The sequence below is a fragment of the Nycticebus coucang genome, chromosome 5, assembly GCF_027406575.1.
Source record: "Nycticebus coucang isolate mNycCou1 chromosome 5, mNycCou1.pri, whole genome shotgun sequence".
Classification (NCBI taxonomy): domain Eukaryota; kingdom Metazoa; phylum Chordata; class Mammalia; order Primates; family Lorisidae; genus Nycticebus; species Nycticebus coucang.
The window spans coordinates 31,458,958-31,531,046 of record NC_069784.1 but is presented as its reverse complement, the minus strand read 5'-3'; positions in this window follow the sequence as shown (position 1 = coordinate 31,531,046).

Here is a 72,089-nt window from a genome sequence, read left to right as displayed (position 1 = left end):
CATTATGATTTTTTGTCTGACATTTGTCAGCCAGTATTTTTTAAAAGTCCTGCAATTATACAAAAACCCTCCAATGACATTCATGCCATCCAAAGACTTTGTATCAGACGTTGATATTATGACAACATTTGTAAGTTTCAGTTTCTCTTATACCCAAGATATCTGAAGTGGAAAGGAGTAAGCAATAGTTTCAAAATCAATACCAATTTCTATTCAAAGGAGAGAGCAATATCTTCGAGCTGCTTAGGGCGAGGAGCCCACCAGCAGCCTTGGGCTCTCTCAGGCAAGATTTGTATTTCCATAGAATATACAGGGAAGGATAAGCAGGTTTGGGAACCAGTGGTCAAAGAGATCATCTTTGAAGGCACTTATCCTTAAGTGCCATAAACCCCAGAAAAACTATGCTATGACACTGCTTTACACATCAATTCAATGAGTACATGTATGCATAAATATGCCCCCACTCTGCGTGGGAACTGGTGAATCCAAGGCTGTGTGTGCCAACAGGGAGGCGAACATGCCAAGCACAGTAACCCGCTCAAACTCGAGGAGCAGAGCAGGGCTGCGGTGATGGAGACTGGTTTTGCATGGTGAGTAGTTATGGGTGGGCAAGATAGGAAGGGTGTTCCTGGCAGAGGAAACAGTAAATTGTGAATGTCATTAATCAGAGATGGTGATTTGCAGGCTAAATTCTGAAGGATGAGTAAGACAGGGTGAACAAGATTGGAAATACAATTCTGGCAGAGGAAGCAAAGCAAATCATGAAAGCTTCATTCCAGATTTGATAAGCTGCAGAAAGGCCAGGGGTCATGTGCTGTTCGACTTTGCAACAGTAACTGTAGCACAAAGCCTGACCAAGAACAGGATACGAGCCATTACAAAGGTTTTGAGACACACAAAAATCAAGAAATGTAAAATCCACAAGGGCAGAAACAAATGAAGCCCTCCCGGCAACACGGATAAGCTGAGCAAGGTGAAATTTGCACAGATCAATCGAAAAGGACGCTGTCAACCATGTGGCTTGGAAGTGAAATAATGGACATAACACAGTTTGTCTCAATACTTTTGTAGTGACTCATGTATGTGAAATGAATGACAGGTGAAGAAATGAATAGACGTGTGTGGGGAGTAGGTATCTTCATTTTTAGTCAATAGAATTGTGCGCTCTGTCCCAAATAGAGCCTGTCCCAAATAGACCCTGTATCTCTCTAATCTCTATTGAACTCTTCCATCAGGCCTTGTGACCAACGGTGACATTTGGCAGCAGCTGTTTGGCTGCCCAAGATACATCAATTAGAAGAGGAGGAAGGCACTGTTTTCCTAGCTTGGGCTCTGCTGGGAAATGGAGTAAAACTCCAAACAGAGATAAAAATAAGCTGCAGGATAAATTAAGTTGTCTCATCATAAAAACATGGACTGAGGGGTGTGGGTGGGGAATGGTGAGCAAATTAAATTCCCCCTCACAGAGCAAACAGTCTTCCTTTGATATTCCTTTTTAAATTAAGGAAGTTTTACAATGCCTGGATATTGAGCTGTCCCTCTAGCTACACAGCTGGCAGAGATCAAGAACAAAGTGGCTAATGCGCCCCAGAGCCTCAGTCCCCGAAAACTTCTGCTTCTGGGGACTAAAGGCTGGGCTAACAAGGCATGGTTGTGAGGGCATCAGGGCAAGTCACTTTCATTAGGTTGTTTATTTTGGTAATATAAAAATAAGATAAATAAATGGTTTTTTTTTTCAAAAGGAATAAAGGAATATTATCAAGTAATGTTGATAGTTGTTGAACTTAAGTGATGAGGAAATGGGAGGGAAGTAATTATATCATTCTTTCCACCTGTGTATGTTTGAAGTTTTCCATAATTAAATATTTTTAAAAGAATCTCCATCCCTCTTCATGGCCTATAAAAGGCTCCAATTCCACTCTCCTGTTAGACATGATAATGATTTTTTCTGTACTCTTCCAAACATTCTCTATTTATAAGCATATACATGTATATACAGACCCTATATCTTCTTTAAACAGTATTTTAAAATATATAATATTCCACGTTCTGGGTTTTTTCGTCTTTCAGTGTATTGAAGAGATTTTCCATAGCAGAATATATTCCTCTACCTCATTCTTTTAATGGTTGTCTAGTATTCCACTAGAAGTGGATATTGGCACTGGTATTAATTTTTGTTTACATCTTTGCAGATATAACAGGTGATAATGTATTTCATTAATTATAAATGAGATTCAGCATTTTTGCATCAGTTTATTGGTCATTCATATTTCTTTTCCTGTTAATTCCCCATTTGGGTCTTTTGCCCATTTCTCTTATAGAGATTTCTTTTGGTCTTTTTTTTTATTTGTTAATCAATCTCCAATAATAGGGTAATTTTTCTCTTGTCCAAGGTGCACCGCAGATATTTGGGAGCACTGTGCTGTGATGTGGTTGACACCAAGCCTCAGGAGCCAGATGACTGGACACTGGTTACTACTTGGACACTGGTAACTTGTGACAGGCAACATGGCCAGCCTCCTCCAAACATCCATCCATTGAAATAAACTTTTGGTACAAAATGACAAGACTTCCCACTCTTGATACAATGAACACCAAATAGGAAAAACATAGCACACAAAAAATGATGAGCCCTCCTACGACCCTTTCCCAAAAGACTTCACAGATGGGCCCAGACCACACGGACCCCGGTCAGAGGTCAGGGGCTTTCCATCTTGCAGAATCATGATGCATTTGGAAGTGCAACTCCTCCACAATGCCACCCACACCTCACCCCAGCCTCCTCCTCCCCTCTCATCACCTGATTCCCCAACCAGGAGTCAATGTCTTACTGTGCTCTCAGCCAGGGAAACTCCCACACACGGCAGGAACAACCTTGTCATGGTTGATCCACATCCAAGATGTAAACCCCACCGGCAGTCGGTAGCCAACTCTCTCCTTTCTTCTCAGCTTAGTGCTCCCTTCCAAATCTTCTGTCTGAGCCCTCTACTCTTCTCGTCCCTTGATTAAAAGTTTCCCTGCATCCTGGACCTCTTCCTAGAACCTTCCATCCTGATGTATCCCAAACCTGGCTCTACCCCGAGGCACTGAGCAGCCCTCTCCAGTGAAAGCTGCTCTTTTCCCCACCTTCTATATAAAATCTTTGGATCAAAAGATTAGATCAGGAACTTAATGGCTCCGTACTGCTGCCTCCAGATCATTTTTCCCTTAGTACTTTTGAAAAATTCTCCATATCTTGTCACCAAATCTATAAATTTAGCTATAGTTACGCCCTTTCTTTCAATCTTCTCCTATTTCAACATCCCTTCCTGTCTAGAGCTAACCTCACTCCACTTGTGTTTTTGACCCCACTTGCCTCCCACAGCTGCTAGTTTTCCTCCCCTTCCTGTACCTTCCGCCTCTTCTCCACAGTGACCCTTCTCGGCAGCATAGGCCACAGAAGAACACGAAGGGGCTCAGCAGGAAATGGTTAACAGTGCAAACTAGAGTCAGGAGGTGTAGGGACAGAGCCCACCTCCACTCTTGCCTAGCTGTGTGGCCTCAGGCTGTAAAATGGAGGTAATAAGAATATCTCTTTTATGAAGATTAAATCAGTGACTATGTATAAAGCATTTAGAACAGTGCCTGGCCCGTTACAAATACTATGTGTTTGTTAAATAATTCAGCATTTTAAAACCTGGGTCTACCTTTGCCTACAAAACAAACACACAAACAAGATACTCTGCCCAGCTCCCGGTTTCCTCTGCACTCACCACCCTGCTGGCCCTTCCCTGACCAGCCGTACTTTTTGAAGAGTCTTTGGAAAGCCACCATCTCTTCTGTTTCTCATCCTGACACTCCGGCCACTCCTCTTCCTCCCTTTCATGTTCCTTTCCTTGGCCGAGTCCCTTAAACAATGGTGCGCTCGTGGTTCTGTACTCAGTTGTCCCTGCGATCTCAGCCACGAACAGAGTGTTGATTACTTCTAGGTACAGATGATTTTCAAATCTCTATCTCTAAACCAGATCTCTCTCTGGGCTGTAACGTGTAAAGCCAGTTGCCTCTTAGAAACCATCTCTTGGGTGAGAAGCACAACTCAGTAATTTCCAAAGCGTAAACTGCTGGGTCTTCTCCCAAACATTTCCTACTGAGCTCCCCTCTCAGAGAACGGTGCCAGTGTCCACTGTGCTGCCCAAGCCTGAAACCCAGGCTAACTTCCAGGACGCACCCCCTACCTAATCCTCCACACCTGATCAGTCATTTCTCCATCCCAGCTGCTAACACCTCTGTGCAGTTACCCTCATCTCTGGCCTGGATCTCTGCACTGGCTTCCTCACCTCCAGACTTGCCCTGTCTTCTCCTCACTGAAACCGCAGTGATCTTTCTAAAACACTCATCCATGTTCTGTCTCCCTGTCTGAAAGCAGGTCAATGACTTCCCATTACTCCAGAAAGATACTAAATCACCATATTTTTTATAACTGAGTAGTATTCCGTGGTATCCATAAACCACAATTTATTAATCCGCTCATGTATTCATGGGCAGGTGGACTGTGTTCACAACGTTGCAGCAATCCAAATTCTTAACCCAGGAACCAAGGCATAGTGGTTGCACCTGCCACCAAGATGATTTTTAAAAAGTGAGGAATTTTGCAAGCCAGTTGTTAAATCTTTTTTTTTTTAATTTTAGAATATTATAGGGCTAGACACATTTTAGTTACATAATTTGCTTTTGTACATTTTAAATCAAAGTTGTAAGTGCGCCCTTTATCCAGAAAGTGTGCATTGTACAAGTTAAGTGTGAATTTACCCAACTCCTCCTCCCCACTCCGACCTACTTAATTTCCTTTGAGTTTTGTTTCCATATATGTACTTGAGAATTAATCAACTAGTTCCAATTTAGTACTGAGCACATATGGTGTTCATTTTTCCATTCTTGTAATACTTGATTTAGGAGAATGGTTTCCAATTCCATCCAGGTTTTACAAAAGATACTAAATCATCATCTTTTTATAACTGAACAGTATTCTACCACAATTTATTAATCCATTCATGTATTGATAGGCATGTGGATTTTTTTTTATTGAGACAGTCTCACTGTGTCACCCTCAATAGAGTGCTACGGCGTCAAAGCTCACAGCAACCTCCAACTCTGGGGTTCAAGTGATTCTCTTGCCTCAGCCTCCCTAGTAGCTGGGACTACAAGCACCCACCACAATGCCTGGCTATTTTGGTTTTATTGTTGTTGTTGTTGTTGTTGTTGTTGTTGTTGTTGTTGTTTAGCAGACCCAGGCTGGGTTCTAACCCACCAGCCCCAGAGCATGTGGCTGGTGCCCTAACCACTGAGCACAGGCGCCCTGGGCACATGGATTGTTTCCACAATTTTGCAGCAATCCAACTTCTTAACCCAGCAACCAGGGCATAATGGTTGCACCTGCCACCATGATGATTTTTAAAAATTGAGAACTTGTGCAAGCCAGTAGCTAAATCATTGGTAACTGAAATTCACACTATGGAAAGCAAGAGATGTCCCCAGCGCTAGTTTACAAACACACATCACCTCCCCAGCCTCGTCTCTTAACACTTCCTAGCTGGCTCTGTTCTCCCGCCAGACTGAACTACTGTCGGGTGTCTCTCACTTCCACACTGTGTTCCAGCACTTTCTCTGGAGGGAATCTTCTCCTCTCTCTTTCCTTGATGTTGCCTATTCATGCCTTAGGTCTTACATATCAGCCACTGCCTCAAAGAGGCCTTTCTGATGGTCCACCCTGAAGTTGACCAATGTGCCCACAGCATCCCGTCCTCCATAAGTCTGTGTCCATGTCTGTAACTGCTTATAAACTGAGAGCTCACTGTTTTCCACACAATGAAAAAAAAGAGTTAAAACTCACAACCTCATTTAACCGTCACAACCATTATATCAGATAGTTACCATCTTAGATGAAGAAATTTAGGCTTAGAGCCATTGTCATTTGCAGCGGCAACACCATTTATCAAATGCCTGGGACTTACCCGAGCACAGAGTACTCACCTACTTATTTGTCCAATTTACTCACTAGTCTGTAAGTAACAGGGCTGCCTGTACACACAATACTTATCACAGTATCTGAGACTTGGTAGGTGTTCAACATAAGTAGATATTGAATAAGTTAATTCTAAACCACTAAAATAACCGCTTACCAAATTTTACAATATAATATTAATGGCTTTTGCCCCCCAATACCATATTAATGTTCATAAATTCTCTAGAAACTTATAAATAACCCCAATTAGAAAGTTTACCCACTAATTTCCAAGAATAGCTGGTACAGCCTCCTTTTTCAGGAAATTGCAATCAAGAGTATGCACCAAACTGTTGTTAGACAGATTTCCCTTGACAATATCCATCCACCCATTGAGCTTTAGGAGCTGGAATTTCTCCCCTAAAGGCTTTGGCTTCTTGAGTTTCCACGAGACGCTCAAGCTTTTTTTTTTTTTTAGTGTTTCATTTTTTAAGCTATGATTGCTCTATGACCACTGCTGAGGTTCAGTTGACCTTTTCTCATGGTTCCAAAACAGCCGCCAGGAAACAGGGCTTTGAAATTAAACTGGGGACAAGGGTTATGAGCCTCCGACCTCTCACACTGCTGTTCTAGCCTTTTGGCTGCAATATGGATTATTAGGGCCTAACTTTAAGTAAATCAAGCTTTATCCAGCAATGAATTTCCTCCAACAAAACGATATTCATTTGGAAATAAAAGTGCCCCCAACTACCTTTCAGATTTCTTCAGTATTCACGGCAAACGTCGACAGCACCCTCGTGAAACGTTGCCTATCAATTGTCCCCCGGATGCCCCCGGTTGTTCCACCACATCTCAGTTCCCTAAATGGCTTTGAAACTCTCCAGATGGCGAGAGAGTTTCTCCTCTTTGGAATGGGTCTGTGTGCTTTCTGTAGGCATAGAAATGGTCTATTTGATCCATTCTTCAAAAATTAACCAAATGAAGGTAAAAGATATTTTCCAAGTAAGTCAATTGATTCTTTTAAAATGACATCTAAAATTAATTACTCCTGAATACTAGTTACTAGTAGCAAACAAGCAATAATGGGAGACCACTATGTTTTAAAAAAACTAAAATAAAACCATTGAAGAAGAAAGGCTAACTCTCTTTTCTTTAATCTCCATTGATAATGCACTTGTAACACAGCACAGCCAGACTGAAATAAACTGTGTTATGCCTATTTCATAAGAATGGCTATGTACCTAGCTTGATTCCTATAGTTCTCCAGAAGGGAATTCTCTAAACTCAAGGCAGTAAAAAGTGACAAAAATTAACCAAAAAATAAACCACATTCTGTGCTATGCGTCATATGTTTGAGTAACAGTAACTTATTGTTACCTTATAATTAACAGAACTACATTGATGTTACTATTGATGCCAATAGGTATGGAAAAGCTATTTTGATTACAATTTCCTATTATGCTTATTTTTCTATAATTATGTGCCAGACACTACATTTATTGAGAATTTTTGGATACACCCATCATTATATCATCATATCACCACTGTATTATCAATGAAGAACTGGGATTTGGGGCATAAACTTAAATTTTGGATCTTCAAATATAAGCTTCCAAAAAAGATCCCTTTTCTTCTTTTTTTTTTTAAATTGTGGTATAATATACATTTAGAAAGTGCTCAGATCGTAAGAGTCCAGCTCAATTGCTTTTTGCATATATATACACCCTTGACACTACCACATAGACAAGACACAAAACCCTTCCAGCCTCCCAAATTTCCTTATGACCATTCTGAGTTAATATCCTCCAAAGATAGTTTCCTATCACCATAGATTAGTTTTAGCTATTCTTGAACTTTATATAAATGGAATTATAACAGTGTCTGTCTGCTTTCATTCAACATTGACGTCTGTGAGATTTATCCATGTTGTTGCACAAAGCCCTACCTTGCTCTTTTTCATTGTTCCATAATATTCTACTGTTGATGGACAGTAGAATACTGTTGGGTTGGTTTCCATTTTTGCTTATTTTAAATAAAGCTGCTACGAACCTTCTTGTACATATTTAAGGAGGACATACTTCCCTTGGGCATATACCTAGAAGTGAAATTTATGGATTATATGGGAGGGTATATTTGGAATCTTTATTTTTAGCAACCTTTTTTTTTTTTTTAATTGCAGTTTGGCCAGGGCTGGGTTTGAACCCACCACCCTCAGCATATGGGGCCTGTGCCCTACTCACTGAGCCACAGGTGCTGCCCAGCAACCTTTTTCTTAAGTGGTGGTAGAAGGGAGAAAATTATCTGCTACTGTTGTCTATTGTATCATTTGATATTCTTAGAGAATGGTTATAGCTACAGTTGGTCAAACTGAATAGTTGTACTTCCAGGCAAAATCTCAAGTAGTGAGTCAATGAGGTCAGAAGGTGCGTGAACTATATCACTAACATATCGCATATTGGCCAGTGAGAATTGTTTACCTGACTCATTTGAGCCTCTCAGAAAATGCCAAAGTTTCAAATATTCTGATCATTAAAAATTCTTAGAGATGGGAGTGCTCTAATTAGACTCAACTTGAAGACCTTTGGCACAGCACAAAGCTATCTATTTACCCCAAGCAGTTACTGAGAATACTTTTTCACAAGGACGTTAAAGATACTCTCATCTAGCTTGTCATTTCCATTGGCCACTGTGGGATTTAAAACTCCACGTGGAGCCACCAGTGAGAATAAAATGATTTTCATTTACTACTCCATCCATAGCACCTAGCTTCAAGTAAAATGTCTCCTCTTCTCTCTTAGGGTTTCTTCTGGGTTTGAATTAAAGTCTTTGTGTGGAGAATAAATCTGGTGCCAAGTACAAGTTAAGAATTAAATTATGTTTATCCTCTGGGGAAGTTGAAGTTTGATCAACTTCCTCCACATGGCAGAACTGTTTCTTCTTTCTTTGCGTGTTCCCCTGCCCTCCTCAACTCCCCCAGTCACCAAACACAAATTATTTGTGCTTACCTTTTCTGTATTAGTCTCCTTTTATAAACCACTTTATTGTCTGCAAAACCCCTTTGATAGTGCATATTTCTAATTACCTTCTCACATCCCACTGGTGTTAGACCGATTGTACAAGGGTTATCTTGAGGTTTTATGTAAGAATTGAAAAAGAAAAAAAAAAAACAATCCTGGGACTAGTTCCAGACTTTTTGATTAACTAGGCAGTTCTGGAAACTAAGACTGCATTTGCCATTCCCTGTCTGGATTACGGTATTTGTTACTGGCTCTCTGTATCAGGGTGTGCTTCTGGAAGTTTCTGCTCATACAGGATGTAATGGCTTGGATTCTCATGACTTTCTTCATTCTAAGGTCATTATACCTTGACTTATGAATCTTTATTTAGATTTCTTAGAAATGATCAAATCAGTATTAGACCTTTTCTACAGAGCTCTCCCAAGTCCTTATCATAGAGACCAACGTGGCCCTCAGATCTTTTCCCTTATGATATGCTTAATATCTTAACTCCTTTCAATGAAACATGGGTGAGAGCGCACCACGATATATGCTATGTAGGCAACCACTCTTCAATGACTGTCAACGTTGAACCATACAGTATTTGTCTTTTTGTGACTAGCTTATTTAATTAGCATGATGTCTTCAAGGTGCATCCATTTTATAACATATGCTAGAATTTCCTTCCTTTTTCAGGCTGAATAATATTCTATATTATTTTCGTACCACATGTTGATCACCTACTCACTTAGGTAGATAGGACACTTGGGTTGCTTCCATGTTTTAGCTATTATGAATAATAATTCTATGAATATGCACGTACAAATATCTCTCTTAAGTCCTACTTTCAATTCTTTGGGGGTATATACTCAATAGTCAAATTACTGGATCATATTATAATTGTTAATTTTTTTTTTTCGAGGAACCACCATACTCTTTTCCACAGGTACCGCACATGTTGTAATCCCACCAACAGTACACATTGGGCTCCAATTAGTCCACATCATCACCAACAGTTATTTTCTGATTTGTTTGTTTGTTGACAGTTGCCATCACATGGGTAATCAGAGAATTTTTAAACATTTCTGTAAAAGGCTTGGGGTTCCTGTGAAAATGAGAATGGTTCCATGCTGATGAAGTGTGCCTCATCTCTCAAATGGCTGTGATTAATTTCTTCCTTCCTTCTATGTGGATGCCACACCCCATCTAGAGATGGGGCTTATTCCTCCCCTGCCTTGAATCTGGGCTGACCTCTGACTGCTTCAACTAATATATTACGGTGAAAGTGACCATGTCAGTTCCAGGCTTCACCTTTGCAAGGATGGAAGTTTCTGTTTCTTGAAGCCCTGAGTTGCCATGTCAGAAGTCCAGATTACTTTGCTAGAAAGAAAGACCAAAGAGTATCAGACATCTGAAGAAGCTGTCATGGACATTCAGCCCAGCTGAAGCTTCACATGGCTCTAGCCCCACCAGCTGCTTGACAGACCCCAAGTGAAGACTGCCCAGACCAATCCAGTCACCTTACAATACTAAAAGAGATAATAATAGAACATTGCCTTACCCCACTAAGCCTTGGTGTGGTTGGTTACACCACAATAAATAACTGAAATAAATGAGTCCCAGGGTTCAGAACAAGGCAAGAATCCAGACTAAGCACTTCCCACTAAAAAATTTTATCTCTGGATTTCCCTCTTCATAGTCAACTTAGTTGGCTTTTCTCCAGTTGCTTTATCTGTAATTTTAGTAATGAACATAAATTATTGCTGATCCTGAGTCTTAAAGTACATGTGTATCTCTCCATACATAAATCTAAAACTTTGTTTTGTTTGTAAATTCACTACATAAATACACACAATTCAATAAGCAATTGGCACATCACAGCATCAGGCTTGTAGAACTGATGGAGGGGAATCCCACTGGAGATCACCAAATTTTACTTATCAATGATTTACTGAACAATAAGGATACATGCTCTGATATATGCTTTTTTTCTTTTTCCATAAAAGGTCATTCAATGGCCCACTAAAAATATCCAACATGATAATCTGCTCTCTAATTTCCTAGAGAAAATATCTCACATGATAATTTATGGCTTACAGGAGACATTTTATCTTCTGCCATAACTAAGAGATAAATCCAGCAGCTAGGAAGTAAAATTACAAAACTTCCTAGATCCATAGCTTGGTTTCTGAATATAACATTAGTCTTCCTGCTTAACCTCTCTGACTTTCTATCTTGATCTCAGTAACTGGACCTTGGATTTACTCACTGTGTCTAAAAGTAGAGAGGAAGTGTTATGTCGGGGCAAAAATAGCCAAAAATGTGTTACAACATACTACATATTTTTCTATCTTCTTTCAAGTCATCTCCTGGTACAGTTACATAGGTTCTCCCCAGTGCTCTGTAACTCAGCAAATGCCACCAGATTCATCCAGTTGCATAATGCAGAACCCAAGTGGTGTCTTCAATGCCTCTCTTTCCTCCATACTGTAAATCCACCCCATCATGGTGTCCTGTCATATCACTAAAGCCACTCAATTGTATACATTTTGAATGTTGAATTGAATGGGTACAACTAATACATTAATTACCTACCATATGAATTGTATTTAACTCATATTAGTTTTGAGCCTTTGTAAATCTTATAGAACTGGTAGATAGACAGGTAAATCCATAGCATGCTTAAATGTTGTGACACCTCTGTGACGCCTGTGGTTTTCACAGTCAATCAACACATCTCCTCCACCTCCTGTTTCCCTGCTCCAGCCAGCCTGCCCACGCCCACAACACACACTGGACTGTGGTCTCTGATGACCATAACTTCTGATTGCACATTTTCCCTCAGATATTTGGCAACTCTTTGAAAGAGATCAATATGATAGTACATGGCCATGTGACATTGTTGCACATAGGTGGGAGGATGATTCAGGGGACCACCATGGTCTACTCCAAACACAATTAATGTAATGAAAAAAGACTCAATTAAAAAAAATTAGTGTAACAAAAAAAGACTCAATTCTCAGAAACAAATTCAATATGTCATGAGCACCATACAACACCCATGGCATGCAGTGTAAAATTTATTCTAGTGCTGCATGAGTTGCATATAACTCACACACACACACACACACAAAAAAAACAATTAGATGGCAATTTTTTTCATTAAATTAGAAAGGATCATTTTGTTTTCAAAGTTTTCATTCCATTTTTGTCATAAAACACATAGTTTTTATTCTACTTTTATAAAAATCTCATTTGGGTGGCCCCAAGGAGATTTTTTTCTAGTATGGCAGTCGGCATGTTAAATAAAATATTCTGTCATCCTTGTTCAAGCCTCTTTCTTCTCTTGCCTGCAACAGCTTCCTACCTGGTCTCCCTGCTTTGGGTTTGCAGTCCTACAGTCTATTTTCCAACAGTAGTCAGAGTGATCTTCTGAAAAAATAATCCCTAAGATGTTCTCTTGCTCAAAACCCACCCAAGGATTTCTCACCACTGTGAGAATAAAAGCCTTAAGGTCCCACATGATCTGGCCTCTCTTTCCACCTTCCTGCCTACCACTCTCTATGTACTCCTTTTATTCCTACCACACTAACCTTCTTGTACTTCTTAAAATGTGTTAAATTTGTTCTCCCCTCAAGAATGAGTAGTCTTAGTATTGGCTGCTTTCTCTGGAACATGTGCCCCTCCAGATCATTGTTTAGTGTTTTTTATTAGAGACCTTCAAGGGCCATTCTGTATGAAATAGCACCCCATTTGTTCTTTAGTCCTTTAATCAGCTTTATTTTTTCTTATCACTACATGACATCATAAATCTTCTTGTTTGTCATTGAAGTGTAATCTCCATGAGTAGAGAGGCTCTGCCTGTCTCCATCACTTAGAATAGTACCTGACCTGTGTTCAGTAAATATGAGTAATCTCAATAAAGCTGCTATAAAAAAAAATGTTTAATGAATGTAAATGATAGGGGCAGTGCCTATGGCTCAGTGGGTAGGGTACCGGCCCTATATACCGAGGGGGGTGGTTCAAATCTGGCCCTGTCAAACTGCAACAAAAAAAAAAATAGTCAGGCATTGTGGTGGGCACCTGTAGTCCTGGCTACTCGGGATGCTGAGACAGGAGAATCACCTAAGCCCAGGAGTTGGAGGTTGCTATGAGCTGTGTGATGCCACAGCACTTTACCGAGGGTGATAAAGTAAGACTCTGTCTCTACAAAAAAGAATAATAATAATAATAATTTAAAAAATAAATGAATATGAATGATAAATGATGAATGAAGGAATAAATCAAAGATATTATTAAACATCACTCTTTGTTGAGTTCACTAGTTCTTCCTACCCACAACACTCTTCTCATATCATGAACAGCAACCAACATCACAAAATTATGCCTTGGTTGAGCCTTATTTCCCCTTAGAGCTTTGTGGGCTTCAAATGTCCTAGTCACTTTGAAGAGAAACCAGCAATCTCAATCTGATAGGAAGAAAAGGTCTGCAGCAGCCTCAAAAAACCCTAAAATGCCCTCCTCCCACTGAGTGGACACCTGATCAATTAACAGGGTCCAGATTTGAAAAAACATTTCTGACAGTAGGTGGAGCAAGATGACTCCATCCATTGTTCTTCCACAGGAACAGCAAATCCAGTAACTATCCACATAAGCAATTGTGTTCAGAAGAACCAAAATTCAGGTGAGTCATCATACTAGCCTTACCGCCATATTGAGTGGAGAATGTATGTCTGGGGAAGGAAGAGTGAAATGATTGTGGGACATTGCATTGGAACTCAGGACCACCCTGTGCACAGGAGAACACAGACAGAGCATTTAGATCAGTCCAACCAGAGGGAAATCTCTGCCCTAAAATCCAAGTTCCCACTAGCCCCACCACTGGCTGATAAAAAGCAGCCTGGGCCTGAACTAAATTAGTAAGGCAGTTGGACCCCAAATGCTGAAGTCTTTGGACCATTCCTACAGGTGTGCTGGCTTAAAGCCAGTGGACTTGGGGTGCACATGACCTAATGAGATACTAGCAATGGTGGCCAAGCCAGTGCCTGTGTCATCCCTCCCCAAACTCCGAATATAGCTCGGAGAGTCTCTTCCTCTTAAGGAAAAGGAAAGGGAAAAGTTTGGAGTACTTTGTTTTGCAACTTGGATATGAGCTCAGCCACGATAAGCAGACTCCTGAAGCCCCTTATTCCAGGACTTAGTTCCTGGATGGCATTTCTGGACCCACCCTGGGCCAGAAAGATACATGCTGCCCTAAAGGGAAGAACTCAAACCTGGAAAGATGCACAACCTGATAACTAAAAAGCCCTTAGGCTTTCAATAAACACCACAGGTAGCCAGGCAACTGTCACCAGAGGCTTTGGGTGAATCTGGGCTGGCTTCATGTGTGGCTTGAAGCTGGTGGCCATGAGGGAGAGCCCACATCATTAATTCCCCCATTCCAGCAGCCCAGCACAGTGAGGAAATAAAGTGAAAGATTTTGCCTGGTATTCCAGGCAGTGTTCCCATATCTTGTCCTAGTTCATCAGGACCATCCCACCAGGAGTCTACAAGAGGCATGGCATTAATGGGCTTGGGGAACCCTCAGTGCTGATACAGCTGCAATGACAAAATTTAGATCATAACACTCAATTCCCTTTGAATATCTGGAACATTTTCTCAAGAAAGATGAGTTCAAATAAGCCCAGACTGCAAAGATTAAAATAAATACCTAATCCTTCAATGCCCAGACATTGGTGAATATTATAAACATCAAGAATATCCAGGAAAATATGACCTCAAATAAACCAAATAAATAAGGTACCAGTGACCAATCCTGGAGTAATGGAGATATGTGACCTTTCAAAGAATTCAAAATAGCTGTCCTGAAGAAGATCAGTGAACTTCAAGACAACACAGAGAAGGAATTCAGAAGCCTATCAGAGAAGGTTAACAAAGAGATTGAATTAAAAACAAACAATAAAAAAAGCAGAAATTCTGGAGCTGAAAAATTCAATTAACAAACTGAGAAATACACCAAAGTTTCTCAAAAGCAGAATTGACTAAGCAGAAAAAAGAGCTAGTAAGCTTGTAGACAGGCTATTTGGAAACACAAAGTCATAAAAGAAAAACACAAAAAGAATAAAAAAGAAAGCATGCTGACAAGATCTAGAAAATAGCTTTGAATGGGCAAATCTAAGAGTTAGCCTTAAAGAGTAGGTAGAGAGAGAGATTGGGGTAGAAAATTTACTCAAAGCAATAATAATAGAACTTTCCAAACCTAGAGAAAGATATCAATATTCAAGTACAACAAGGTCATAAAACACCAAGCAAATTTAACCCAAACAAGACTACTTTAAAGTATTTAGTAATTAGGATCCTAACAGTCACTCATAAGGAAAAGGTCCTAGGGAAGCAAGAAAAAGATAGCACATAAAGAAGTTCCAATACATCTGGCAGATTTCATAAACATCATATCTGCCTTATAAGAAATGCTAAAAGCTGTTCATCAATCTCAAAGAAAAGGAGGTTAATGAACACTAAGAAGTCATCTGAAGGTATACAACTCATGGGTAACAGTAACTACACAAATGTGGAGTTCACTCTTGTGCATAAATCAATGTGCATAAACCACTTACATCTTGAGTAGGAAAACTAAAAGAGAAGCCTATCAAAAATAACTACAACTTTTTGAGAGATAAATAGTATAAAAACATATAAACAGAAACAATAAAAAGTCAAAAAGCAGGGGCAGAGATGGAGTTACATGTATTTGTTTGTAAGCAAAGTTGTGATATGCTTTAAATAATTGGTTACAAAAGGTTTTTCAAATCAAAAAACCTAAAACAGACAAAAAGTAAAAAGCAAGAAATAAAAACACACTAACAGAGAAAATCACTTTGAACAAAGAAAGACAGGAAGAAAAGAAGGAAGGAAGGGAGAGAGGGAGGATCATAAAACAACCAGAAACCATGAACAGCATGGCAGGAATAAGTCCTTACCTATCAATAATAACACTGAATGTGAACAGACTAAGCTTTCCAATCAAAAGACAGAGTGGCTATTAAAAAAAATGGAGACTTTACATCCTTTGTATTGACCTGGATGGAAGTGGAAGACATTATTCTTAGTAAAGCATCACAAAAATGGAGAAGCATGAATCCTATGTACTCAATCTTGATATGAGGACAATTAATGACAATTAAGGTTATGGGGGGGAGCAGAAAGAGGGATGGAGGGAGGAGGGTGGGGCCTTAGTGTGTGTCACACTTTATGGGGGCAAGACATGATTGCAAGAGGGACTTTACCTAACAATTGCAATCAGTGTAACTGGCTTATTGTACCCTCAATGAATCCCCAACAATAAAAAAAAAAAAAAAAAAAAAAAAAAGACAGAGTGGCTGAATGGATGAAAAAACAAGAGTCAGCTATACGTTGTATATCAGAAACACACTTCACCTATGAAGACACGCAGAAAATGAGAATAAAGGGATGAAAGTAGATATTCTATGAAAATGGATGTCAAAAAAGAGCAGGAGTAGCTAGGATTAGATGAAAAAAGAAGAAAAAAGAAAAGAAAATCATTATATAAAATGAGAATAGGGTCAATTTGGCAAAAAGATGTAACAATCCTAAATATCCAAGCACCCAACACTGGAGTGTGCAGATATATAAAGTGAATATCATCAGAGCTACAGAAAGAGATAGACCCCAGTACAATAATTGTTGGAGACCCCTGACAACTACACCTCCACCATTCCTTCTCTGTAATTTTCATTATCAGATATCTCAAAAGGACATCTCCATCCCTTACTGAAGTTGTTTCTACACTCACCACTAGTGATCTCCAGATCTAAGCTCAATGCCCCTCTTTACAACCCCTCCTCCTGGTATTTTCTAGGGTACTTGATACCCACAACTTGTCCCTGCTCCTTACCCTCTCATCTGAGTCAGATGATCCTACACTGCTCTATTCTCCTCTCCTCACCCTCAGTGTTCCTGAGCCTCCTTATCTGGTATGTTCATCTTCCCACACTCTACATGTGGGGAGCCCTCAAGACTGCCTTTCAGCCCCTGTTGCCCCTCTGGATTCTCATCTACATCCATGGCTAGAACCTCTTATATGGTCTCACAGACCTACATCTTCAACCACAACCGCAATCTTAGACTCAAATTCCATGGTTCCATTTGCCTCCTAACATCTCTATCTGAAATTCCTCAAAGTCAGCATAGCTAAAATAAAACATTACCTTCCCATTATACAAGCCATTTTTCTCTCTTATTTTTCTAATTTCATTAATGGTACCTCCACTGCCTAATTGCCTTCAATGTCTCTCATTCTTTTCCTCCTTTGCTCTCAAAATCATGTTTTCAACATTTATTGACTTCCTTTGCAGTATTCCTACGTATGTTCTGTCCTATTATACTCATCACCACGCTGGTTATGCCTCTAGTCTCCCTGCGTGGACGCCTTCAGTAGCCTCATAAGTTCCTTCTGCTTCTTTCCAATGCATTTTCTAATGCATTGGAAAGCTTCCAAAATCTCCCAGTGGATTGCACTGCCTACCAAATAAACTCTAAATTCATCACCTTGGAATTTAAGGCACTATGATCTTTCCGTGTGACACCTTGCCCACCACCAAAAGTATACTTTTCATTTTTTCCTGAGTACCTTCACGTCTTTCTTAATACTCTTTTATTCACCTTTCCCCCATTCCTTTTTACAAAATCTTATTTTTTTATACCAAATTTAAAGGACACATCCTTTATTAAGCGTTCTGTGACTAACCCCAGGCAAAAGAAATCTCTACTTATGAGAGGAGGGAGAGTAATTGGGTGGAGGGAGGGTAATTGGTTGGACCACACCTATGGTGCATTTTACAAGGGTACATGTCAAATCTACTAAGTGTAGAGTATAGACGTCTTAACACAATAATTAAGAAAGTGCGGTGAAGGCTATGTTAAATAGTTTCTTGTAAGTATTTCAAATTGTATATAAAACCAGCACATTGTACCCCATAAATGCATTATTATACACAGCTATGATTTAATAGAAAAATAAAAATAAAAATAAAAAAATAGGGCAGTGCCTGTGACTCAAAGGAGTATGGCGCTGGCCCCATATACCAGAGGTACTGGCCCCGGCCAAAAACTGCAAAAATAAATAAACAAATAAAAATAAAAAAGAAATCTCTATTTCCTCTTGCACCTTATTTTTAAAATTATAGTTATTTGTGTATAGCTTACTTCCTCATTAATAGTTTAAATTCCTTAAAAATAGGGATGACTTCTCCTATAGATTATATTATTCTTACTAAATAGGGAGAATTATGTTTGTCTTCCCCTGCTCTGTGGCAAATTTGGCAAATTTGTATGACTAAATTTAACCAGTGAAATTTGAGCAAAAGTGATGTATATCACTTCTTATCTGTCATGTTTCTGCATCTCTCTTGTTGCCCTTGTGAGACAGGCTTGTCCCAATTAGTGGCTGCTTCTTCTTCTCAGATCCCAGAATGAAGACTATGGGGAGCAAGCTACCCCTAACTCACAGTGGACATTAACACAGATGAGAGTGTTAATGTTGAGAGTCACTCATCATCAGTTGAGAGTCACTGGAATCTGGGGGTTGTTTGTTACAGCAGCACAACTTAGCCTAAACCAAAGCAACTTCTTACCCAATTCAACAAATACTTAGTCCTTTCTTCCACAATTCTGAGAAAATACTCTATGCCAAGAATACTTTAAGTATCATGGAACATATAAAATTTTGAGAAGCAATTATTGTCTTATTTCTGAATAGTAAGGTAAGGCATATTCTTAAGTTGCTACAGTACAAAGCAACATGTAACCAAAGAGCTACTAGGTTTCAGAGAAAGGCAAGTACACTGGAGGCATCAGAAAAAGTTACATGACATGAACAAAAACCTGTCATTCATTTGTTTCTCTGCCACACGTGGCACACAGTAGGTTTTAAAGATGTGTTGAATAAATGAATAAATTAATAATAAAGCAGAAGTAAATGAACAGCCAGTTGTAGTCAATAAAGGCTGAAATTTCTATGTTAATAAAATCACTTAATTTGTCACATTGGGACAAGTTAAATGTTCCAGGGTAAAAGATAATGGGACTTCAGAACTTGTGAGTGGGTGAATTTGCTTTAACTAGATGCCGTGGTGAAAGCAATCTTACTCATCGACCCTGGCATCTTCTAAGCTCCAATTATTTCTGGTTAGTCATGTGGCTTTTCATATGACCCACGGTTTCTGGCAGACTACTTAAGCAAGTTTATCTTAAGTCAGCAGCCAAAGGCTTCCTATTTTCAGTTTTATCCTTGACAGGAACCATCAAGCAGAACCTTTGGGGTCTGTGCTTCTGAGTTCACTAAGGCTAGGAGAACTCAGTCCAGGGCTTTGCAATGCATGTACAAGTCTCTCCAAAGCAAGGACATGTAGTCACCTTAAATGGCCTAGAACAGTATTTTCAGAAGACATTTTCTCTCCCTAACTCTGATGCATACTTCTGGGATGATTCAAATGATAAATGCCCTTTTCCTGGTTTCATAAATTACAAATTCAGGAATTGGTTAAATAGCTTAATCATGTACCTAATGCTACAGACAGGAAAATACTGAATGCAGGAGGATGGGAGGGCTGCAAGTGAACTCTTGCCCTGGCCTTTCCCTAATCTAAATTGAGCAATGCAGAAAAATATCTGTCTTAAAGTTCTCTTCAGCTCTGAAGTTCTGTGAGTCTATGAAAATATAAAGATTCAAAAGATTTGCCTCTGGGAAGAGGTGAGCCCACTGTCATTTGAACATTTTTCCAAATGACAGTGGGATGGAAAACCCTTACCCCTCCACCTGCAAAGTTTTCATGACTAAGAGGGATAAGAAGTTTTTATAAAATGCTGGCCCCAGTGGTTACTATAAGGCAACAACAGAAACCTCACATGCCTATGCCTAAGTGCAAGTACGTTACATCTGCTAATAATGCTAACAGTGTCGGTGTCAGATGTACAAAAGTGCATTCTCTCCTTTCAAAGGAGAGGCCATTCTCCACAGTTCAAACCTGCTCCCTAACATAGTCATTACCTGACTTTAGGCAAGTGGCTTGCTCTCTCTGCACTTCAGTTTTCAGATCTATATAACAACAACCTTCCACCACAATAATGTTATTTTGTGGATGTGGAAACATCCAGGGCCCAGCAGGTGCTCACGTGAATTCAAGGCATGTTAGCTCTCTTTCTCCCAGGACTCCCCTGGAGCCCATTTCAGTTCCTATCTTGAAAACTATTTTATAAACTTTCTTTTATTTTATCTTTGAGTTAAGTAATTGTGTTTGTCTATGTTTAATGTATTTCTCAGTAAGGTAAGAAACCACACATTCAAAATATGGACACTCTAGGATGAAAAAAAATTGCCCAATTACCCAGGGTAGAGCCATCGTCTACTTGTAAGCTCACGGACAGCGTTTGAGATCTCTCGTCATCCCACAGAAACCCCTCAGATCCATGACAACATTGGTTTTGATTCTCTGACTGTGAGCACAGAACTACTTCCTGGCTCACCTCCCAAGAGCACCCCAGAAGCTTCCAGTCTGGAAGTCACAGCTCTACTTTGCCCCAGTCCCACGCCCACAGACCCATCCTGATTTCTTATCCACTCACTGTGCAGCGTGGCCTCCACCAACGCCTGCCTTTTCCACTGCCCCCTCTCATAACTCCCAAGGGCAGCAGCCTCTGACACTTGAATGAAAAGAGGTTTCCTACCCTTCTTTTTTTTTTAAACTGTATCTCTGTATTTCAATATTTCAGACATAATACTGACTGTGTGCTTTACATCTAACTAACCTCCCATATACAGGAAGAAGAATGATTTAACCAATGCAAAGGAGGTCACCAGCAAAGGTCAAGGTTAGGACAGAACTCTCTGCCTTTCTCCGTCTCATCCTTCCAGTTGGTGGCAGGACCTTTGGTGCAGAGCAGGTTCTTCATATGAATGTTGAAGTATTCAATGAATGGATTCTGTTTTCTCCACTGAAAGTTAAGGATGCCACTGGCTCCTTTCTGAAATAGGTCCAACCTTAGAAAACATCTTTCCTTCCCTACCAACGTTGTCTTCAGGATTCAGCATTGGACTATTACTCGGGAATCTAGATGTCTGTGTTTAGTTCTACTGCTTTGGCTTGATAAGATTTGACAATGCACACCCAATACACACATGCAATGAAATAATTTCCAACTATTTCAGGAGCTGCAGCAGGAAAGCAAATGGAAAAAGTTTGTGACAGTGGCACGCTATGAGGAGGCAGAGGAAGGAAAATGATTACACCAAGGCTCGGTGCATTAGTGTTATAACTTATTACATGCTATGATAAATCTAAGTTCATTGGAACCTTACAGAAAAGTTCCCAGAACGTCACAGGAAAGGGAGGGCAGATATTATCATTTTCATTTTGCCTTTGAAAAATTGAAAGCTCAAATAATTTAAAGTAAATTTTCCCACATTAGGAATGTGATAAGTGGCGGAACCCAAACTAGGGCCCAGGTCTCCTCTCTATGTAAGAATTAGTCCTTCTTCTGCTATCAATCATCAGCTAGTTCACACGTAAGGCATTTAACCCTTCACACTGACTACAGCTTTTTCAAGGGGCACATTCTATCCATTTAAAAATCCTACAGGCAGAAGTATGTTACATTCATATTAATATTTGATTCCCTACATCTAAGCACAATTTCTGTCCCAAAGTAGAACCTCAATGATATTTAATAACAGTATCATTTTGATGAATAAAGTAACATTTTTAAGAAACAGCAGCTGCAATTAGCAAGGTAGGTAGGATATTTACTGTTTCCCAAACAAGGGTCCTCTGACCCAAACGAGGATGAAAATTTTATTTCTTAATGACTATCTCCTCAACTTCATCTGAGCAAAATTTTTAAGAGGCAGGTTTGGTCATTTGAAGAGGAGCTGCTTTCACTCTTTCAGACTGTGCCTTCTTGTAGTATGCCGAAAAGACCCCCAGTTTTCCAAGTGATAAAACATGTATTTTCTCTTAAACCCCCAAATTAGAAACATTACCTTATTCCCCAACTTTGTTTTACCCTGTGCTCCTGTTGGAAGAGTTTTTTCTGTTACCATTCAGGGGTTGGTTTCAGCCAAAAATCTAATTCTGGGGCAGCACCTGTGGCTCAGTGGGTTGGGCGCCAGCCCCATATACAGGGTGGCGGGTTCGAACCTGGCCTTGGCCAAACTGCAACAAAAAAATAGCTGGGCATTGTGGCAGGCGCCTGTGGTCCCAGCTACTCAGGAGGCTGAGGCAAGAGAGTCTCCTGAGCCCAAGAGTTGGAGGTTGCTGTGAGCTGTGACACCACAGCACTCTACCCAGGGCAAAAGCTTGAGGCTGTGTCTCAAAAAAAAAAAAAAAAAATCTAATTCTAATTTCTACAATGTAGGACGTATTTAAATATTAATAAGAATCTTCATCATCAATACAGATAATATTTATGGAGTGCTCAGTATGAATCACGCTTTTTATGCATTATCTCATTTGACTCTTAAATTATTTAACTAAATGAAGATCTTGTTATCTTACAGGAGTAATTTGGCATAGGGACACTGAGTCTTAAAGTCATCACGTGACTTGTTAAATCTCCCATAACTAGTAACAGGAGGTGAAATTTGATCCTTGGTCTCTCCAACTTAGGGATTTAGCAGCCACACTACACAGTTTCTATCACTGCAGATGGTGGTAGAGAGGCTTCACACGGGTGGAAGACAGTCCCAGTTTCCTTTTGAATACCTGCTGGATCAAGCTATTGACTGGAATAGCAAAAGGCTAACTCATGCACTCTCTTATCCATATGCCTAATCTCTGATTGTGGAAAGGCTTTGAACTTCCACATTCTCCATCTGTAGTTCATAAAATTAGGCCGAAGCTGAGTAACTGCCAATTCATGTTCAAGGTAAACAACCAATCCCGAAGTGTCAGGGTAAAAAGCAGAGTCATTTTCACACAATAAAAAATGCATTAAAAAGTCATATTCAGGGAGGGTGGACTTGTTTTTTAAACACTTGAACAGATAATTGGGCCTATGATTAAAAGGTGATGCAGACACACAGGACCTCGGAAGAAACAACAGCTGTGATGGGCGGTGGGAGGTCTGACTGTCCAAATGGCTCATTTGTCGAGATGTGGAGGCTGCCCTGTCAAGAACATGTAAATGGGGCCAAGAGCTCTTGCTGGAGGTTACAGCAAACATGTAGGCCAGCCCTCTTTGTTCTCTGTCTGGGGTCATTTCATGGATAATGATTGATTCATCTAGGGGGCTGAGGGTGGTGGCTCACATCTGTAATCCTAGCACTCTGGGAGGCTGAAGTGGATGGATTGCTTGAGCTCAGGAGTTCAAGACCATTCTGAGCAAGAGCAAGACTCCCCCCCACCCCCACCGCCATCTCTATAAAATAGCCAGGCATTGCAGTGGGCTCTTGTAGCCCTAGTTACCAGGGAGGCTGAGGCAAGAGAATAGCTTTGAGCCCAAGGGTTTGAGGTTGCTGTGAGCTATAATGTCACAGTACTCTCTGGAGGGTGACAAAGTGAGACTCTGTCTCAAAAAAAAAGTTTCATCTAAATCTTTAAGATTCTGGGAAGGTACCATAGGCAGGAGGTACCTCATTTCTACACTGCAGCCTTCAATGTGAAGAATAAATCCTTCTGGATAACCACAGTAAGAGATAGAAAACAACAGGGCAGACTCCAGAATTCTGCAGAGCTTGTTTATTCAAAAAATCTCTAATAACTAACAGAGCAAAACCGGATTTGGGGAACTAAACTAAAACCTATTTTGATGACCCTCAAGAAGGACACTTCAAAACAAAGACTTATCATAAGGTTTAGCTACTTTGCTCTTTGAAATAAAATTCAATTACTTTAGATCAGGCATTCCTTACTATCTAGCCCTCATTTTTACTGCTGTATTTTTTGGAAGGCAGTCACCGTTTTTCCACAGATTTTGGTCTGCTTTTCCATGGAAAAGGAAATCGATGGGCCCCTAGATCCCTGGAATTCTTTTTGTAGCTTAGTTAATCCTATCTCATCTCCTAGTCGTCTGGATCATTTGCCTATTTCAGTGAACAGGATAATTTCAAAACATCTAATGTAGGTGCAGATCAATTTAAGGCAGAGATTTCCAGGTGAGAATCCAATTGGTCTATGCAGGGATCGAGCCCATCATTTCCTTACTAGCAACATACCCTTCTTCCTATAATGAGCACTAAATCTTATAGGCAACTGAGACATTTAACAGTGTATCGCTGCAGCAACTTTATGCAGTCTAAAAGTTCACAGAAATGGAGGTTCGTAACATACCTAGGAAGTTATGGCACCAAGTAATTAAACAACACAAGGGGGAAATCTTAATGTTGGTTCTGCTGTTTATTTCATTCATTCACGCATTCAGCAAGTATTTATTGAGGGCTACTCTGTGCCAGCCAATATAATGGTACAAGACAGATACAGCCTTATAATCACGGAACGTAAAAGAGCTAATGGGCAAGAAAAGTACAGAGAAGTTGAGAAGAAATCAGAATACCTTGTCATAAATGCTATCATAATGGAGGGATTAAAATGAGCTGCTGGTACCACAAAGGAGGGACAAAGCACAGTTCAGTGTCTGTCTGTGTGGTGTGTGTAGGTCACCAAGGGCTCTCAGGATTAAAACAGCATTAATATGTAAAGTATGAGTTTTAGTTATGTAGATGATAGAGGTGTTGGGGTGAAAGACAAAAAAAAAAAAAAACATCACCCTGATCCCCAGACCAGGAAAAGACCCAACAAGAAAAGAAAATTATAGACCAATATCACTAATGAATATAGATGCAAAAATATTCAACAAAATCCTAACAAACAGAATCCAGCAACACATCAAACAAATTATATATCATGACCAAGTCAGTTTTATCCCAGGGTCTCAAGGCTGGTTCAATATACATAAATCTATAAGTATAATTCAGCACATAAACAAATTAAAAAACAAAGACCATATGATTCTCTCAATTGATGCAGAAAAAGCTTTTGAAAATATCCAGCATCCCTTCATGATCACAACACTTAAGAAAATTGGTATAGAATTAACCAAAATTGATAGAGGCCATCTACAGCAAACCCACAGCCAATATTGTATTGAATGGAGTTAAATTGAAATCATTTCCACTGAGATCAGGAACCAGACAAGGCTGCCCATTGTCTCCACTGCTCTTTAACATTGTAATGGAAGTTTTAGCCACCGCAATTAGGGAATAAAAGGCAATCAAGGGTATCCGTATAGGGTCAGAAGAGATCAAACTTTCACTCTTTGCAGATGATATGATTGTATATCTGGAAAACACCAGGGATTCTACTACAAAACACTTAGAAGTGATCAAGGAATACAGCAGTGTCTCAGGTTACAAAATCAACATTCATAAATCGGTAGCCTTTATATATACCAACAATAGTCAATCTGAAAAAACAGTTAAGGACTCTATTCCGTTCACAGTAGTGCCAAAGAAGACGAAATATTTGGGAGTTTATCTAACAAAGGACGTGAAAGTTCTCTATAAAGAGAACTATGAAACTCTAAGAAAATAAATAGCTGAAAATGTTAACAAATGGAAAAACATACCATGCTCATGGCTGGGAAGAATCAACATTGCTAAAATGTCCATACTACCCAAAGCAATATACAATTTTAATGCAATCTCTATTAAAGCTCCACTGTCATACTTTAAAGATCTTGAAAAAATAATACTTCGTTTTATATGGAATCAGAAAAAAGCTCAAATAGCCAAGACATACTCAGAAATAAAAGCAAAGCAGAAGGAATCATGCTACCAGACCTCAGACTATACTATAAATTGATAATGATCAAAACAGCATGGTACTGGCACAAAAAAAAACAGAGAAGTAGATGTCTGGAACAGAATAGAGAACCAAGAGATGAACCCAGCTACTTACCATTATTTGATCTTTGGCAAGCCAATTAAAAACATCCAGTGGGGAAAAGATTCCCTATTTAACAAATGGTGCTGGGTGAACTGGCCGGCAACCTGTAGAAGACTGAAAGTGGACCCACATCTTTCACCATTTACTAAGAGAGGCTCTCACTGGATTAAAGATTTAAACTTAGGACATGAAACTATAAAAATACTAGAAGAGAGTGCAGGGAAAACCCTTGAAGAAATCGGTCTGGGCAATTGAAGCAGCTTCAAAAATATACTACTGGGACCTGATCAAACTAAAAAGCTTCTGCACAGCCAAGAACACAGTAAATAAAGCAAGCAGACAGCCCTCAGAATGGGAGAAGATATTTGCAGGTTATGTCTCCGACAAAGGTTTAATAACCAGAATCCACAGAGAACTCAAACATATAAGCAAGAAAAGAACAAGTGATCCCATCGCAGGCTGGGCAAGGGACTTGAAGAGAAACTTCTCTGAAGAAGACAGGTGCACGGCCTACAGACATGTGAAAAAATGCTCATCATCTTTAATCATCAGAGAAATGCAAATCAGAACTACCTTGAGATACCATCTAACTCCAGTAAGATTAGCCCATATCACAAAATCCCAAGACCAGAGATGTTGGCGTGGATGTGGAGAATAGGGAACACTTCTACACTGCTGGTGGGAAGCAATTAATACATTCCTTTTGGAAAGATGTTTGGAGAACGCTTAGAGATCTAAAAATAGACCTGCCATTCAATCCTATAATTCCTCTGCTAGGTATATATCCAGAAGACCAAAAATCACATTATAACAAAGATATTTGCACCAGAATGTTTATTGCAGCCCAATTCACAATTGCTAAGTCATGGGAAAAACCCAAGTGCCCATCGATCCACGAATGGATTAATAAATTGTGGTATATGTACACCACAAAATATTAGGCAGCCTTAAAGAAAGATGGAGACTTTACCTCTTTCATGTTTACATGGAGGGAGCTGGAACATATTCTTCTTAGTAAAGTATCTCACGAATGGAAGAAAAAGTATCCAATGTACTCAGCCCTACTATGAAACTAATTTATGGCTTTCATATGAAAGCTATAACCCAATTATAACCTAAGAATATGGGGAAGGGGGAGAGGGAGATGAGGGAGAGGGGAAGATGGGCAGAGGGAGGGTGATTTGTGTGACTACACCTGCGGTGCATCTTACAAGGGTACATGTGAAACTTAGTAAATGTAGAATATAATTGTCTTAATACAATAACTAAGAAAATGCCAGGAAGGCTATGTTAACCAGTGTGATGAAAATGTGTCAAACTGTTTATAAAACCAGTGTATGGTGCCACATGATCGCATTAATGTACACAGCTATGATTTAATGTTAATAAAAAAAAAAAAACCCAGCATGTAGAAAGACCCAAAGATGAAAAATAACAAACCATTAACTCCACGATGCTTCAACATTCATATATTTTATTTTTCTTCTCTGAGACAGAGACAGTCTCACAGCCAAGCTGTTGGGCAACACTGTGTCTGGAGTTGCTGAAAGCAATTGCCCATAAAAGTGTTTTTCTCTGTTTATTTTTCTCTGTTAAGCTGTTTGACTATTTCACTTATTGCATTCCTACTTAAAATGTGAGACCGGCTTGCACACAGGGAGCATAACTCATTGCTGTTTCCCAGAACCCAGCGTAGGATTCTGCATACACTGGCAGCTTCAGAAATGTTGGTGCTAAACCAACAGATAAATGGCAGGGCAAGGTCAGCAACCAGGCTGGAACTCCCAGAACTTTCAAGGCAGACGCAATGTTTATCCAATAAAGGTTTCTTTTTTTTTTTTTTTTAAGCTAGTATTACTTCCTTAAGTCTCAGCATTAAGAGCTTAGTCCCCCAAATCCTCATGAAACAGTATCTTGGAAATTAAAATAATCACTGCCCCTCTAACTTGAGTTGGTTGACCTAGTGGTTGATTAAGGCCAAAATGAGAAGCTTCCCATGAAATTTTAGTTAGCTCCAAGGAGAGAAGGAAGATCTGTGCCATAGTCCCACCCATCAGTTACACCTTGGACTCTGGCCAGACTAAGGGAAACATCATTGCACACAGCCTGCGGCCCATGCGATGGGCTAGGCCCCACACGGGGTGCAGTGGACACAAAAATAAATAAGAAGTTCTTGTCCCTGAGGTGAACCTGGCACACACAAATTGCTCAATAAATATTGAGTCCCCCATAATTAAGCAAAGAACTTATCATAAAATATATTACAGTTTCGTTTTTATACGTGGGACACCCTCCTAAACTGTGGAGATTTTTGTATCCTATGAACTCTCTGAAGTCTGCAAAGGCTAATCCCCCCACTGAGGTCCTGAGAGAATCCCTGCCATTGCATTTAAGGACAGTAAAAGCTTCAGGAGCTGAAGGGGCCCCAGGCCCACTAGCTTGGAGACTGCAGCTAAGCCTCTGTTCCAATGTTACCCTGCCCTGGGAGCAGCTGTTGGACCAAAAAAGTTGGTCTGAGATTCATTAACACAGGCAGTGTTTGTAAATAAGAAAACTATGGTCATCCTTTATAAGCAGCAGGACTCCACTCCTGCCATCGCACTGTCCAACTCCAGGGCTGAGAGTCACCAAGAAGCAATAGTCCAGCACAAGCCCCGACAGGAGGGACCAGAGACGTTACTTTCTGATGCAGAGGACACACATATGCTTCTTCCGAAACCTGGAAAAGCATGATTATTCACATCCTGTTGATTTACAAACACACTTGAAAAAATGTTGCTCAGGTAGGGACAGTGTCAAAACTCAGGGAGAAAAGTTCTTCTCAGGCAGGACCCAAGAATAATGGTTGGAATCCAGTTTTTGTTTCTGGGTCCTGAGTAAGCTGTTAACTCCTAGCTCACTCTCCGCTTTGTGTCCCATTCTTTGGATTGAGGTTGGTCATTAGGATTGCCCAGAGTAATGCAGAGGGCTGTGCCCACCCCCTCTGGGGAGTGTTAACCTCCCTTGGTTAACACTAAACAAAAAGGGGGTGGGCAGAAGGAATGAGCCAAATGACCATTCATTAAGAGGCTCAAGATGCAATCTGTGTACTGCCTGTACAACTCACCCTATTTGGGAAGGGCGCACAATAATAATGAATAGCAATATCTTACAAAGTCTCCCTGGCACAAATATGTTCTCCACTAAACCCTCATCTCCTTCATTCTTTTCCTCCTGAATTCTCACCTCCCGAAGCTAACCAGGAATATTTTGTGCCCTGATTTCTTTCATTTGGTGATTTCATCATCCATCATTCACTCCTCAAGTACATAATGAGTTCCTGTCATGCTCCAGGCACTGGGACTCAGGGCCTAATACAATGAAATATTTGAAGCATGGAGTGGTGAATACAATGATAACATGTCAACAAAACATGGGGCAGAGAGTGAAGGGCAAACCTCAAGAGCTCTGTTAGAACCATCGCTGGTAACTCCCTGAAGGTCAGACATGGGAGCTGAATCTTACAAAACATACAGGAATCTCCAAGCAAATTGGGCAAGGAGAAGAACGGGTGGAAAGAGACAGAAGTCTGGGGAAAGGAAAAATAACAGTAGCAGCCAATGGCTGACATATAAAGCACTAACGTGTGACATTACCCTTAACATTGCTCTGAGGTTCTCACCTGTGTTAATCTTCTTAATCCTTACAAGAGCCATGTGAACTAGGGTTTTCATTGTGGCAAGTGATACACAGAGAGACTAAGTGGCCAAAGTTACACAGCTAGAAAGTGACAAAGCCACAGTCAGATCCCCAGACTGAGCTCTTAACCACTACAGGATGGTTGACAGAAAGACATGAAAGAGAGCCCAGAGCCTTCTGGGAAAACGGAGGTAGGTATGAATGGGTCAAAGCAGTCATAGGGGAGCAGCAGAAGTAAATGGGGGTGAAAGGTAATGACGGGCCAGATTAGCAAGGATCTTGCACCCTGCTAAAGTCTATACTTAATCCCAAGAGCAATTAGGATCTAAGAGAGGCTTTATACCCAAGCTCAGGTCCATATTTTAGGAATACATTGACAGCTGAGTAAAGAATAGATTTGGGAGGGGCCAGTGGGCAGGAGAGCAGTTAAGACAGTGATGTAACTATAGGGATGAGAAATGGGGAGGGATCTGTCTTAGTCTGCTTTGTGCTGCTGGAACAAAGTACGTGAATCTGGGTATATAAAGAACAGAAATGTATTGGTTCATTTCTGAAACATTTGAAGCATGGAGTGAAGGCTTAGTTGTGAAGGCGGGGAAGTTCAAGATAGAGGGGCCGGCATCTGGTGGGAAGGGGATTGTTATGTCATCCCGTGGAGAAAAGGCAAAGGACGGGGAGAGAGAGCACAAGAGAAAGAGGGGAATAAACGAGTCCTTTTTATAAGGAACCCACCCCCGTGATAATGGCATTAATCTATTCGTGAGGGCACAGCCCTTGTGGCCTGATCACCTCTGAAAGGTCTCACCTCTTAATACTGTAACAACAGCCATCGAGTCTCCAGCACTCGTTTTGGGGGAACACACTTAAACCATAACAGAATCCAACTAAGGGAAGAAGAATAGGGCTGAGGGCTGAGAGGGGGACAACGGGAGCTGTTTGGCTGATAGAATTTATAGAACTGGGAGGGAAGCTGGCTGGTCATGGAAGTTGATTCAGAAAGAAAGGAAAGGCTGACGTCCAGCATTATGAGTGGATGTATAGCTGTCGTTCACCAGAACAGGGAATGTAAGAGGAGGGCCTGGTTCAAGAGAAAGACAATTTGTTTAGTTTGAGAATTTGCATCTGAGGTGCCTTTTCCATAACAGTGTTATGTAATGCACTACTCAAAAACTTAGTACCATAAAACAGTAATTTATGATTATTTCTCGTGGTCTGGGAGTCGACCAGGATCAGCTGGGCGTTCTTGCTTGGGGTCTCTTATACAGTTCCTGCCGAGTGTCAGCTGGGCCTACATCATCTGAAGGTTCACTTGGACTGGTTGTCAAAGATGGTTTGTTCGCGAGGGTGACAGTGGCTGTTGGCTTGTCTACCTACATGTGACCTCACTGTGTGGTTTTAGCTCCTCACAGCAGGATGGCTAGGTTATAAGAGACAGTATCTGAAACCAATATATAAACACCTACACCCTATAAAACACAAATGTCATGTAGCAAGAGGGAGGGGACGGAGGGATGATTCCTGGGAGGAAGGAGGGCGTTTGGTGAGAGCTCACCTAAGCTGTACAATGCAAGGGTGTATTTCAAAATAACTGAGAGTAAATTTTAAATGTCATACCACAAAAAATAAGTAAGTGAAATGATGGCTACGTTGATCAGTTTGGTTTAAGCATTCCACATTGTAACCCATAAATGTATGCAGTTATGATTTTAATTAAAAATTAAATTAAAAATAAACAGCAAGAAATGGAAAGAAATAGTGGGTAAGTAGCACAGTTAAAAAAATAAATAAGAGATAGTATTCCAAAATAAACATTTCACAGGCCTGGGCAGAGGCTACCAAGTGTCCAGTGGCCACCTTTGGGACTCACGGAGTGTTCCTTTTGCAGCCTCAGGTGGTTGAGAGTGAAGCTCAGGGCCAAGTCACATGACAGGCAGGAAGACTGGTTGGCAGAGCTTATCAGGGCTGTCCTGGATACTGGCACAGCACCTTCGGGACATGCACTCAGAAAGGTTCAACACATCCTGAGATTGAGGATCTGGCAGAGGAGACAAACAAACCTATAGGTGGTGATTCATACCAGACACAGACAAGCTCTCCCAGCAGAGGCTGCCGAGTGCAGCAAGAACAAGAAGAGGGAAAGAGCCTTCAGCACCGGTGTCTGAGGGATAAACAACGGTCTCCTCAAGGAGACCAGGAATGTCCAGGAGACCCCAGTCTTGGCTGGAGTAACAAAAAGGGTGTGAGCAAGCTGGGGCCACATTTGGCTTCTTAAGGAATAGACTGGGGTGGGACCTGCTGGCAGGTGGGCTGGGGTGGAAGGTGTGTCAGAGGAGTTGCATGAGATTGAGCTGGGAGGGAGCTAGAAGCCTGATCTTTCTGAGCTTGTACTACAGTGGGATTTCATTGTAATCATGATAGGAAGTCGTTAGAGAATTAAAGACATTATTGGACGTGTTTTTTAAAGGCCACTCTGTTTGAAAAACAAACAAGCTCCTACCCAGGAGCTCTATTCCTAGGTGTTTACCCAAGACAGATGAAAACGTGTGTTCATAAAAAGACCCATCCAAGAATGTTCACAGCAGATTTATTTGTGATAGTCCCAAACTGGAAACCGCTTGATATCCACCAATAAAGAATAGTAAACTGTGGCATATAATAGTTGTAAATGGACCATTACTCAACAATAAAAAGGAACTGACACAGGCAATATTTTATATGACTCTACTATATGATATTCTATGCTGAGAAGTTAATCTACAACAACAAAAAAAACGTAGAACATCAATTTCCTGTGGGATGGGGTTAGGGCTGGGATTGTCTGTGAAGGATATAAAGGAACTTTTTGAAATGATAGGAATGTATCCTTGATAGATAGAAAGATCTATCCTTGAAAGATCAGAGTTACATAGTTGCCAACACTCAGAAAATGCAAATCTAGTGTTTAAATTTTTTACATTAAAAGGAAAAAAAAACTCCAAAAATATTGAACTCCAGTCAATTATATGCATGCCAGAGTATTTAGAAGGAAGGGTGCTGATATTTGCAATTCTTCCAAAATGCTCCAAAATTAAGATGGATTAATAGATGAACAGAGAAATGGATGGAGGGGCAGAAATGTGGTAAAGCAATTAGGTCAAATGCTAATGGAAGCATCTACTTGGTAGGTACCTGAATGGTCACTGTAAAGTTATTTCAACTCGGCTTTGTGTTTAAACATTCCCATCATGAAATGTCAGGGGAAAATATCATCTGACCTCTCTGTGTATAATGGATTTAGAAATTGAGAAAGTTGGAAAGTGGAGGAGTCTATCACAGTGACCAAAGTGAAGGGTAATGTCAGGGACTATGACAGGGAGCATGGATTGTAGAGAAATGAGCGGATTCTATATTTATGCTGGAGATAGAAACAATGGGAAATGCAGATAGACTGGATGTAGAATACAAAGGAAATAACAAAATCAAGGATGGCTGCAGAAGCAACTGGGTGGCCAATGGCATCATTTACTAAGGTGGAAAATAGTAGATTTATAGGAGGAAGTTATAAGTTTTGTTTTGGTCCTATAGCGTTTGAAATGCCTATATCCAGTGACATTGTCAAATGGTAAGTTAAAACTAAAACTTAGAGCTCAGAGGATGTAAAACAAATATTAACTCTTAGGAACTAGGTTTGATACATAGTAAACATAACAAATGCTCAGCATTATTCCCATTATTCTACTACTATAGGAGAAGCAGGAGAGGTGCATCTCAGCCCTGAATGTTGGTATACTGGTATGTTCTACCTCAGAATGAGGTCAGATCAAAAATATGGTATAGTTAAATCTGAGATGTTTGAAATATCTAACATAAGTCATTTGAACAAGCACCTTCACTGAACAATTCAGGGCTAGTTACCTGGATGGATTTGAAGAACATTCTCCTGAGGATCTCAAGAATGGAAAGAAAGCATCCCAAGTTCTCATTACTAATTTGAAACTAGCCGATCAACAACTACAGATCCACATGAGAGAAAAACACAGTTAAATTCAAGAAGGGAGTAGGGAGAGATAGAAACCTGGCAGGTTCCCACCTTATGGGTACACTGTGGAGGTTTATGGCACACCTCCTGGGTGAAGGACTCAACTACCACTTGGACTTCACCTTATATATGCAAACAATGTAATCTAATCGTATGTGCCCTCATATTAATCTGAAATTTAAAAAAAAAAAAAGTTGGGGCTGATGGAGAGCTCAGGAAGTCCTGTTATTGCAGCCTTCCCTCAGGCAACATGACTTCCAATCTCAGAGAAATGAGAATTTATTCTCTATTAAATAACTCATTCTAATGCTTAATAACTGCCATAGCCGCTCATTTTTTAAATTTGCATTTGTCTATATAGTGTGAGAGCTCAAATTTCTGGGCCCAGAATGCAGCTCCTTAAAATCCCAACATATGGTATGAGAGTGTTTATGTTCACCTGACCTGCCATAGTCCCTGGATGGGTTGCCACACCATATTCTTGGATGGAAAATTTAGTACACGTTAGACATCTTGGCTAGAATGCTGCATTCCTCATCAGGTGCAGTACACAGAGACCCTAGATTAACCATGTAGGCAGGAAAATTGGGGGGAAAATGAAAACCTGTCATCCATGTCATTATTTCAGCACTAAGCCTTCAGGGAGTAGGAGAAGTGTCACTCAGAACATCTCTGCAATTGCCTGCGCTGCCTCAGTGTCACCAGCTGCACGATCTGCTCACTCAGAGCTTGCAGAAACTCTCACCGTTTCTCTCCCATCTATGCACCCCCTTCCTCTCCGTGGAAACAGGGCCAATGTTTGTGGAAACTCAGAGGAAAATAGTAGCAAGCATGCTCTTCATCTGGCTTCTCTTTTCACGGTAGCAGCTAATGGCTTACTTGAGCGCTTGACAGAGTGCTGGGTGCCAGGCTAAGCACCGTGCGACATCACTTCATTCAACCTTCATAGCAACGGTTCTCTGAGGTGGCGTCTATTATTATCTGCATTTTACAGATAAGTGTCTGATGCTCCAAGGTTAAGTAATCTGCCCAACTAGTAAGTGAGAGAATTGGAGTTCAAAATGAAGTCAGAGGGTTGGCAGAGGAAAATCACCCAACCGCTGCATCCTCAGGATGACTACCGGGAGCGACATTAGGAGCCTGGAGGGTGAGGAGGGTTGGCTGATCCTCCCAAATCTTCAGCAACAGACATGAAGTGACACGGCTGCTGTTCCACCTCTAAGGACACAGCTGAAGCAGCAGCTCCTGCTGTGTACAAAACCAGGGCTGCCTCTGGGGAGCCCCCTACCCAGGCCTCTAAAACCTCCTACCTCCCAGCTTACACCTGCAGTGCTGTTATCAGAGCATAAGCCTTTACATCACTCAGAAAAGGGTAAGGCTTTTTACCCTTTTAAAAAGTAAATGTGGCTTAAATTCACACCTAGATATACACAACATGTCTTGAGCTCCACCTGCATTAAATTTCGCTAACAGAGATTGGAGAGGAAAAAGACAAAGCAGCAGCTAGCTATAAAAGAGTGTGGCAGGACCAGGAAAATATTCGGAAATAAATATGTAGACCTTGAAGTCAAACTTAACCAAACTAATTGCTGATTGCCCATCAGCCCATTCCACAAAGAATTAAAGGTTGTGTTCATTTGTTCCCAGTCGATTCTTCCCAGCTTCGCATTTCCAACAAAGCACCAAAACCAAAATCAACCTTGCACCTTGCCTCTTGCTCTTCTTGCAGCTATTTAACTGCATTTATACTGGAAAGCTGCATATTTAAAGAAATAATTCTATTTCTTGGCAAAAAAAAAAAAAAATCCGTAAGTGATATAATAGAGTGCTGGGGGAATCATATCACTTATGTTAAGTCACAAAATGAAGTTAACACCAATGAAATATTTATAAAGATTCATTTAATGTCCATCTTCCACATTAAACTAGATCTAGATTGAGGGGTAACCTAGGTAGTCAGCTGCCCTGAATATCAATTGTAAGGGGAGATAAAACCACCTGCTAGGTAGAACTTCACCAGGATATGGAAAGAAGAAAGCAAAGTGACCACTGTTAGATACAGACCGTGAGTGGGAGGAGCATTGTCTCCCAGTGAAGGATGAAATACCCAGGGGAGTAGTTAAGCTGCCTTCTAAGGAAAGCAGGGTTTAACGCTGAGGCTTTTGGGTGAGATTTGCAAATTTAGGGCCAGAGCTGAATTGTTGTGGACCAGAGAGAAGGAACAGGGTACTCCCACCAAACAGCGCTCAGATTCCTCTCTCAGTTTGAAGGAATGCCACATCACTCCCCTGCCCGTGGCAGCCACCAGGCTCGGTGTGGTTCTGACTGGGGGAAGAGCTCCATGTGGACAAAAGCTGTACCTGCTCTGGTTGGTACTGTTCATTTAGCACCTGACCCAGTGTCCAGGCAGAGTTCACACCCAGGGGTGCTGCTGTTCAGGTCCTGAGGGTACCACTCACAGTGTGTACGTGACATTGCACAGCCTCACTGGTGGTGCTCCACCTTCAGGGCTGTGCGCAAAGGGCTCCAGGATTTGTTGACTGGCCACCTGAAGGGGTAAGTAACATACAGAAAGAAGGGGGATTAGTTTGGGCCCAACAATCTTGTCTCCCCATGTTCATCCAAGTTCTTACCACCACCATTCACGGCCTTACTGCAGCCTCTTGCCTTCTTAATGTAACTTGAAGAGGGCTAGATGGGCTATCCCCACCTCCCATCTCCATACTCAGTAGGAATCCCCTCTCAATAGCAAGACCAGACCATGATTCTTCCTTTTTTGAAAGGCTCTGAAGGCTTCTCTTTGCCAGTGAAATGGACAAAGTTCTCAACCTGGAAACTGAGATCCTCCACAAGTGACCTCAAATTGCCCTGGCCAGTATCTCTTTCACTACTCCCCCCTCTCTGCCCTCCCCGTGCCCAGGAGTCAGGCTCCCCGCCCGCTTTCTCTGCCCTGCCCACCTCCCGTGTCCAGCAGTCAGGCTCCCCGCCCGCTTTCTCTGCCCTGCCCACCTCCCGTGTCCAGCAGTCAGGCTCCCCGCCCGCTTTCTCTGCCCTGCCCACCTCCCGTGTCCAGCAGTCAGGCTCCCCGCCCGCTTTCTCTGCCCTGCCCACCTCCCATGCCCGGCAGCCGGGATCAACATCTACTTTCTCACTCTGTGTTGCTGCATATTCTGTTCCCTTCACCACAGTAATGGTCAGGGATTTGGGGAGGGATACTCCTTGTCTTATTCCATTTATACTACTGTAAAGGAATGGGAAAGTCTGGGTAATTTATAAAGAATAAAGGGTTTACTTAGCTCAGAGCCCCGAGGCTGTACAAGCAGTGTCAGTGGTGCCAGTGTCTGGTCCATTTGTGGTGAGGGCCTCGGGCTGCTTCCACTCAGGGCAGAAGGCACAAGGGAGAGGTCACATGGCCAGAGAAACGAGAGAAAGTGGCAGGAAGGTGTCCAATTCTTTTTTATAACCAGCTCTCGAGGGAATGAGAATCTCAGGGGGACTAATAGAGCAAGAACTCATTCCCACAAGAATGGCGCCAAGCCATTCATGAGGGGTCAGCCGTGTAGCCCAGACACCTTCCACTACACCCCACCTCCAACACTGTAGATCTAACTTCAACATAAGGTTTGGGAGAATAAATATCGCAGCTGTATGATTCCACCCTAGACCCTCTAAATCTCACATCCTTCTCACATTGTAAAATACAATTATTCCATCTTCATAATCCCCAGGAGTTTTAACTTGTTCTAGCATCAATTCAAATATCTTATCTGAGACTCAAGGCAAGTTTATTCCAGCTATGAGGCTGTAAAAGCAAAAGCAAGGTTACATCAGGCATTGGGTATACATTCTCATTCTCATTCCAAAAGGAAGAAATCAGCCAAAGAAAGGGTTAACAGGCCGCATGCACATCTGAATCCCATCAGGGAAGACATTAAACCTTCAAGTTCCAAAACACCCTTTGACTCCATGTCCCACATTTTGGGCACACGAGTGTGAAGGGTGGGCTCTTGAGGCCTTGGGCAGACCCATTGCTGTAGCTTTGCTGGGCAGAACCCACATAGCTACTCTGCTGGGTCGGAGCCCACTGCTTTTCTAGCTGAGGTTGCAAGAGGTTGAGGGCAACACAATTGCAGGGTCTCCTGGCCTTGCTCTCATTTCTCCACTAGGCATTACCCTCATACAGACTCTCTGTGGAGGCTCCAACCCCACATTTCTGCTCAGCAATGCCTTTGTAGAGTCTCTGCAGGGGCTCTATCCCTGGGGCAGTGTCCTCCTTTGGCACAAAAACTTTCTGATACATCCTCTGAAATCTAGGTGGGAGCTGCCAAGCCTCCACCACTCTTGTACTCCTGGCACCTGCCAACTTAGCACCATATGACAGTCACCAAGGCTTACAGCATGCATTCTCTATAGCAGCAGCCTGAGCTATGTCTGGAACTGTTTGAACACCACTAGGGCCAAAGCTGACAAGATGCCAGGAGGAGTGTCCCAGGGCAGAGCACCCAGGCCTGGTTCCTCCAAACCATCCTGTCCTCCTAAACCTCTGGGCCTGTGATGGAACAGTTGACCTTAAAGATTTCTGAAATGCCTTTGGGGCCTTTTTCTTGTCTTGACTGTTAGCACTTGGCTCCATTGTGGCCATGCTAATCTCTCTGTCAAGCAGGGGCTCTGCAGCACCCTGGGATTCCACCCCTGAAAACGCCTTTTCATTCTTTAGCACCCCATAGCCACGTTGAGAATTTTCCAAATTTTCTGCTCTGCTTCCTTTTCTCTGCCAGCTCACTGTAAGCAATTGAAAGTGACCGTGCAGCAGCCTGAGGACTTGGCTGCTTAGAAATGTCTCCCACTAGATACTCTCCATCACTACTCTTAAGGTTGGCCCTCCACAGAGCCCGAGGGATGCAGCCACGTTCTTTGCTGAGGCTTAACACAAGTGACCTTTGCTTCAGGCCCCAATAATTTCCTCACTTCCCTCTGAGACCTCATCAGCCTGGCCCTCACTATATTTCTTTCAGCATTTTGGTCACAAGGACTTAACCATTATCTAAGAAGTTCTGAACTTTCCCTTGTCTTTTGTCTTCATCTGAGCCCTTCACACTCTTCTAACTTCTATCTGTTACCAAGTTTATAGCAATGTCCTAAGCCTCGGTACCAATTTTCTATCTTAGTCTATTTATGGTGCTATAGAGGAATCCCCTAGGCTGAGTTATATATAAAGAAAAGAGTTTTATTTGGCTCACAGCTCTGCAAGTTGTACCAGAAACATAGAGCCAGTATCTCCTTGTCTTCTAGTGAGGGCCTCTAGCTGCTTCCACTCACAGCAGAAGGGGCAGAGGAGCCATTGTGCAGAGATCAGATGGCCGGAGAGGGGGATGTGGGGCAGGAGGGAACAAGGCTCTTTTTACTAACCAGCTGTTGGCAGAAGTCTCCCAGGATTAATAAAGAGCTTGCTCATTACTGCAGGGACACCCCCAAGCCATCCACAATGGACTCATCCCATGACCAAAAAAACCTCTTGCTAGGCTCCACCTCCAGTATTGGGGAGCAAATTTCAACATGAGATTTGGAGGGGATAAATACTGAACTATATTACCCCTATATTGGACTTTGTCTGCGTTTTTTCTTATGATTGCTCTAGGTTATGGCTTCAGGGGAGGAAGACAATAGAAGTACAGTGTCATTCTCTTTGCCTAATGGCAATGATAAATGACATCAACATGTCTTGTCATCATTGGTGTTAACTTTAATTACCCAGCTAAGGTGACGTTTTCCCGATTTCGCCACTGTAAAGTGATTATCCTTCCCCCCCACTTCTCTACTTTACTCTGTGGAAGGAAGTCACTATTGCAGCCCCTTTCTGAGGAATGGAAAATGTGCTCCAAGTCCTTAAGGAGGGCACATCCACATCAATTATCAAACGAAATTTTGTTCTCTTCAATACTATTTTTACTCTCATGTTTTAGAAACCCATTTGTCTTATTCTCGGTGGATTGTTTCAACTTTGAGTAACCATAATTAGGGTGAAAAGTAGATAAATGGTTCAGTTTTAAAACTTCTTTTCAAGGGGCACATAAGTTTTCCTACAAGGCCAGAAGCATGACCCTCTTAGGGCACTGCCCTTGGCCGTGATTCATCAGCATAAACCCTTCCTGGATATCCTCTAGGCTTCTCAACTGACACCTTGGCACCTGGATGAACAGGATGTCCTCTAGGACATGAGCCACACCCCACTCCAGGTGTCTATCCTCCACAAAGGTGCAGAGGTGGTCCCGCTGCTCCAACAGACTGGAGTCCATGAGCGGTCAGAGTCCAGGAGAGGCCACTTGGCTGTGGAAGTGGCAGATGTGCTGAGCTTCTCCTGAGGGTCGATGTGGTCTCTGCTGCCCGCACCTTCAGTGGCAGAACTCCACCGGGAAGTGCCACACATTCGACCCACTTCATCCTCATCCACTCCCTTCTCCTCCACACACTCAGAGCCCCTGACACAGAGCCCCAGGACAGAGATGACAAGCCTGGCCCCAGAAGGAGCAGTAGCCCCAACAACAGGAGGGATGAGGGCTATGAATACAATGACATTGTGGTCCCAAGTAACCAGAGCCAAAGCCAGTTACCTCCCATCGCAGCCTCAGAACTTCTTCTTGAAGACCCTGGCCCTGTCTGATTAGTTTAATTTTAATGTAATTTCCAGTTTAATAATATCCCTGTTCTGAAAACCAGGGGGGAAAAAATCTTTTTGAGGGCCTATTCTCTAACCTGTAATTACTTGCTACATTTTAAATATATAGAGTCTTTATTTCTTTCTTTATAATCTTTATAACTTTTAGGATAATAAAGAATATCACCTATTCTTTTTTTTTTAATTCATTCTTTAGAAAAGTAGAAACAAAAGACTTGAAATGTTAATGATTCAGTTTAACAGAAATTGTAGGCAAGCCAGACTACTTTTGCTTTACATATTATCTGTATGTAAGAGGGAGAAGAGGAATTCTTACCCATTCAAATTACACTACAAGGCTGTAGTAAGCATCAGGAAAAAGATATTTATTCTTACAGCTATACAAATGCTTTCCGACCATTTGACTACAATTCAGTACACTTTAAAGAATGTATTCGTGTGTTCCTTAAGTCACCCTCCAGCTTGTGTTATTATTTGAGCATCGCGATCTGAACAGAAACGGGTTTCCTCCATGAGTGCCGGCTATGTATGCTCTCCTATTAACACATTTTAGCAAAATAAAAAGTTTGCCACTGCCTGTTTTCAGATTCAGACAATATGAATTCTGATTGTCTGAATTTGTATTCTATTCTTTTTTTTGTTTTTGTTTTTCCCCTAAGACAGAATCTCGCTTTGTGAGACTTTGGTAGAGTGCTGTGGCGTCACAGCTCACAGCAACCTCAAACTTCTGGGCTTAAGCGATTCTGTTGCCTCAGCCTCCCAAGTAGCTGGGACTACAGGTGCCTGTCACAATGCATGACTATTTTTAGAGAGGAGGTCTCGCTCTGTCTCAGGCTGGTCTCAAACCAGCCTTGGCCTCCCAAGTGCTAGGATTACAGGTGTGAGCCACGACTCCCAGCAAATTATTCTATTCTTGAATTGAGAAATCTTTAAATATCTTTGAGCAAAGCATGCTGTGTTGTAAAGCCTTTTAGTTGGAAAGATTTCTATTGTTTCATATTCATATTTCTCTTTATACCCTACAACTTTCTTTCTACTACAAAAAGTTTCAGCCTCCCATAAAAGTCAGCTTGAAAAAAATGCAGCAAATTACACTTCCTTGGTATCTAGTCTATCACTAGTTTTTCACTGAATCCAAAGGTCTTTTCCCCCCAGGCCAATTTATGTGTAGATCCAGGTTAAATCTACATGCTTTTAAATTTACAGTAAGCCTTTTTTTTTCTCTAAATATTTCCTAATAACTAAACAGCTAAGACATGGCTCAAATGTCCTGAATTTGATCCCTGGAATCTCCCTAGAAGTGATTTCCCTGGAGCAGAATTTCCCTGGTGGGGGAGAACAAAAGGAATGAAGTCAGACTTTATTTTGGGATGCCTGTATTGGTAAGGGAAGGGAGTTATTCATCACAGAAAATGTGCCTTAAAGTTGCATTTTCCAAAACAGAGCTGCACAGTACTTAGTAAATTAAAAATACAAAAAAATCAGTGGTCATAGAATGAGTGACACCACCTGTAAGAGGCTTATCATGTCTGCCCGATTGTTTCCCCAGCTCTGTGCAGGTGACACTGGATGACGGCTCAGGGAGACACGTCTGACAGGTTGAACCCACAGCAGCAGAAGAACATGAGTGACCGTTGTCCATTCTCTGCAAGAAGAGTCACCCTCGAAAGCCATCCACATCTATGTGCATTGACATAAAGCAAGAACCACAACCACGACATTTGAAAAGTAGATTACAAAGTAAGATTTAGTTTTGTGGGAAAATATCGATCTAAAGTACAGGTGTCTATATATGCAAACAAAAATGTTTAGAAAGATGTATACACTAAAATGTGAGTGGTTAGTGCTAACGAGCAAAAGTGGGGATGGTCTCCATTTCCCTCTCATACTTTATTACACATTTTGAATCTGAAGTTTTCTAATAATACTTTGACAAAATCTTTTTTAAAAATATAAGTTGACATACTTTTACCTGCTGGGATTTTCTTTTTGTTTTGTGTTCAGATTTCTCTTAATACTCTATTAATGCGACACTTACTATCATACCTTTCACTATTTGCAATCCAGTGGGAGAAATTCAGACTCCTTGATGGTGTATATTGATAATATGGAATCTGATGATTACTGGAATCAACTGGAGGCCACATTTAAAAAAAGAAAAACTCCGTTTGTTTTTTTGTTTCCTGGAAGAATGTTTAAAGGCTCCTGAAGTTTTTTGTAACAATCTGGCTATACTCCAAATTGTTGTATTCATAGCATCTGTTATCATTGGTGGTCATAAACATAACTTGAACGTTTTCCAAGAGAAAGAGAAGCATGCTGTGTCCTCTGGTTAATTCACATAACTGAACCAAAAGCTTTGAAATCTTCTGGAACAGACAAAGGCTATCAAAGTCCCTTTGGTAGGAATGAGGAGAAGCTTGTGCATTTAACAGGGATAAGTTCTTATAAGCAAAAGAATTTCCAATAGTTTGAAGATTTTTTGAATTGTAAAATCGAAGGATTTCTGGCTGCAAAAGTTTATTATGCATTGAATTTGATGATGTGTAAGCCAAGGAAAGGATACTGGCAGTCACAGCAAGAATACAATCTTTGCATGCCCTTGGCTGCTTCCGTATGCACAGGCCATTCTCTGGGTCAAGAACACAGCTGCAGGAGGCCTGGGAAGATACAGACCAGTGAGGGAAGGAGGAGACAACCACAGAATCAACTAGCGTCAACAGGGTGACTTTCTAAGCACTCTGAGAAATTCACTGAATGTAGAAAACCACCACAATGTAGGGATGGAGAACACAAGTTCTAGAACAGAGCTTCAACGTATTTAGGGTGGGAATTATGCAAAGAACTTCCTTTTTTTTTTCCTTTTATATGTTGTTTAACTTTCTTGTTTTTATTAAAGCATAACTGTGTACATTGATGCATTTATGGGGTTCGGTGTACTGATTGGATATACAATGTGAAATGCTTACTTTGAACTGATTAACACATTCATCACAATTATACTCTTTTCTTAATAGTTTCAAAATGTACCATTGCATCATGCACAATAGGTGAGGTCCCCCTGAATACCCTCCCTCTCGCCTCCTCCCTCCCCTCCCTTGTCACTTCTCTTCCCTTCTACTTTCTAGACTGTAGTTATGTTTACCATTCGTATGAATGTGTAGGTGATTATATATTGATTTCATAGAAGTATTGAGTACATTGAATACTTTTTTTTCCATTCTTGAGAACTTTACTAAGAAGAATATGTTCCAGCTTCATCCAGGTAAACATAAAAGATGTGAAGTCTCCATCCTTTTTATGGCTGCATAGTATTCCATGGTGTTCATATACCACAATTTGTTAATCCATTCATGATTTGATGGCACTTGGGCTATTTCCATGTCTTGGCAATTATTAATTGGGCTGCAAATGTCTTTCTTGTAAAGTAATTTTTGATCATCTGGGTATATACCTAGTAGAGGAACTGGAAGATCGAATGGTAGGTCTACTTTTATTTCCTTGAGTGTTCTCCAACTTCTTTCCAAAAGGTTGTATTAGCTTGTATTCCCACCAGCAGTGAAGAAGTGTTCCCTTCTCTCTGCATCCATACCAACATTGTTAAAATGTCCATACTACAGATGGACATATTACAGATTTAATGCAATCCCTATTAAAGCACCATTGTCATACTTTAAAGAGCTTTAAAAAATAGTGCTTTGTTTTATATGGTATCAGAAAAAACCTTGAATAGCCAATACTTACTCAGAAATAAAAACAAAGCAGGAAGAATCAGGCTACCAGACCTCAGACTATACTATAAATCTATAATGATCAAAACAACATGGTACCGGCACAAAAACAGAGAGGTAGATTTATGGAACAGAATAGAGAATCAAACGATGAACCCAGCTACTTATCATTTGATCTTTGACAAGCCTATCGAAAACACTCAGTGGGGGAAAGACGCTCTATTTAACAAACGGTGCTGGGTGAACTGGCTGGCAACCTATAGAAGACTGAAACTGAACGCCCACCTTTCCCCATTAACAAAAATTGATTCTCACTGGATAAAAGATTTAAACTTAAGACATGACACTATAAAAATACTAGAAGAGAGTGCAGCAAAAACACTTGAATAAATTAGCCTGGGAGAATATTTTATGAGGAGGACCCCCTGCGCAATTGAAGAAACACCAAAAATACATTACTGGAATCTGATCAAACTAAAAAGCTTCTGCACAGCCAAGAGCACAGTAAGTAAAGCAAACAGACAGCCTTCAGAATGGAAGAAGATTTTTGCAGGTTATGCTTCCGACAAAGATCTGGTAACTAGAATCGACAGAGAACTCAAACTAATCAATAAGAAAAGAACAAATAACCTCATTTCTTATTTTTTATCTTTTCTTTTTTTTCATTTTTTTTATTAAATCATAGCTGTGTACATTAATGCGATCATGGGGCACCATACACTGGTTCTATAGACTGTTTGACACATAATAACCTCATTTCTATGTGAACAGAAACTTCTCTGATGAAGACAGGCACATGGCCTAGAAACACATGAAAAAATGCTCATCATTTTTAATTATCAGAGAAATGCAAATCAAAACCACTTTGAGATATCATCTAACTCTAGCAAGATTAGCGCACATAACAAAATCCCCAAACTATATATATATATATTGTTGTTTTTTTTTAATTGTTTGGGATTCATTGAGGGTATAAAGGATTAGGTTACACTGATTGCATTTGTTAGATAAAGTCCCTCTTATAATTGTGTGCAAAGAATTTCTTAAAACACAGATTCCTGGCCAGGTATGGTGAGTCCTGCCTATAATCCCAGCACTCTGGAAGGCTGAGGCAGGTGAATTGCAGCATTCTGGAAGGCGGAAGCAGATGAGTTCAGGAGTTTGAGACTAGCCTGAGCAAGAGTGAGACCCCATTTCTACTAAAAATAGAAAAATTAGCCAGATGTTGTGGTGTGCACTTGTAGTCCCAACTACTCTGGAGGCTGAGAAAAGAGGATCGCTTGAGCCCAAGAGTTTAAGGTTGCTGTAAGCTATGACACCACAGCCCTCTACCCAGGGAAACAGAGTGAGACTCTGTCTTCAAATAAATAAAAAACATACAAATTCTGGACTTCACCCAAAAGATTTCATTCAGTCAGTCCAGAGTGCACCCAAGAACATGCATTTTTAACAAGTTCCTGGGTGTTGTGGATGCTGCTGGTCTGCAGATCACACTTTGAGAGCAAATGGAGTCAGGTGCCCTGGCCTCAAGTACTGACTCCACCACCTACATGATGTTAAACAAGTAGATGGGCTCAGTCAACTGCTGCGTGAAGTGGGATAACAGTTGCTCCTACCTTATGTTGCTATTGATTGACTGAGAGCAGCCATGTAAAGCTCTTGGCAAAACACCCAATAAATATCAGCTATTATTTTTATTAATATTAATATTATTGTAATGTTTTGTTTAATACTCATGATTTAATATTGAGGGAACTGAGGCTCCAAAAATTGAGTCACTGTCCCCTGATCCCTAAAGCTAATGACCAGTGAAGGGGAACCATGGCATGGGCTTCCGGTCTCTCTTTCCGGACACCAGATTGAGTGTGCCCTGGGACATCTTGCAGAGGCTGAACATGTTCAGCTCATCTCAAACTATGATCTTCAAGTAGGAAATAAGTACCTCCCGCCCAAAAAAAAAATGCCTTATAAGGATCTAGGGATTTGACCAAGTTGACTAACAATAACTTTGCACCACTGCTGCCAAATGGAAAGAGAACATACTGTCCTGGGTCAGCAAAATAGAAACCAAGGTTATGCTGAATGAGGAAACTATTATAACCCTAATAACTGAGGTGCTGGCGTTGCCCCTGCTTTTGGAAAAGGTAAAGGGACTGGTGGGCATTAAACACATCCTTTGCCTCCCAGGAGTAAGTCAGAAGTTATATTCACAGTTGCCATCAAAGCTTCCAACAGAACACTTGGGATAACTAAAAAGTTATTGCCAGAGTGTTGCATACCTTTGGCCCACTGAGAAATATTCTATCTCATAAGCACAATTATGCATTTTATAAAAGAACAGAACAACCCCTTTCCCAGACAGAAGAATGTGATGTGCTCGTCAGGAAAGCTGCTGAGAAAGGTAAACTCTAGTCTTGTTGTTCAGAATATACCTAAGTTGGAAATCAAGGAAAAAAACACTCATGTCTCCAATCAGCTTTTGGGGAAATGGGAACATTAAGAAAGAACAGAGATCTTTAGAACATTTTCTGCAAGACAAATTTGAAAGGAATACTTTATAAGAAAAATAGCTTCACAACATTCAGAAGATTCCAATAGTCCTTACCTTATATTGGAAAACTACTTTGATTTTACTAAATTGACAACTTGCCTCCTAGAATTATGATGATTAAATGCATTAATATGTATAAAGAGCCTAAGATAGACCCTAGTGCATAATAGCTGCTTTATAAGCGTTTATTATGATTTTTTCCCTACAGTAAAGCCACAGGGTTCACGGGCTGGTTCAGATCTCTGTGACTTTCACGGCAGTGTGAGGTAAAGAAATATGTTTCCCCAATGGCATGAAATAAAGACAGAAAGATTGTGATTGAGGGGAAGAAAAATATTTTGACAATAAAATTTTACTAAACGTGGAAAACAGACTTTTCCAGGAATTGAGTCTGGTTTTGTTGTTGTTTTTCAAATTGATCTACCTACTCTATGGAGAAACATTCAGGATTTTTCATAACCTGAGCTGACTGATTTCATCCTAAGTTTAGTCAGAATGTGCACACGAAGCCAGAGCAGGAAATAGTCTATGTCTTTTTCTCTTTCTCTGACTTTTAGTTCATGAAAATCAGCTTCTTAAAATCTTGATTATTTTGTGGAGTATTTACCTACGCGTTTATTTCATGAATTGTAATTTTATAGTGTTTCCTGACATCTTATTGAGTTTTGAATGGCCACTTTTGTTATTTCTTTTGAACAGGATAGGTTGGACCTTTTTGTTCATAGTACTAGGGCCCAAATACATGTGCTTCAACACAAGGCTGGAATAGGAAACTACGTAGCTATTCATGAGGGTAATAAAATATGATTCAAGGAAAGTCCAAAAGTATGTTAATTGCGATCATTCTTTCATCTTCACTGAGAAATGAGTTAAGGCTCATTAAACATGAGTGATTAAGGCTCATTAAACATGGGTGAGGACTTCAATTTTATAAAAAGTATGCCAACATGCAACCAGGAAAAAAACCTAGAAAACAGCATGGTTTTCACGAGTCAATACTGTGACTAAGCCAGTCCTGTACCCAACGCCCCAGCTGTTCTCTTGGACCCTACCCGGCTTCCACTCCCGTCCATCACATCCCGCTCCTGTATCTGCTGTGGTCCTATCCTGCCCTGTGGATTGGGCTTGGATGTGACATCTCAGTCCCTCCACTTTCTGCTGCAAGTCGAAGACCAGCATAGAGTCGTGTTCCCAGCTCTCTCCACATTGTACAATCTTGGGGTGTGTATACCCCTCTTTAGCTGGCTCCTACTGACCTAAAATAAACCCTCATCCATGGCCAGTGCTCATAATAGCCCCTCATTTCCTGTGAGAAGTATCCCTGAAATTGATGCTTTAAGTAAAATTGTGATTCAATACTTTGTTTATTCTTATTAATTTAGGTAAAACCTTTTTTTTTTTTTTAAGAATCAGGGGGATCACTCGGTCAACCCAGGCTAGAGTGAAGTGGCGTGATCACAGCTCACTACAGCCTCAAACTCCTGAGCTCAAGTGATCCCAGGCTGGGTCAACCTACCAGATCACTGGGATTACAGGTGTGAGTCACCACACCCAACTGGGTAACATACCATAATAACTAGAAGTCCAGAGTTCTAGTTATAACATAAACTACAAAGTTATAATGTAAATTACAATTCCTCTATAAAAGAAGCTCCCTGTTAGATAAACGTGCTTTATGTTCTCCACTGAACTTAATTTCTTCAGAAGCAAATTTATATCTTAGATCAACATATTCTATAGTGGAGAGTGTCTAGACACCTTCCCCATTTCACTCTGCTATAGAGCTAAATGTCTTATTTTTTTGAAGCCTACTGACAGTCTATGTCAGGTCCAGTGAGTAACTAAATTAACATAGCTCTTAATGCTACTTTCCCCAAGAAGAAACCCTTAAAGGAAATCAAAACAGCAGCAGTTTGTCCAGGCAAACACTTACTTAAGTATCATTAGCCCTCAATGGGTTTCCTAGTCCTATCAGTAAGTGGGGGGAGAAAAGACAGCTTTATTTCTCTATCTTTTAAATTCTAACTAATGAACAAAAAAGGACATTTTCCCCTTATTGAAGCTTAGGAAGAAGGCGTGAGATGTCTCTAATCACTTCAATGCTTTACTTACAGAACATGATCTTTATCAGCAAATAGAATTGCATCCTTCATAGCAGAATTCAGGCAGATCAGCTAGCTAACTTGGGGCCAAACAACAATGATCCATGGCATAAAATATACAAGAGAAATATATTTCCTTTTCCTAGAAGGCTTCAGGCCGTCCATCTCAAAGCTCCACTGGAATGGTTTTATATTCATCAACGCTGGCTGAAAACCAAAGGAACCGTGGTGCTGAAAGAGCAGTGGCTGGGCAGTAATGCAGTGCCACCTAGCTTCCCTCCGGGGGGATACTGGGCCATCGCCAGATGTTCTCAGCAGCTGAAGGACCAGGCTGGGTTCAGCAGTGTGCCAATGCTATCTGAGGCAGAAACAGACAACAGGGAAAATGTCTCCTTTCATAGTCATCCGAAGATAACTGAACACGGGAGGTTTACCCTGAGTTAGGCAAGACCCTCTACAATGGAGTCCCATCACTCTGTCTAGTTTCCCCTACCCTGGCCTCCCTACAGCTCTGCAGAAAGAGAAGGCAGCTGCTACTATGTGCGGCACTTATGATTATGACAGCTCACTTCAGGGATGATTGCCTGCTCACATCATGCGTGCATCCCAACCCCACCCAGCACGTGCCGTGAACGTTCCTACCTCTGTGATATACGCTTCTCTCAGCCTCAGCTCTCCTCCTCTTTTGTCCTCCCTTTCAAGTCTGTTTAACCCTTCAAGTCCCACTTTCCTCCCACAGCCTTCCCTAGCTACACCAACTCCCAATAATAATCTTATCTCTGAATTACATTGTATTTGTAATTCTTCATAGTAACTCAGCTTAGCTCACCTGCCTGCAGCTCTCCTGATCACACACTCTCCCCCATCAGACAAGCTAAGGAGCCTCTCTGATGCTCCCGTGCTAAGTACACACCACTATTAAGGAACTCACTTTTATTCTTTCCCTACTAGACCCTGAGAAGGCTGTGTTTTAGTCTTCTGCTTTAGGATAAGTGGCCAAATGAACAAAATTGAGCCCTTAATTATTTCATGTGGTGCTCACTGTTTCTCCAAGTAGCCATCGTTGCTTGGGAAAAGACTCTATCTTTTAATCCTTTGATGCCATAGCCTTGGACACAATGGCCGTTCAGTGACAAACCTGTTTTTACCTTGTAAAACAATTTAAGTTTTGTGATTTCAATGTTTACTTTTGTAAAACAATTTATTTGCCTTGTAAATACAATTTAAAAACCCCTGAGCTTCCCCAGTGAAGGTGTCCTTCCACTGTCAAGGTCAGCCCCAGTCCCCTCTTTCTTCCCATCAGCACTCACATTCTCATTCCCCACTAAAGACTTGCTTCTGATTTCACCAAAAATCATTGAAGCAGTCATTGCTGGCAATTGGGTTGACAGGCAGAAATTAGGAAAATCGCTGAGGTCAGACATGCGACCAGGAGGTAAAGGGAGCACTGAAGCATACAAGACAAGCTGAAGCAGACACCTTGGGCCTTGCTACTCAGGAGAAACCGGAGTTCATCAGGCCAAGGGCACTGGAGACAGGTGGGAGTCTGCCACAGAAATCCAAGACCCAGACTATTCTCTACACATTAGCCAGATCAATCTTTTCAAAATATCACTCATTGCTCACCATCTCCCAATGGCTCTCCCTTTCCATAACAGTAAATTCCCAGACCCTTCAAGGCTCTTAGTGATCTGGGGCTCGCCCCCTGAACTCCCTCTTGCTCCCTGCTTCTCCCTCACTGTTTGTATGCCAACAGCCTATCAGCCTCTGTTCACACTGTTGATAGTCCTGATATAGCCATGCTGTTTCCTGCACCATTTCCTTAACTCTTTAAATTCCCCGGCCCAGTTCCACATACAGCTTGTCCCTCACTTTACTTGGATCCTGCTCAATAGAACATCCTCAGAAAAGCCTTACCTGATACAGTGGAATAAGTAAACCCCTCACTCACCCTTCATTCTCCAATCCTTTGCCCACGTTTATCTCACTTCACCACACTCATCATTGCTTGAAATTATATTTTATATTTTTATTAAGTATTTATTATCTGCCTTGTCCACCAGAATGTCAATTCTAAGAGAGAAGAAATGTTCTCTTTTTCTCTATTTGGGTCAATAAACCCGTCCTCAATTTAGGCCTGAAAAGAACGATGCTTTCTTCACACACAACTTTGTCAGAGTGGTAGGGACTTTGGAGGAAAGGGAATGCCAGAGGAGGTGTATTGGTTAATGGGGGGTGGCTGCTATAATAAACCCAAAGTTCACGGCCCTAACATAATCCAGGTTTACCCCTTGCTCTCGCTGGAGTCTGACATGGATGTTTCTAGCTAGGTGACCCAAGGGGTGAGCAGTTCCCCAGACTAGTGACTCTACCAACTCCTACGACTACAGAGTCCTCCACTAGACCCATGCACTTAGACAGCAGATGAGGAACTAGAAAGAGCACAGGGTGTGGCACAGAAGGTTTGGGCATCAGGTCTGGGAGTGACATAAATCACTTTTATCCACATTTCTTTCATCAGAACTCAGTCACTAGGCCACTTCTAACTTTGAAGCAACCTGGAAAAGTCGTATAATTGTGATTCCAGAGGGAAAAAGAAATGCAGCTTGGTGACCACAAAGGACACCCAGTGTCTCTCATGAAACAACCACCAGGCATCGCAGAAGCTGATTTACAAACGGTGGGAAAGTTACCCCGAAAAGGAGCCAAGCGTTTTCTAGGGGAAGGAAACAGCAGATGCAAAAGGAAAGAGGTACAGAAGAAATAACAGCCTATGTTAAGGACTTCAGGTTGTAGGTGTGGTTGAATGTACAGGCAAAGTAAAACCAATACAGTACATTTGGGAATTGGACCTAATGGCACTCTGTATGTCATGACAAAAGGTTCAAGTTCATCTTGCAGGTTTGGGGGATATCTGAAAGATATTAAGGAAAAAGAATGGAGAATAATATAATAAAATGCCTGCTGCTGAAAGAAGATAACTCTGATGGTTATTAGAGCATGATTTTGGGATACAGAATATGGAGACAAGATAATTAGATAGGAAACTACTGCAGAAGTACGAGGAGAAGTGTTGATGGATGGGAGCCAAAACTCAGGTGGTATTTATACAGTGCTTGCTAAATTCTTTCTTCTTTCCAAAAAGTCTCATGAGCACACCTACTGTCTTTGATGAGCTGAAGACTCTAATATTATTACTCGAGTTAGAAATCTTTCTAATAGAGAGGTTAGCAAAGTCACATTTTTTAATGAAATTTCTAATTGGATTTCTATTGCTTATCATTAAAAAATACAGGTCAGTCTAAATGGATAAAACTATTTTTCAATCAATGCTAAGAGATTGGTTGGGCAGTGAGAACAGAGGAAGGGTAATGAGGGAATTCTCACTTACATCGCGCAGTATGTGTAAGAGAGAACGTGATGGGCATTTGCCCAATATCCTTTGTGATAATGTATTTTTAATAAAAGAATTGATGAGAAAGGAGGTAATGTTCATCATAACACCTTATTCAATTCCACCAGATAAATTAATATTACATTTCAATTAAATAAAGCTTCAGCGTTTCCATAATCACAACCATGAGCATTTTCCATTTTTCTCTTTATAATTGTGAACTTTTCTTTACCTTGAATATTACTTATCCACAATTCTAGTTTAGAATAATTAGATGTACAGTCTAGAGGAATAAAAACCAGTTTGCATATTTGATCTCTACTCTGAAAAAAAATGGAGGTCTCCTAGAAAGTAGAGGGCAAATTAAAACATCAATAGTATCTCTTAAAGCAAACTTTATAAATCTAAAATCACATCAAATAATGATACCTATTACATCAAAATGGTAGAATTACCAGTGAACAACTTGTTTTTCTTTATCAAACTTTCAGTGTAAGAACATTTCTGTGTAATAAAAAAGGAATAAAGATAGAATACTTTTGACAAGTTAATTATCTCATAAAACTATCATGGATTCCTGGGCTCCAATTTAGCACCACAACTTATGTGACATTGGACAAGTTAATATCATTATTTTATCACGATCATTTCATTATTATCATTATCACGATCATTTCCATTAGCATTATTGGATAGCATTGAGTACATTCAATGTGCTAGTCATTCTGTTAAGCACATTATAAATATACACATATGTATCTCATATATATGTGTATATATATAATCCCATGTTATTGAATTTCTCAAAATACATTTCTTCACCTACTAAAAGTTGATAAGGGGCTAACTTTAGCAAGATGGAAGAGTAGGAAGCCCCTGACCACTTCTCCTCCCACTAGTGAAAGATGTGGCAACAATTCAGACAAATTCCCATCATGAGAAATAAAAAAATAAAAAAATAAACTAATTGAAAGTACCCCAAGCAAACATGAAACCAGACTCACTGAAGCCAACAGGGAGACTGAAGAAATCCGCTTGTAGGACACTTAGCTCCAGTACAAGGACATATAAGGAGATGGTGGGGGAGGGCAAGATGGCAGACTAGACTGGAGGCAGCCTTTGTGCCTTGCTTTCAAGGCAAGGATCAAAAGTTCAAGGTAGTTGCCCACCTACAGATGGACCTTCTTGGGAAGAGCGTTGTCAACTACCAGAGAAGTGACAGGGGACATTCAGAATGAAGGAGAAGGTGAGGAGACCATTCTTAAATATTGGAGGATTTCTGGGAAAGGCACCCACATGTGAGGAAGGATAGGAGAAGAGAGCTTTTGGGCTCCATGCTCCTCCCTCAGGCATGGCCACCAGAACTGGGTGGGGCCCACAATGCCACCATAGACCTCTGGTCAGATGAAGGAGCTGCTTGGAGTCTGCACAGCAATATCACCCCAGAGAATACGCACCACAGGGACCCAGGTCTGAGCGCTCAGGTACAGGACTCCAGGTCTACACAGGGCTGGCTCTGCAGAAGCTGTCCCTGAATCTCCCCTGCTGGGCCAAGGAAAGAGCAAGCTGAGCAGACACTCTCCACATAGTGCCCTGTGACTGGGAGTTGGGCACTGGGAATTTGAGCAAAACAGGTACCACAGACACAACCTGAGAAGCTCGCCAGGACTGCCTCCGTAGGATCTGAGCAGGGGGAGAGCCCTGGCCTCCTGGTGGCCCCAGCCCTGCAGTACCTCCCCTTAACCCCCATCCAGCCCATGTGGCTCCATCTCCCTGGTTTCTGCACTGCTGTCCAGCAGCAATGACACCCAACTGGAAAGAAATTGTTGCAATGAAACTCAGAATATGGATGGCAAACAAAATGAATGGAATTGAAGAGAAAGTTGAAAACCAGCAAAAAGAAGATTCCCCCTCTGAAAGTATATATATACATATATATCAGTACATCAATAAAGAAAATGAAAAAGTCATTAAAGAGTTAGAAAACATAAGAAAGGATATAACAAAACTTAAAGAAATGAAAGAGTCATTAAGGGAATTTCAAAATACGGAAGAAACCTTCAACACCAGGCTAATGGTTACAGCTACAATGACACTATTTGGGTGATGGGCACACTTATCGTCTTGACTGAAGCATTATAAAAGCTATCCAGTGTGCCTTCTTAATATTTTGATATTAAAAAAAAGAACATCCCACGTCGTATCAGAAATAACACTGAACTGAAAGTCTTGGCACAGAGTCCCAGCACTGGCAGTAATTGACGGTATAACTTAGGAAAGTCTCCTTAACCTCTCTGGGCCTTCATCGTGAGCAGCTCAAAAGCTGAGCGCATCTCCCGGAAGGAAACTACCTACTCCTGCAGGCACAGTTGCACCAGGCTCAGTAAACCCTTCCTGTGAGGGCCAGATAATAAGGATTTCAGACTTTGCAAAGCCTAGTACGGTTTCTATAGCATATTCGGCTCTCTCTATATATATATTTACAACCTTTGAAAACATAAAAACCATTTTTAGCTCATGGGCCCTACAGAAACAGGCCACAGGCCATAGCTTGCCAACCCTGATTCTGTAGAATGGAGGTAGGGTACTACACTGCCTACCATGCAGGACACTCAGGGTTTTTGATGCAGTAAACACGTGCAAAGCTATGGGAAACCCTCAATAAATATTAAATGACATTATTACTATTTTAATTTCTATGGCTGAGGCACCTAGCTCAGTGTTAAAAGCATACCATGACTTCAGTAAGTGGTTAGTATACAGATATGTAAAGGGAAAGGGTTACATAATATCTGCCCTCTCATTAAGCACTGCAATTCAGTGACCCTTCAAATCTCATAATGCACATTGCCATCAAGTGTGCTGTGCATTGGCCCAGAGGCCAGAGGGAAAGTCTGCTGAGAGTTACAGAGGATGCTGAGTAATTCCGGCAAAAAGGTTGGCTTGCTGAAAAAATGTTTCAATCTGTGAGACTGACATAAAAACCTGAAAAGGCCAAAATTCCTAGAAGTCCGGCAAAAAGGTTGGCTTGCTGAAAAAATGCTTCAATCTGTGAGACTGACATAAAAACCTGAAAAGGCCAAAATTCCTAGAAGAATTCAACCAGAGCTTGATTTTGTGACATACATTTATACAAAGTACATGTTACAAACTTGTTTTATAAAGCATGTCTTCTTATTAATCCAGTAGTTCTCAAATCATGGACCTTGACGGAGCAGCCACAATAGCACCTAGAAATGTCTTAGAAATGCAGATTCCTGACCCTGCTCTAATCAATTGGATCAGAAATTCTAGGAGTGTGGGCCGAGGAATCTGTATATTAAAAAGCCTTCCAGACTAGCTCAACTTTGAGGATTGCTGTTATAAGCCATTGCCTTCCTCAATCATCATCTAATTCTTTGCATCTTATTTTATCAAAGCCCAGCCCCAAAAGCAGAGGTTGGCCTCTCCTCTTTAGTTAGCATAGTCTTCTTAGAACTAGGGCACGTCTTATTACCCTGTTCTCCCAACTCTGGGCACCTTTCTCCTCCCCTTCCTTTGTCCTGAGCCTTCCCTTTCCTCATTTTCCCTTTCAGTATCCATGTTCTGGGAAAGGCCCTTCAGGCCACGTAGAGCACAGTGTAGCTGAATACTTCTAGCGTTGACTGTACTATGATTTTAACTCCTAATCGAGCTTTCTTTTGCACTAAGTTGTTGCATTGATTCAAACTAAAATCATTTCTTAAGGTAAGCAGAATTGTGAAAGTTCAGGCTCAGAAGCCTACCTTCAAGGAAATTAATCTAGTAATGGGTAAAAGGAAGCTTACCACTCATAATAAACTATGGAAAATATGTTTAAAAGAAGCACAAGTAAAAGCACAATTCCTTGGTGACCTCTTCCATTTACAGGTTATTACATATTACCTGTAATATGTAGATGACCATATTTGTGTCTTCAACTTACATTTCTCCAGGCAACCTATAAATACAACTGTCTACTCCACAATTATGCTTGAAAGTCACATAGACATCTCAAAGGTAACATGTCCAAAACTGAGCTTCTAACCTTCTTCCCAAAATGTGCTTCCTCCCTCATCTTCCCTATTTTTCTCCCATCTCCCACATCTGATTTTCTGCCAGCTGTACTTTCAGCACATCTGCAAAACCTAACCATATCTCATCACATCGCTTTCACCAAAGACACCAAGCTCGCAGCCTTTTGAGAATGCTCTTGCCTCCACCCCTGACCCACTATAGCCTATTTGCAACCCAGCCGCCAAAGCAACCTTTCTGAAACATCTTTCTTAGACGTTACTCAAGGCCCTGTGATGGCCTCCCATCTCCCTCTGAGTAAAACCTAGTCTTTAAATAGCTATGGAATCTGCACCCCATACCAGTCTCCCCATTGCATTACCTGTCTTCTCCAACTCCCTATTAGACTTTCACTCACTCCTCTCCAGACATAACGGCTACTATGGGCTGAGTGTTTGCGTCCCCTCCCCCATTCGTATGTTGAAACCTAATCCCCAACACAATAGTATCATGAGATTATTTTCCTTGAAAGAGGCCACAGGAGAGCTTGCTTGACTCTGCTATCAGTGGATGCAGTGAGAAGGTGCCATCTATGAACCAGAAAGCAGGTCCTCAGGTCACCACGTCTGCTGGTCCCTTGATCTGAACTTCTCAGCCTTTAGAACTGCACAATTTCTGTTGTTTCCAAGCCTATGGTATTTTGTTATAGTTACTCAAATGGGTACCCAGTGTGCGTGTTGCTGTAACAAGTGCCTTAAAAACATGGAAGTGGCTTTGGAATGGGGTAATGAGTAGAGGATGGAAGAGTTTGAGATGCATGCAAGAAAAAAAATCTACATTGCCATGATCAAAGCATTAAGCATGATTTAGGTGAGGTATGTAGAGAAAGCTTCAGTCTTCTTAGATACTAAACAAGTGGTTATGAACACAATGTTGATAGAAATGTGAATGGCAAAGGCAACTCTGATAAAGATTCAGACACAAATGAGGAACATGTTGTTAGAAACTCATAGTCTGGTCCTAGTGTTTTGTGGAAGGTATAAAGTGTGAGTGATGAAATTAGATATTTGGCTGAAGAAATAGCTAAGCCAGATACGGGAGGACCTGCATGGCTTCTCTCAACGTGGCTTGAGAGTAAAATGCAAGAAGAGAGAAACCATTTAAAGACAGAATTTATAATCAAAAGGGAAGCAGACTTAAAGATTTGGAAACTTCTCAGCCTGGACGTGTAGTAAAGAATGAAAAGGAGCACACCCAGGGTGAGGCCAAGTGTGGGAGGTAGAAAGGTTGACTTCTCTGCGGAGCTGCCTGCCTCAATCCTGGGGGGACCCCCTTTCCAGGGGAAAGTAGGTAGGTGCACAATCCCCTGGGGGGGGGTCATCAAAATCAAGGAAGTTGAAAAGAGCCCTGACGTGCCTGAGACAGGCTGGACCAGGCCTGTGGGACTGAGTCAACAGGTGGGAGGGGTTCAACTCTTTGAACTTTTCATATATAATTAGATTAGGAAACCTGACTTACTTCCCTCCCGGTGATAAAACTAGTTTCTCTCTCCTCCATCTGGTCTGTTAGAAATCCCTACCGCTTACCCAGCCTCTCTGTCTATCCAGTCTTCCTGGGAACTTGGGATTCTTTCAACCCTATCTTTTGGCATTTTCACATAAGCACCTTTGTAAGAAATCAATAAAAGCCTCTGAAGAGGCCAGAAAGCGGCTGCATTATCTCGTTTTACTCAGCCTCAGTTAATGGATGCCTTCTCCAGGCATTCTCAGACTTTATGGGTTTTTTAACTTGTGTATCTTCAACATAGTTTTTTCCAGTAGGCTTTCAAACCAGGTTGGGGACAGAGGGATGAAGCCAGTTGCTTGTCTTCAAAACAATGGAAGAATGACCTTAAAGGAATTTCTAGTCAGAGACTATTTTGGAGCCTTAAGATTTAATGTCTGTCCTGCTGAATTTCGGATTTGGTAGGGACCCATTACTCTTTTCTTTTTTCCTGTCTTTTTCCTTTTGAATGGGAATATTTATTCTAGGCCCACACTACCATTGTATTTTGAAAGCACATAGCTTGTTTGATTTCATAGACTCATAGTCAGAGGGGGATTTGACTCAAGATGAATCACACCTTTGAGTCTTATCCATATCTGATTTAAATGATATTTAGACGAGACTTTGGCTTAAACAACTGAGTTGATGCTGGAGTGAGTTCAGACTTTTGAGGCTATTGTGACGGAATGAATGTATTTTGCATAGGAGGAGGACAAGAATTTTAGGGGCTGGGGGCAGAAGGCTATGGTCTGAATGTGTATGAACCCTCAACATTTGTATTTTGAAATCTACTTCTCAAGGCAGTCATGTTGAGAGGTGGGGCTTTAGGAAGCATTGAAGTCATGAACCCTCATGAATGAGATTAATGCCCTAGGAAAGTGACCTCAGGGCTCAGTCCTTCTGCCACATGAGGACACAGAGAGAAGGAATCAGGTCCTATCCAGACACTGAAGCTGCTGGCATTTTGATCTTAGACTTTCTAGCCTCTCTATCACTGTGAGAAATAAATTTCTGTGGTTTATAAGTTACCCAGTTTCAGGGATTTTGTTATAGCAGCCCAAATAGACTAAAACACTGGCCTTGCACCTGCCATTTCCTCCCACTGGGGCCCTCTTCCAACCCACCCCTCACTTCTCACAGATCTCCAACAAAAGACTTTTTCTCCTTGAGGCCATCCCTTGACCCTGAAACTTGCTATCACTTTTCCTGCCTTATTTTTCTCTGTTGATACTTAACACCATCTAACATCATATAGATTTTTGTCTGTCTCCCCCCACTAGATTATAAACTCCATGAGACCAGAAATTTTTTCACCTACACATAGTAGATATTTGTTGAATGAATGAATGATTAGATGAACAAATGAATTTTTTAGTGCTATAGGAGTTCAAATGATGGAAAAATTTATTTTGGAGGCAGCATGTGAGTTTGTCCTGGAAGAACTGGTAGAAATTGGACACTAAGAGAGGGTTCATGGAGGCTTATCTTTTTACCAAATGTAAGAGAGCCCATTATCCCCAAGTTAGCGAAACACTGTGCAATCATATTATGAAATATATTATGATTATGTCATTTGAATATTAACATAAATATAATATTGATATTAGCTAAGACAAAAATATTTTTAAATTATTCTTGTGAGACAGTAGTTAAAGGCATGGGAGAAGAAGAAATGAATGGAGACTTCTGTAGAGATTCTTAGCAGGACACTGGGAATGCTCAAAAGCTTCAGAGGTGAGTGGGACTGAAGATGTAGAAAATCTGCCTTACTTTTCCCTTGGTAAGTGAATAACCCAATAATTCTTATGTAATATCACGAGGGATACTTTTCATTCATAAATTGTTAGAAGAGAAGTTTTTCTACGCAACAAGAGTAAAAGGCTTAAAGTTAAATGAGATGTGTGTGTATGTACACACGTGTGTGTAGGTGTGTAGGAAAAGATAGCTTGAGCTGTGAGCCGTGGAAACAAAGAAAAGGGCCAGTAGCTCTTTTAGCTACAGAACACACAGAGCCAACAATTAATTGTTAAATAGATACATTCCCATCTATTTAAAATACCCCAAAGATAATCTGTCCAAGAACCTGCAGATGGCTCTTTGATTCCCCTAAAACTCAGTGATTTATTTCCTCCATGAAAACCAAATGGTGTACTGATTTTATTTTCTTCGTGCAAAAATGTGGCATCTGAACAGAATGTATTACCGGAAAGAAACTTGGGGGTTGCTTAGTCCAAACACTCTTATTCCCCAGTGAGATGTGCAGAGCCTGCCACAGAGATGGTTGCTATCAGATCCTGGACCAGAACCCAGGACTTCTGGTTCCATGTCCAGGTCACTTTCTCCTCCTCCAGGCTGACCCTGTCCACTGCATTATTTGTTTTATTGAACAACGAAGCTGGTCAAGTGACCAGTACTTCTTGGTATATCATCTGATACACCCTGTAGAACTTGAACTCTGTCTTTTGCCTGAGTTCCTACTGAAAGTTGGGCCGACCTAACAATTGCTCATTTCATTCATTCAGCAAATATCTACGGGCACTTATTACGTGTTGGGAGCCATGGAGGTATCAGAGGGATTTACTGAATTTACATTTGGGGAAGATGGCAGAAAATAATGAGAACAAATAAAATTACTAAAGGTTGTGATAAGAGATAATTAAGGAAACAAAAAAGATAGCTGTAGCAGAGAATAAGAAAGCGAACTACCTTAAATAGCATCACCAGACAAAAGTTGCTAAGATGTCACTTAGTCTGAGTCTGACATAGGCAAAGGAGCCAGGCATTGGAAGACCTCCTAGGAAGAGGGAACAGCAAGTGAAAAACCCTTGAAACAGCAAAGAGCTTGGCACCCCTGCGAACCCAAGAGAAGCCCCAGGCGCCTGCAGCACTTGAGAGAGGGAGGAACAGTGAACAGAGATGAGGTCAGACTACAGGCAGGGTCGGGTCACATGGGACCTGGGGGCTCTGATTTGAAGCTTGAATTTTACGTCAAATACACAAGAAGCCATGGAAGCCACCTAGAATAACATGATTTTATTTACATGTTAACAAGAATTTTCTGTGTTAGGCCTTATTCTACTCATTAAAAAGACTCTTTCGATCAAATGGAACCCCCCCCCCCACTTAATCCTCACACACCATACCAACTCTATAACATAGGTGCTATTATTATCATCATTTTACAGCTAAAGCAATTGCAGTACAGAAAACCAAAGTAATTTCCCTTGATTCATATAGTTAGTAAGTGGCAGGGACAGGATTCAAATCCAAGTTGTATCATTCCAGGATATTCACACTAAACCACTATATTTTTGCCTTTTATATAATCAGATTTGATAGATAGGAGAGGTGGGCCAACAGCACAGACATCAGTTAAGGTGCTATTGCCAAGGTCAAGAGTAACAGTGGCATGAATTAAGATGGTAGCAATGGAGACAGAGGGACAGGGCTAGATTTAACACACACTTTGGTGGTAGAATTGACAGGACTTGATGGTGCAGTGGACATAGCTGGTGAAGACAAGAGAGGAATGACAGGTGTTTCTTAATCACAAATCAGGCCAATGGTAGTGCCACTTAACAAGACAAGGAAGACTGGAGAAGTGAAACAAGTTTTAGACTTACAAAGGCAAGTGTTTTAAGTTGGACTTGTCAAATACAGGTTTGGGTAAGTGTGGAGCCCAAGGGATGGATATGAAAGTTTGGGAGACACCTGCATAAGGATGGGTTTTAAGCCATGAGAATAGACAAGGCAACTTAGGGGGAGAGTTTGGAGAAAGAAATAAGGAGGGCCTGAGACTAATCCTTGAGGAACATCAATATTTAGAGGCTGTTTAGAGAAGAAGCCATCAAAGGGACCTGAGATCTCTGGACAGTAAAATGAAGAAAATAAGAAAGTGTGGTTTGGCAATAGAAATCTAAGGAGAAGGGGTCATGGAAAAGGGAGTTGTCAGTATGTCAGATGCTGCTGAGAAGTCAACCACAGGGTGAAATCACCTACACTAGATTCTAGGGTCTTTAGAAAGCATTCATCCCTTGAAGGCATTCCTACCTGGTCCTAGATCTAGGAACGTCCACATTTAATCTTTCATTCCTTCTTTTATTACATTCAAAATTCCATGGGTGAAATATCAAATTGAGTCACTTCTACCTCTCTAGAGGGAGTTTCAGGTCTCATCTAGATACTGGAGATTTGGTAAAGAAGAGGAGAGAGAGAGCTGAGTTTGGGTAGCAATGGTACTGCTAACACTGGGAAGAGGAAAAGCAGAAATAGGGAGCCTGGGAGCTATCACACAGCAGCTGGAACTGCCTTACACATTTGCCTGGGGCCTGCTCCCTGCGCTGAGTCACTCCTGTTTCACACTGTTATTCTGGGTGACATCTGATTTGAGAAATGAGTACAAAATCTCCCTTATATGCCTCCAGGGGATGCTCTCTTTCTATATGATACACCATCAATAATGAAGCTCTTGATATATCCTCTTACAATCTTTATATAAGCCATCCTTCCTAAGGATGGGTTAGGGGCATAATTAGAAATGAAACTCTTATTAATGAGTTTCGCTCATGTTCACTCATAAGCATGATGCTATCATTTTGCTGATGGAGATATGAAGACTGAGAAAGACACAACAAATGACTTGCATCTTCAGACCCACCAACAGCCCAAACTAGACCACAACCCTCAGAAGGATGCATTTGCCAGAAAGAAGACTCTATGCCTAGTTGGGTGCTAGACGGCAGTGGTCTCTAGCTGTGTACCTGGACCCGAACCATTGGTTGTTCACTTTTTTACATCCTCTTACTTCTTTGATTTTTGCAGATCCTAGGGGGAAAGCTCAGATGGAAAACTGGTTCATCTTTAGTGTCAATGTAAATGGGTTTCAACCACTTGATGGGGGCAGGGTTAAATGCCATTCATCAAAGTACTTCATTCTTTGGAAACCCTGCTGGATCATGTCTTTAGAGGAACAAAACAAAGGAAGTCAGCAACCTTTCCATGACTGGTGGTGAGGAAAACACTGATAGTGCATAACAAATGTTTCTTAAAAAATGGAAAATTATGCTCATTTAAGTAAATGAATGAATGAAAGAAAAAATGACACTGCTATTGGTGCCGTATAGATTGTCCTGTGTATACTTCCACTGGCTGTGATTCCTTCCAGACTCAGTACAGGGTGTAAGAGTGGGATGAACAGGATAGGGATGCAGGAAAAGCTGCAAGGGATAAACAAAGAGACCTTGGCCCCTGGGTAATGGAAGTGACTGTGTCCTGGATATTTGTCCTTGTGGAGTCTTTTAGGCAATCACAGCCAACTGTTCTCAAATCCCTTATCTGAGGATAAAATTTCCCTGACTGCACAAAAATGAAGCAGCTGATAGCTTCCCTAAGGAGGCATTTTTGAAAAGCAAGCATTTCCCCTCTTCAGAGAGACCCCCTTCAGAGGTTAGTGTTCCTGGAGGGGCTCCAGCTGTCCAGAAACTCTGTGTCCCTGGAGTCTGAACAGAGCAAAAGGGAGGATTTGATGAGATTTCGCAAACAAAACAAACATTTCGTTTGTCTCCTAAAGGGTGCAAGGAGGAGAGAGCAGCTGCGACGTGCGAGGACCATCATGGGTCCTGCAGCTTTGGAACCTCAGTGAGTCAGTGTCAGAGCCAGAATGGTGATTTAGCCATTGAGTGACTGTGCCATGCAGATGTCCTCTCAATTCCATTTAAATCCTAGATTGTTTCTCACTCGGACAATTTGGATCCAGTTGTTTGATGAGTCTGCCTCACGGAAGTGGGACCTTGACCAAATTGCATAACTGGAAGTGAGAATACCTTATCCTGTATCAAGACTGTGTTCATGTTCTTCTCCCAACTGTCCAGAAACTCTCCATCTCCACCTATGAAAATAGTCATTTTGTCTAGAATTATCCTTTGTCCCTATTACCTTGAAGCAGTGTGAGATAAGGAAAAAGAACTGAGAAGTGAAATACAACTTCACCATATACTAATGCTGGAGCTCAGATAATTTCCTTTACTGTCCCAGCCTCCATTTCCTCACCTGTAGAATGGATCCAAGGACACACACTACACAGGCTTGCTGGGAGGATGCCATAAGGTAACACGCACGCGCTCATTATCCCGCCGTTGACGCAGGCTGCTTCCATTCTGTCCCCAGTGCCATGCTTAACCCAACCAGAAATGTCCTTACTTTTCCCACACACTCTAGTATGTTTATTATTTGTCCGTTTACAGAATCCCTGTCATGTCTCACCCTGACCTTCTGCTACTCTAGAAGCTCTGTGAGGGCATGAAACTCAGAGTGTCCAATTTTATCATTTTTCTACAGCCCAGCATGCACCTTCACATGAAAAACCTTCCGCGAGCATTTGTTAAATAAATAAATCTTTCTCTTTTGTAAGAACAAATCCTCATGTTGCTCTTATAAATAATTTGCCCAAGATTTCAAAGACTGTAATAGCATTTCAATTACCCTCATTAAAAAGTCTCTGTGCAGGGCAGCGCCTGTGGCTCAGTGAGTAGGGCGCCAGCCCCATATACCATAGGTGGCGGGTTCAAACCCGGCCCTGGCCAAAAACTGAAGAAAAAAAAAAGAAATAGAAGTTAAGACACTGGATTGGGGCCAGAGCCCTTGGCCATCATTAGTACTGATCAGCTCTCTGTCTTGCCAGACACTATCTGCAAGTGACAATAATAACTAAGAATCTGCCAACAAGTTGGCCAGTTTATAAACTGTCCATTCTTTTCCTAGGAAAAAAACAAAACCTACAAAAGCAGCTCCTGGAACCTACAACACCTCCCCCAGCCTCTATTTGCTAAAGTTCAAAATCTTGTGGTTACCTTTGGTCTCATTCCACTGTGCAAGGCCTTTTGCCCAGTGGAAAGACACTTGTCCAGAAAGATATTATTTTAAAGGCTGGACTTTGCTCTCTCAGCAGTCCTGCCCTAGAATCAGGAACAATTTGCTCCACAGAAGTCCCTGGAGCATCACCATCCAAACAGACATGGAACTCAGGGTCACCTCCCCCCTCTCAGAGGAGAGGGTCCAGAGGGCCACAGAAAGAAAGCAGTCTTCTGAAGGAATTTAAAAAAAAATTAAATACAGAAACTTTGGAGGGAAAATCTGAAGCTCCTTTGTTGGGAGAGGAATAATTTTTGACCAATAATTGGGTCCAGGAATTAAAACTGTGTAATAAATTTGAAAAAGAGATGGGAGGCGCAAACCCAATCTTTTGCGGATGGGTCATGGGAGGAGTGCATAGTCACCAAGAGTTTGCTGGTATTATGATGAATTTTCAGAGGAGATGGGGGCTCTCAGGTCACTTCAGCAGTCTCTGACCCATCCCTGGGAAAATTTGTCTCAGGTTAAAAAAAAAAAAAAAAAAAAAAGATAAAAAAAAAGAAAAGATCTTAAAAGTATTGCAATACCTGGGGTGGGGGAGAAGGATTTCTGATAAAAGAAGCATCATCATTCTCTAGGGTGAGGGGCTGATTATGGCGGCCATGAGTGTCAGCAGACTGCGTGCAGCCACAGCAACCAGTGAAGGCCATGAGCAAAGAGGCACTCCCGTCAGCTGATTTCAATGCCTCACACCCTCTTTCTTCCCCAGTAAGAATTTTCTAGTTTTTTTTTTTTTTGGCCGGGGCTGGGCTTGAACCCGCCACCTCCGGCATATGGGACCGGCGCCCTACCCGTTGAGCCACAGGCGCCGCCCAGAATTTTCTAGTTTTATTTTCTCCAAGTATGCACAGTTCTCACTGCGAAGAGCCTGGGAAACCAAGTAGGGTTTGGTTTCTAAGAGAACTCCAGAAACGCTAGCTAGCTGGGCTCTAGGTCAAGCAAATTGCATTCATCCTCTAGATCACTTGCTTCTGTCCCTTTGTGACCCCTGATTTTTCATAAATTCATAGACTTCTTTTTTAGAGAAGTTTAAGTTTACAGAAAAACTGAACATAAAATACAGAGTTCCCATCTACTCTCTCTAACCTCCTCCACACCCATCGTTTCCCTATATTGCAACTTGCATTAGTGTGCTAAATTTGTTACAAGTGATGAATCAATGTTGATACATCATTATTATTAACTGAAGTCCATAGTTTATATTAGGGTTTGCTTTTGTATTGTACAGTTCTATGGATTTTGACTAATGTATAAGGACATGTGTATGTGTTCGTCATTACCAAATCATGCAGAATAGCTTCATTGCCCTAAGAAACCTCTGCACTCCATCTATTCATTCTCTCCCTCCTCCCACCTCCAGCCCCTGGCAACCAATGATCTTTTCACTGTCTCTACAGATTTCCCCTTTTCCAGAATGTCATAATTGGAGACATACAGTGTGTAGCTTTTTCAGTGATTGGCTTTTATCATCTGGCAATATGCACTTAAGATTCCTCCATTTCTTTTCATGGTTTGATAGCTCATTTATTTTTAGTTCTGAATACTATGGACAACCTGAAATGTATTTATTCATTCTCCTATCGAAGAATATCTTGGTTGCTTCCAAGTGTTGGCAATTGTAAATAAGGCTGCTATAAACATCTATGCAGGTTTTTGTATGCACATACTTTTTCAACTCATTTTGGGTAAATATCAAGGAGATATTTCATGTGAATTGCATGGTAAGAATGTGTCAGTTTTGTAAGATACTGCCGAACTGTCTTCCAAATCGACGTGTCGTTTTGTATTGCAGCAATGAATGAAAATTTCTGTTATTCTACATTCTCTTCAATATTTGATGGTATTTGGTGTTTCAGATTTTTTCTTATTCTAATAGGTGTGTAGTGGTGTCTCATTGTTGTTTTAATTTGCAATTCCCTAATGGTATATGATGTTGAACATCTTTTTATATGTTTATTTGCCATCTATGTAATTCTCTTTTTCCTGGGGTGTCTGTTCAGATAGTTTACTCATTTTTAAATTGAGTTGTTTTCTTACTGTTGAATTTTTATATATTTTGGGTACAGCACTTGATCCAAAATGCATTCGTGCCTTGTTTTTCACTCTCTTCACAGTGTCTTTCAAGAGCAAAAGTTTTTAATTTTAGTGAACTTCTACTTATCAATTTTTTTCTTTCATGGATCATGCTTTTGGTGCTGTATCTGAAAACCTATTGCAAAATCAACAGTTGCCTAGGTTTTCTTCTGTTATGTTCTAGAAGTTTTATAGTTTTGTGTTTTATGTTTAGGTTCATGATCCATTTTGAGTTAATTTTTGTAAAATGTATGCAAATTCTTCTCTTTTTTTTTTTTCTTTTTTTGCTTGTGGATGTTCAGTTATTTCACCATCATTTGTTGAAATGACCATCCTTTCTCCATTGAGTTGCCTTTGCTATTTTGTCGAAGATGAGTTGACTGTACTTTGCATAGTTTACTCCTGGGCTCTCTATTCAGTTGCATTGCTTTATTCACCTATTATTTTGACAGTACCACACAGTCTGGATTACTGTAGCTTTATAGACAGTCTTGAAGTTGAGTAGTGTCAGTCCTCCAACTTTGTTCTTCTTCAATAATGTATTGTCTATTTTTAGGTCTTATGACTCTGCATATAAACTTTGGAATAAGTTTGTCAAAATCCCCCCAAAAAACTTGCTGGGATTTCGATTGGAATTGTGTTGAATCTATAGATCAAATTAGGAAGAGCTAACATCTTAAAAATAGTACCCTCCTATTCATGAATGTGATATATCTCTTCATCATTTTAGATCTTCAATTTCTTTTATCAGAGTTTTGTAGTTTTCCTTATATAGATCTTCATATTTTGTTAGATTTATACTCAACTATTTATCTAAGTAAATTCCTAAACACTTTATTTGGGGTTCTAATATAAATGGTATTGTATTTTTATTTCAAATTCTAATTGTTCATTGCTGGTATACAGGAAAGCAATTGGCTTTTGTGATTAACTTTATTAATTAATTCTGGGAGACTTTGGGTTGGGGGTCAATTCTTTGGGATTTTCTACATTAAAAAATTATGTCTCCTGCAAACAAAGACACTGATTCCTACTTCCCAATCTGTGGCCCTTCATACCCTTTCCCTGTTTTACATGTTGCATTGTTGCATGCTATGTTCATGTCATGAGTGCTTCCTTCTAAACACTTTTTCTAATGACCATATCTTTACTCTTGGTTATTAGTCACTAAATGTAGGCAACTGGTTTTTATTAATACTTGATTTCATGTGTTTATAAAGCTGCTTTTGCACAGAGTTCCAACAAATGTGGTAAACCAGCATCTCTGGGGGGTGAGTGATATGTCATGGAAAAGACCAACTGAAATCCTCACATTCCTATGGGACATGATTGGCCCAAAGTGTCTAAAAAGACACATTTGCAAGAGAAGCCCAGTGCTGTGAAAAACATTTTGTACTAATCTGAATAAAAATTGCTTTTTTATCTATTCTTAAAAGATACTTGATAACGTCCACTTCAATAGATTAGACAGGGGTAAATCCCAAAACACAATATCTCTTCTTTAAAAACAATTGAAAAATTTACTTTCACATATATGGTAAAACTTAACCAAAATTATATTCATGTGAATGAAATATCAGACGTCCACAGGCAATAATTTAAAAATTCCACATTTATATGTTAGAGGAGATGAATGTTCTTGGGTCTAACAAGATGGGGTATGGAAAATTACTTAATTTGCTTTAATCAAGGCCTGGCTCTGTGTGTGTGTGTGTGTGTAGGTGTGTGCACACTCAGATGCATGCATGCATGTGAGTAGCCATCTTATAACTTTCAGAATAAAGCTCTTCCTCCCCACAAAGAATTTGTTTAAACTTCCACTCCAACACTACAAGATAATGCTTATTTTTATGTGCCAATGAGATGACAAATTATCTCTTTCCAACACGTAAGAACCAGTCAAGGCACTTTATTGCTAAGGTGATGTGAAAAATAGGATTTGTCATATACAGCACAGTTGAAAAAGGTGCATATAATCATTAAGAAGGGTACAGATAATTCTTAAAATTAAGAAAAGGAAAGTAAACTGTGATTCTTTCTCAAAGGAATAAATCTGGAGAGTCCCGCTGCCAGCTCAAATAATTTCTCCTTGTAAATTTCAAAACAAACGAGATGAAATTTCAGGCTGTCCCTCCAACCAGAGCAACCTCTGGAACAAATCTGTGTGGAAAGGTTTCAGAGGGATGGCCAGCTGGTTGGCACACTATTGCCACAGCCTCTAACAGGTACGCGACATTGGTCAAGTGACCCACGGCCTAGACCTCAGAGTTACTGTGCAGAAGGCAGGGAGTCGGGGCTGGGGAATGCCAGAAGGAGGAGAAGGACAGGAGAAAATGATGGAAATACATTTTTAAAAAACAAAATACAATTGAAATTCCAATCTTAAGCAAAAACAGTAACAGGCTCTGCTAAATACCCACAAAGTCCTGCTAAAAATATGTGAAGTTCATCCACAGTTCAAACCACAAGATTATTTTTATTTCTCAGCTCAGGCCTATCAGAAGTGATGAGAAGGCTGTAGTTGTTTTACTGAGAAGATGCTCTGTCCATGCAAATCGACTCACACATTCTTAAATCACGAAAAGAAGCCAGAAATGAAAGAAAATTGACAGATCTTTCCTTGGCATTGTGTTGAAGGTTAAGAGCACAGAGTTTAGTGACAGTTAAACCTGAATATAAACTTACTAGCTTTATGACAAACTCTCTGAACTTCAGACCTTTAAACTTTAAAATGTATTTTTTGTGAGAATTAAAATATATGAAAGCCAGACATGGAGCCCCATGCCCGTAATCCCAGCACTTTGCGAAATTAAGGCGAGAGGACTGCTTGAATCCAATAGTTCAAGACCAGACTGAGCCACATTGGGAGATCTCATTTCTACAAACAATAGAAAAATCGGCTGTTTCTGGGGGTCCATACCTGTAGACCCAGTTACTTAGGAGGCTGAGGCAGGAGGATTGCTTGAGCCCAGGAGTCTGAGGTTGCTGTAAACTATAAAGATACTCCTGCACTCCGTAGCCCAGGCAACAGAGCAAGACCCCCATCTCAAAAATAAGTAAATCAATGATGTGAGATATAGGAGGGAGGGTAATCAGTGGGACCTCACCTATTGTACAGAATGAAAGGGTACATGTCAAATCTTTTAAGAGTAGAGTATAAATGTCTTAATGCAACAATTAAGTAAGTGAGGTAGAGGCTATGTTAACCAGTTTGATGTAGGCATTCCAACTTGTATATAAAATCAGCACATTGTACCCCATAAATGCATTAGTGTACACAGATATTATTTAATATAAACAAACAAAAATGATATGAGATATAAATATATCTCATATATATAGCATAGACCCACTATACTGTGTAATGCCTGGGTCAATTCAGTAATTGCTTTCTTCCCACTGTTCATATTACTGCCTTGAGTCATGTAAGTTCTCTCAGCAGTCAACTATTGGTTATTAAATGTGAAATGTCCAATTTTGAATCAAAAGTTTAGTGTATTATATCTCAAACAGGAAGCAGTACAATTAATCAAAGCATGAGCTTAAAGTGATTTTACCATCCAAATGGTAGCTTGTGTCTGCCAACAGCGAAGAAGCCTAGAGAGCAAGTGGCCATGAAATCACAAAACCCATTTTCCACAGCTTGTTGAGAATTGAATATTTTTCTTTGCAAGTTGTAGTCCAAAGCCTGGAAGAAGTGGTAGTCAGCTGATGCAAAGTCTGGTGAATACCGTGGATAAGAGAGCGTTTCTTTCTAAGTTCAGCTTCTGTGGTTTGAGCAGCATTGTTCATGCAACAGCATTGTCTTGCGGGAAGATTGGTCTGTGTCTAATGACCAATCTCTGCTGCTTAATCACAGGCATCCTCATCAGGTCAGCCACCTGGCTGCAGTAGACATCCTCTGTAATCAACTGGTCAGGTTTCATGAAGCTGTAGTGGACAATACCCATGCTGGCCCACCAAGCAGACACCACTAGCTTTTTCTGATGAATATTCATTCATGTTTGGACTGTATTTTAGCACTTCATCTTTAACCAACCATTGGGTCCAACACTTGCAGTTGTTAAAAAGAATCCATTTTCACCGCATGTAACAATATGGTGTAGAAATGGCTTGCCTTTGTGTAGAGAAAGCAAAGAAAGGCAAGCTTTCAGATTTCTCTTCTGCAGGCTTAATTTATACAGAACCATCTATCCAGCTTCTTTGTTAATTTTGTCCATTGTTGTTGGCATAACAATGTCAAACCTCTATGCTAATTCATGTATAAGTTCCGCTGGATTTGCTTCCCCTGCAGCTTTCAGCTCATCATTATCCACCTTGTTCTGGGTCACCACGTGGGACAAGATCACCTGAATGGAACTTCTCAAACCAGCAATGTACTGTGCATTCCTCAGCCACAGCCTTCTCAAACATATCAATGGTGTTTTGACCTCCCTGAACTGCATTTGTTCCACATGATGGAACTCATAATCAAAAATAGCATGAATTTTTGGCGGGACACTGTGGCTTATGCCTGTTGTCCTAGCACTCCAGGAGGCTGAGGTGAGCGGATCCCTTGAGCTCAGGAGGTCAAGACCAGCCTGAGCAAAGGTGAGACCCTGTCTATCAAAAATAGAAAAGTTAGCGAGGTGTTACAGGTGCTTATAGTCCCAGCTACTCAAGAGGCTGAGGCAGGAGGATCACTTGAGCCCAAGAGTTTGAGGTTATTGTGAGCTAGGCTGACACCACAGCACTTTAGCCTGGGCAACAGAGTAAGAGTCTGGCAAAAAAACAAAACAAAACCATGGACTTTTGACTTATCATTGTTCTTCAAAAATGGCTATAAAAAATTTTTGAAAGATAATCAGAAGCCAAAAAGTACATTTGAAAAGGTGAGAATGTACTTTCACAATTAAAAAAAAAAATTGTATCAAAGTGATATGTCAGAGATATCAACTATTAAACTTAGTAGGTAAGGAAATCAGACATATCTTAATAAACTAAATACTTACAATGTAGCCAAACAATGGCAGCTTTCTACTTTCTCACAGATACAGAAAAGACATCAAAAAGAGGGAATACTTTCATTTTGGAAGAAAATGTCTTTAAAGTACAGAATCTGGATGTCAGGTGAAATCACCCTGTCCTCCAAGACTGATGAAAAACCATCGGCCTACCTCTCCTTGGGTAGGAAGTTCAATGCCGCGCCCAAGGTTCCTGCAGAATCTCAGGGCTTACATTTTCGTGGTCATTTCTGGCTTTAAGCACACGCTTTGCCTGTACATCCAGACTCATTTGGAGCCCATGTCCTCTTCTCCTCACCCTCTCCAAGTGACACTTACCTCCCCACCCTCCACTTCCATTCATAGAATTCTTTAAAAAAAAAAAAAATTCATGTAAATTGAGTGCAGGCAGACTTTACTGACGGTTTGAGAATGCAGAGAGATTTTACACCATGATAGCAAAAAGCAAATGAATATGCTATGTT